This window comes from Diadema antillarum, unplaced genomic scaffold (assembly GCF_040938485.1).
Source record: "Diadema antillarum isolate AM-2024a unplaced genomic scaffold, OU_Dant_1.0 scf00000028, whole genome shotgun sequence".
Lineage (NCBI taxonomy): Eukaryota > Metazoa > Echinodermata > Echinoidea > Diadematoida > Diadematidae > Diadema > Diadema antillarum.
The window spans coordinates 5,881,196-5,953,284 of NW_027270917.1; the positions used below are offsets into that span (position 1 = coordinate 5,881,196).

Genomic DNA, 72,089 nt, shown 5'->3' on the forward strand with positions numbered 1-72,089 from the left:
GTGAGAGAGAGTGTGTTTTCAGCCAGTGTGTATCGGGGTGGGGGGGGGGAGGGGTGCATTTGGCTGCCCCTGTAATGAAAATATAACTGTGCACATATCAAACAGCCCACTTCACTCCCAACAGTGTCCACACTTGATGTGTAAGGAACTGACAATTCACTACAAATCTAGATTCTGTCTGCTCCACACTATTAACATACCTGCCAACATTTCAAGATGAAATATCTTACTCGTGGATTGCAAAAATCTTATTTTATATGCAAACTGAAGTTAAAAATCTTACTTTCGGTCAAATCTTCAGAAAATACACCTGAAAGGTATATCTAAATATTTTTCAAAAATCTGATTTCTCTGACAGAAAATCTGATTTTGCTATTTTTAATGTAAAAAAACTTATTGAATCTGATAAAATCTTACTAGTTGGCAAGTATGTATTAATACTTAATGTCTTCTGCATATTAGTCAGAAATGGGACATTGAATAAAAAGATAGTACACATGTACAATGTATGTATGAAACTACAATAATATTAACATCGGAAAGGTGTCTCTTCAAGCATATACATGTACATGTATCATTCAAAATATCAATCGCTACTCAACCGTCCAACATGGAACAACTAAGAAATCATGCAGCAAATATGATTTCAAAATTATTTATTTACAGTATATATACAGTACTGTATGTACATGTATTCGTATTTTAATTTCATAATCATATAGGCTCAGCCTTTGCACTATCAAAATGACAAAAATATTGTACAAAGTTCCTGTTTCATTCAATCATGAACACAAGAAATTGTACAAGCACGCATAAATACAATCAACATGTTGTAACATGTTTTGTGGGGGGGGGGGGCAAAGTACTGCAGAGCTGCAGGAGTGAGACTGCAAATTACAGAACAATCACACAATTTGTACAATGCTATAATTATTACATGCATCTCATCAGAAAAGCAATGGAGTTTGCCAACCTTTACCAGTGTATATTCTTTGCCTCTGGCGTGGGTCAAAACAGAAATTTATGCATCAAGTTTACTCTCAATTAATGAAGTTTCTATAGGAAATGTGCATAAATATGAATTTAAATCATCAGGTTTAAAATCAATCAAATCATTTCCTTGACTTGCTTATACTGGTCATACTGTAATACAGTCCTCCTCAGCGAGGTCAAGTCCAAAAAGAAAGGGGAGAATACTTCGACTTACAAAGGTTTCTGATGGAAAATGGTCTGTACCAGCAGACCAAGAAAGAAAGAAAGAAGAAAAAGATGTGTTGAATAGACAGTGAAGATGGTAAAAGTGTTATTATTACAGCATTATTTCTTTTCAGAGTATAATATGTCATGTACAAATTGTACTGGTGTAATAAGTAGTGTAACCTTCTTGAACTGAGAGCAAAGGAAATACGGAGATAAAAACACGTAGCTGATCATAGGGTACATGCACATAAATCACTAAAAATCATATCAAATCCATACAAATACAGTTGACCTCACACAAGTCAAAACAAATGGCTAAGTCAGGAAAGAATCTACCCCGGATGGATACACATCTACACATGTGTCAAGTCTATTGGGTAGGTTGAAATTCATGTTAGTTGAAGTACACTGTATTCTCCCCTTACTCTTTGGATTTGACTTGGGTGAGAATGACTGTATTGAAGTACAGTGTATGACCAGTATAAGCTACAGAGCTGTATGCTTCCAATGGTATTGCACAATCTTTGTTATCCTGAACTTCTTGGTCAATATGGTCCTATTTGTACCATATGGATTCTATCCGACAGTTAATGAGGCAGAAAAATTGACTCATTCAACTTCAAGCAGAGACTCAATCAAATCTCAGAGAGATATCAAAGTCATTGTTATCTGGTAGAAACAACTTTGTATGAATGGAAGGAAATACAGTACTTGAAAAAAAGCTTCCTTACTCTAATCAAAATAAGAAAGCACTTTCATATCACAGTTGACTCCCATTATAATGAAGTCCTCTGGACCGGCATTTTTTCTTTTGTTATATCAAAATTTCGTTATAACTAATCAAATTTAACAATTAAAAAATTATCTCAGCTCTATATATAACTTCTGATTCTAGAGAAGATTTATAAAGATTCCTTCATTTGGGGGATTTGGGACCCCTGGGGGCCCCCTGGGTGGGGCATGGTGCCCATTTTAACAAATTGAGATCCTAACCCCCTAGGGATGCTACCTGCCAAGTTTGGTGAATATAGGTCATGGGGTTCTCAAGAAGAAGATAAAAATGTACAATTTAGGCCCCATTAGGACCCCTCCTCACCCCCTCCCCTGGGTCCCAAGGGGGGCACCCCTGATTCTGCCATGAACAAACTTGAAACTACAGTCATCAATGTACTAACTCATAGTATTAACTTAGCTCTATCACTTCTGGTTCTAGAGAAGAAGATTTTTGCAGATATTCCTTAATTTTGGGGGGTTTGGGCCCCCTGGGGGCCCCCTGGGTGGGGCATGGTGCCCATTTTCACAAATTGATTTCCTAACCCCCTAGGGATGCTACCTACCAAGTTTGGTGAAAATGGGTCATGGGGTTCTCAAGAAGACGATGAAAATGTACAATTTAGGCCCCATTAGAACCCTTCCCCACCCCCTCCCCTGGGTCCCAAGGGGGGCACCCCTGATTCTGCCATGAACAAACTTGAAACTACAGTCATCAATGTACTAACTCATAGTATTAACTTAGCTCTATCACTTCTGGTTCTAGAGAAGAAGATTTTTACAGATTCCTTAATTTTGGGGGGTTTGGGCCCCCCTGGGGGCCCCCTGGGTGGGGCATGGTGCCCATTTTAACAAATTGAGTTCCTAACCCCCTAGGGATGCTACCTGCCAAGTTTGATGAAAATCGGTCTTGGGGTTTTCAAGAAGAAGATGAAAATGTAAAAAGTTTACGCACGACGCACGACGGACGACGGACGACGGACGACGGACGACGGACGACGGACGACGGACGACGGACGACGCACGACGCACGACGCACGACGGACGCCGGACGAAGGGCGATCGCAATAGCTCACTTGAGCCTTTGGCTAAAAACCCAACATAGAGCGGATGAAATTGCGGCCTGAATTTTCACTTCATTGTAACCAGAATTTCATTATAACTGTGTTCCTTATAACAGGAGTGCTCTGTACTGTAGACTGTGCATCAATTTGACCTGAAAACTGATAACAATTTTCCACACCTAAGATGCTTGATACAAAGCACAATGTACTGATATGGTACATATAGGATAATGTAAAAATGACAACTTTTAAGACAGACTGGCATTATCAAAGAGCCATTGCTAATTCACATCAATATCATTTCCTTTCATCTTAAAGGCATGTAGTTCCATCATAGCTTCATGACACTTTGTAGCCTTTCATCACCACATTCTCTTTAGCATTGGAATTAATAAATTCACTTAAAAAAAAATAAAATCTTACCCATAATAGCTTCGACAGCTGACTCTTCACCCATTCGAGTGCATTGATCTCTAATATCACAACTAATTGTCCCTTGACTTTTCAGAATAATCCAAGATGCACAAAATGAGCAAATTTACCTGTTGCTAAAGATATTAATAAAGGTATCGAAATGCTCAGAGTTCATGCAGACCAGGCATGTGGACACTGTCCTTTTTCAGATATCTTACTAGCTGTAAATTCCAAGATGTGGCTTGAAGAGATTATAATGTTCCCAGGATGCGTGAGAAGGAGATGACAGCAACCATAATAGTCTGGCCCCAACCACAGACGAGGGCCCACAATGGGATCATTGTCACTTCGGTAGTCTCGAATAATCCAGCAATGATTGCACCTGGATAAATCAAAGAGAAAATTACAAAAACAAAGGAGGAAAAAATCCCTTGAAAATAATCTTTTAACTCATACTGAATGCTTAAACAGGGCAAAAGTGCATGCACTGTGACATACAACATGCAATGTCACATCGATTAGTGCTATAGGTTGTCAACAATGGGACATAAGAGTGTGTAGTCATAATCTTGTTAGGTGATATCACAATGTTCTTTGAGTCTGTGCTACAATGGAAGTGCATACATGCGTATGACTTAGATTGGTTACACACGAGAGAAAATTCGTAACTTGAATCATCATTGTAATGATGATTGCAATTCGTCTTTAGAATTATCGGACCTTACACACGCTCGCTCGAAAACTGTGATTAGAATTCGAATTCTCGAGCTAAGGCGCTACGTAATCCTTGGTGACTTGTCAATCAAAACGTACGATCGAGTACATGCATGCGGCGCGCGTATTATCTACGGAAGTGCTTGAAAGGTCACGTAAGCTCTGCCCCTCAAAAGATGTTTTGGAGGTCAAGCATTACACATGCAAATTTTGCACCGTAATTTGAGTGAAACTTCACTGGAATTCACCTCCGGACTAGAATTTGAATTCGTGATTGTGATTAGCATTCGCGATTCTAATTTGCTTCCACACATGCTAAAAATTCGTCATTAGAATTATTTTTCACTGGAATCATCATTCAAATGACGAATTTTTGACTGTGTGTAACCGCTCTTAGTAAATGTACTGATGTCATGTGAACATAAGCCAAATAAAAAGAACAAAGAACAAAAAAAAAAATTAAAATTCACTGTGCAAATGTATACACAGAAGATGTAACAAAATCTTACAAGTGTCAATTGGGTGTCATGTGCCACCAGAAACTTTGAGAATGGCATCTCATTGACTTGTTGTTGCAATTAAGAGGGCCCTCTCTGGTAGAGCAGTGTCAACACTGAAAAGGCTACCCTGGGTAAATAAGACCTTATTATTATTACAATGTATCATTATTATATGGTCATTGTATGGTAGGCCAGTTGAAAGACACTTTGAAATCGTACCAGGAGTTGTTATGTATGCACAGGACATGCTGCTGTTGCCTGGTCAGCCAGACCCCTGACAAATTTTACAAGAGGTAGCATTCTACTTCCAATGCCAGAATTAACCCTTTCATAAAATACATGTGAATGCACTCCTGTCTACATTTTGGTATACCTGGTATACCAGGTTCCTGTAAGGAATGGTATAAGGGATTTCTGCTTTTATAATGAGAACATTTTTTTTTTTTTTTTGGGGGGGGGGGGGGGGAGGGGGGAGGGGGGTATGTTTGGTTTTATTTTTCAAAACTACTCTTGGTATCTTCTAGCATCATAAGAATAATGAAAATATGAAATTTCACCTCTCATGCACATTACACCAGGACAAACAAATATCAATGTACATACATATGTACAATGATGTTTTGTTTAGTTTTCTATTTACACTGCAACTGACAATTGCATGTTCCACATTTGTGTTTTTCTTTTTCAAAACTCACTGCTCAGGATACCACCAGTGATAGGTCCGAGGAAGCCCATGAGGATGACGAGAAGGGAGTAGAGGCGGCCAATTTTGTGCTTGCGGAGGGCGCAGAACGCCACGATGGCTGCCACAGCGTGAATGAGGAAGGAGGAGAAGAGGTGCCAGAGGAAGATCTGATACCACATTTCTGCATGGACATAGAAGAGACACATAACATATGCATTGTAAAAGCAGATATTTTATATACTACATAATGAGCTAAGATTTGTGAAAGTAAAATACACTTGAAAGTTTTTGTCTATACACAACGCATTCAATGCCAGGTGCCAATTTGCAAAAGTTTCTTGCCAGGTAAAACAACTGCCAGCTCCAATGCGTGAAAGCCATGAATGATTCTGGTTTGACAGTAGTCCCATCAATAGAGGATAAAATTACTGCAACATCACACAGGATCCATTCTAAACTTTACTCATGATGAATTCAATACATACCAAAAAAGAAAGAAAGAAAGAAAGAAACAAGGAAAAGTAGAAATTACGCGGTGCGTAATATATGTCCCCGCCGGAGGTAGCATTTTGTAGCAAAATGTACAATATAGGTCAAAAATCAAGGTCAAAGAAGTCAAAGGTCAAAATTCTGTATAGAAGTTTTGAAGCCCTCACCTAGTGCCATCATATAAAGCAAACGGAATCGAAATCGGGTTAGAAGTGGCGAAGGAGTAGCATTTTGTAGCAAAATGTACAATATAGGTCAAAAATCAAGGTCAAAGGTCAAAGAAGTCAAAGGTCAAAATTCTGTGTAGAAGTTTCGAAGCCCTCAACTAGTGCCATCACATAAAGCAAACAGAATCGAAATCGGGTTAGAAATGGCGAAGGAGTAGCATTTTGTAGCAAAATGTACAACACAGGTCAAAAAATCAAGGTCAAAGGTCAAAGAAGTCAAAGGTCAAAATTCTGTGTTCAAGTTTTGAAGCCCTCAACCAGTGCTATCACATAAAGCAAACGGAATCAAAATCGGGTGAGAAATGGCAAAGGAGTAGCGTTTTGTAGCAAAATGTACAATATAGGTCAAAGGTCACAACTGAAATTCTGTGAAGAAGATTCAAAGCTCCCATGTGGTGCTATCATATAAAGCAAACAGAATCAAAATTGGCTCATAAATGACAGGGAAGTAGCAAATTGAAGATTTTGATCACACACGGACGCACACACGGACAGAGAGACAGACACACGGACACACAAACGTACGGAGCCCGTTTCATAGTCCCCTGCTCGAACTCGTTCGGCAGGGACAAAAAAGACGACAAAGAAAAGGTACTCTTTTGGATGGGCATCAAACATTGTACTTACTGAATACTCGCACTTATGTCAGCCTGAGCAAAGCTTGGCATAGTATACGAATAATTTATGAGTTGTGAGTGCATAGGGCACGAATATCGCACGAGGCGAGAGATAAGCCACTGGTCTATTCAACAAGGCGCGTAGCGCCGCGTTGAATAGACCAGTGGCGAATCTCACGCCGAGTGCGGTATTACGTGCCCCAATGCACGAACAAAATCATAAATTATTCGTTTTATACAACACCTTGTCCACAATCACAGTACTAAATTAGTGACCGCCAACTCAGGAAGGCCCAAAATAAATGTAACAATTAGGCCGAGAATTGTAAAGCACCCTGTGTACTGCTTTCAAACACTCGTCATGATTCGACCACACAGTCACAGGAATCACAAACTCCGCAGGGTCTATACCAATTCTACGCTAACGTTAGATCGAGTTAGGCCTGACTGTTAGGCCGATCTGAGATGTCGGTAGATCTAGTAGTAGGTCTAGACTTTGTCTATTTCCGAAAATGATTTTGTATAAAAACACAGAAAAATAATCAATTTACGGTTTCTCAACTTGAAATGAAGTCTTGATTTTGGGATCACTGTGGTCCACGTAGCAGATCGGAGTCAAAAGTAAAAACACAGCAGTAGGTATCAAAGGCCGCAATACATGCAACTAGCTAGGTAAAGTACCGTTAGTGCACCAGTTTTCGACAGGACCCAGATTTCGACACCCAGCAGATAATTCTTATTAAATTTTATACTCAATACAAACGTCTGACTTCAACAATCAGCCAAGTTATCAATCACATTTCTAGTCTTATATAAACACCGTTTGTCACTTGTCATCATAATCCGACGATAGAATATTTAGGAGCAAAGCAACACAGTGTCAGCAGAAAGTTTGATGTCGGCCATTTTTAGGGGTTCAAACAATATGACGCATTTTGTAAACATCGCGGTGAAATGAAATTCACCCATGCCGGTTATCTTACTTTAGTATCAGTTTGTTTGCCAAATCCTGATGTTTGATTTCATAATCGTCTTTAGTAATTTAATGGCTGAATTCGTGATAAATGAGCAAACTTGTAGAAAGAGTTGGCTTTGAGAATGTGGCACCAGATTTCGATGTTCCCATATTAAGACACGTTATAGAGGAAACAACAAGTTCTTGCGCTGGTACTTTGCTGGTTTGCGTCTACAATGCAGTGTACGCGTACTGTACGCGCCATGTGATTTATGCGTGATGCGCGCTGTGATTGTGTCGAAAAATGATGCTGGATGTCGAAATCTGATGCCAGCGACGGCGTGACGGAAATCGCTAAAATTGAACACGAGTGCATTCAAATTGGAATTCGTTTTAGGCATATCATTATTGGCCTTTGTAGCTCCACTTCATATCGAAATTCCGATGTAAAACGGTGCAGTATTGATGGTAAACAAGGAAATGTGCTAAAGTGTCGAAAACCGGTACCCTAACTGTAGCTGCGCGTACACGTTAACGTTGCAGTACTCCGCCGCGCCTGTTCTGTGAGACTTACCGGCAGCGCAGCGCAGCCGGCCAGCATGTACAATGTAGTTTGCTGGTGCTTTGCTAGTGTGAGCCACAGAACTCTGTGAGCGGCCGGCCATGCATTAGTAGCCCCCCGCGAAGCCGTGCTATAGTACCTTCGAGCCGTGCAATAGGCCCATGCCAGGGGCCTATTGTATGGCTGTCACTCTCAATGAGTTTGATAGGTATTTTCTATTGAATGTCATGTGACATGTTCTTGGCCAATCACAATTCGACATCATTCTGAGGTGTTGTATAATACATACCAGTAATTGAGTTGTCCACACTGTCAAATCATTGTATTGGATAGATAGCCAGCTTCAAAATTGAGAAAATAAAAGTATCCTTCTTCTGAGGGCTCCACAATCAATATTTTAGTGTATGTAACTTGCAAATCATATCCCGTTAAAATACAGGGGAAACTTGATACAACGTGGAGGTCAGGACCACATTATTTTTCATGTCATAGGCTACAGCTCACTTTTCATTTCAATCTATCAGTCAGCACAGTGCATTGCTAAAACATATGCTTAGATGCTGTGTGGAATAATCATAACATTATGATGTCGGTGTTAAGTGAACAGCCAAGTTTTTTTGAGTATGAATAACCACTTACAAAATCCCCCCCCCCCCCCCCCCCCCCCGGCCTACACACACACACACATTCACGCACAAAAATGTCAGTATCACACCCTTTGCAGCTGGGAATACAAAGTTCACAAAGCATGGAAGAATTCAATATCTAAGTTATGCAGGTATGGTCAACAAATGTATGTCCAGTTGATAAAGAAAACCTGTTACAAATGGAGATCTGTTCTGTTTTGTTTTTGTTTGTTTTGTTTTGTTTTGTTTTGTTTTGTTTTGTTTTGTTTTGTTTTGTTTTGTTTTGTTTTGTTTTGTTTTGTTTTGTTTTGTTTTGTTTTTTTTTTGGGGGGGGGGTTTCCCACTGCACTGTACTAAGACATTTGCAGTGTCTAAACTTAAAAAATTGATTAAGGTACACATGTAAATGCATCTTGGTGACTAACTTATCCAACTGTCCAATGCTGTCTTTTCCAAGCTGATGACACTTTGAAACGATGGAAATTTCCCCGACATTTTGAAAGTTCTTTCGGCTCCACCCTTGATTTCTGAAGAAAGCCAGTCAGTGTTCCTGCAGAACAAAACAGAAAATGTGTATTAGTTTTTCAAATATGAAGAACAAGTTCAAATACACTGATCCATAAATGTACTTCAGAGGAGATGCATGAGCAGGACTAGCCCAACCAGACACCGTGCAAAGCACGGTATCAGACGAGCGGGGCCTCGCCATCACATCGAGGAACCACAACACAACTACAAAACTTATAAAAATCTATATGTTACTTATAAAACTTTATATGTTACTCACGTCAAGTGCATGCTTATATTACAAAAGGTACAAAGGTCTATAGAGAGCTCTCGTGATAAGTCCATGGAACAAAAAAAAAGACACTTTCTAGCGCAATCCCTGACCGTCGGGGTTCATCGTTGCGGAATTCAAAATGGCGCGTTGATCTCTCTGCAAATTACGCACGCACGTGCGTGACCATAAGTGCAACAATCTCTTGCATGCGTGCGCTGCTTGAGTGTAGCAGCACAGTCGACAGCGTGACCTTTAAAAGTGCATTCAGATCGCGTGAACTCCCGAATATCAGATGTACCGTTCGCAAATGCTGCATATAATATTCGTATTTAAAGTTGTTAATTGTGTATGTCAGTATCAATAACATAGTCTCATTAATGAAGATTGTCTTTAATGAGTTACAGGTGACAAAAAATGATGTCAAGTATCAAAACTCAACACGACTGTAAAATTTGCTTTGCGTTTGCTCTGTGGTGTGGGCCACTCTAGTACAGCCCTGTCGCGATTTATGCAGTGACTGGGCTTGGTATACATGTAGTTGTAGAGCAGGACAAACTTTGCTTCAGCATTAGTGATTGGAACTACGCTTAAAGTTTTATCAGCCAGTTAAAGGCAAGAGTAAAAAGGGAATGGTTCTCTTCTTTGTTAATAATGGTTTAACATCACATATTGCATTAGCCAGGGCTTGACATTGCAATTGGCTATGTCTGATGACCTCGTACTCTTGTAGGTAGCCCTAGACTACAATCATCACAGTTGATGTTTGGCCAAAAAGGTAGCCTGATAGGGCAATTAAGACTCAAAATAGATTTCAGTCCACCAACGTTACAGCTGTTGCCCGAACAGGCTACACAAGAGAGAAAAAAAAAAAATTATACTGTTGAGCCATGTAATATCAGAGTTTTTTTTTGTTTATTTAATTTTTTTTTAAACCCAAAGTAAAAAATGGAGCTTTGATTTCATACATCACAGTATTAGTTTACACTTTAATTCCTTTGTGTTTTGGTGACCCATGGAGCGGTTGGTGATTAGTTATTTTCTCCTAGACTGCTTTTTAAATAGCGATTTAAATCCTGCTGATGCCGACAAAAACTGCAGTAACGTTAACCCGACCACACGCAGTGCTTTGCTTTGCACGGCGTCTGTCGCAATTAGATTCTATACAGCAACTGGACTAAGTGTATAGTGACAGTAACGTTAACTGCAACCAGCAAAGCGTTCAGGATCACGTCTAGTTAATTGTGTACAAGAAGCGCCCAGCATTTGTTTTGATTTTGTACAGGATTAGCGCGCACTTTCCTGTCTGTTCAGTTAGGTCTCGTTTGGTATAGTACCTAGTAGAATACATGGCGATCACGAACTGCGTGTAAATTGTCTGAAATAGGGTCGAGTTTTCCCTGAGATCGAGTTAGTCTGGATCCTTGCGTTCTGCTGGAATAAAAGTCGGTTTTCCGACTTTTATTATTTTTCTCAAATTACTCAACGACTCATCATCCCGGCAAATCACGTCAGCCAGGTAAATTTTAAGTTTCTTTGTAGACTCTTTCGATATATTGCAAGCAAATATGAAATGGTGCCAGACGGGTTTTCAAACCCTTACCAAAACTATGTTTTCACTTTAAAAGCTTGTGTCCCCATTAACTGCGACCAGCAGCCCCATATTATACCCCATACGCATCTAGATATGCGTATGGGGCTGGTCGCAGTAAAGTGTCCCCACAGTATAACTGTGTACAAGGAGCGCCCCGCCCGCCCGGGGTTCGTGTCACAGTAACCCCGCGCCCCGGGGGCACTCCTTGTCATGTTGTGGGGCTGGTCGTAGTTATTGTCACAGACACAGTTACTGCCTAGTGTAGTTTCTAAAGTCAAAGAGTTATTTACTGACTGTACCAGTACTTACAGTCACATGTTTTGTTGGGTTAGTTTCACTGTTCACGGTAGCTCCCGACTGTATCAAGCTCCTTGACTGTAAGCCCAGTCAAACTATCTCCTCTTTGGACGTTGTTGATGGTGCCAACTATTACCACACGGTACAGCCAGTGTACGGCGTATACGGATAATAATACAGTACACTCAGTATACGTACTCTAAAGGCTCCGGCCATGGCCGGCCACGCATCCAGCAGAGTCGTAGTGACACGGATCGGACACCGCTGACAAAAAAGTCTATGTCGCCCTCTTGTGTTCATTATCCGCATAAGCTGCACCCCCATAAAAAAATGGTACATAAAAATTGGTATAGCTTATTAATGTTCCACAGAAAACCCTTGAAAATGTGTTACCCTTCTTTTCCAGCTTTGAGCTAGCTAATACATGAGATGTTTATGCCAATTATATGGCCGGCGCAACCGGCCATGTAATTTTTGCACCATACAGAGGAATACATAAGGTGTCACCACTTTTGCCCCCCCCCCCACTTTCTTGAAGTGTTACCGCGGTAAAAGTTATGTTTTGTTTTTGTTTTTGTTTTTGTTTTTTGCTTGTCAGTTTAAAGGGGTGGTTGTCAGCTTAAAGGGGTGGTACAGTATTGGTGGAGATGAGAATTGGGCTTTTAACTTTTTGCGAGTTATCAAGAACACATTTATGATATAGTACAGAACATACCATTTTAAGAGGAATTAAAAGTTTATTTGATGAAAATCGGGTTTGGAATGACTGAAACATCAAAAAACAAAGTAAAACAAAGCAATCGTAATAAAGTGTGGGTCCCCACAATTTATTAGATTCTCTCTGTTTTGGATTTCTCAGCCAGTTCAAAAACCAATTTTCAACAAATAAACATTGAAATCCTCATAGAATTACATGCTCTTTCATCTCACCAAAAATGTTAGAAACCTTTAATAAGGTCTCAACCAAAACTATACAATCCTCTTAAGAAACCCGGAAGTGGAATGAGAAGGATGAGCCTAAGACCCTCTTTTTTTTTCTTTTTTCTTTTTGCTTGTCAGCTTAAGAAACCCGGAAGTGGCACCAGAGTGCCCCCCTTCCCTCTTTTGAAAACGCCGGCGGTAAATTAGGCTTCTAAATTGTAATTGCCTAAAGTTGTCAAGGTGGCAACCAAGACGTATCTATCCTTCAATACAAAATCTTTAAAAACCGCGAAAAGTATCTGAGTTTTCAGGCTTCCTGAAATAGGATTAGCAACATGCATATAATATATTCTATAGGTCTTATTGTGTATGAATTAGACTTAGCAATTACGATGTCTCTCGTTAAGGAAAGTTTCCTACAGCTCATATTAAGGCATGATTATTTGACATGATATTTTATTTTTGCTTTAACCAAAGAGAGAAAGATATAAAGAGATTTTGTGAAGTGCTGATATATTCTAACTTGTTTGTGTGCCTGGCACCGATGTCACTATCCTTTTAAAAAAAAATCAAGAACAAAACCAAAAATATATACATATAAAAGTTTACAAAGTTCCAAACTTTCTTAGAGGCGCACCGAATTTGGTCAATCTGATTTTACTCTTTGGTTTTTGAACTGCACTTGTTAAGGGCTACAGGTGCCGGGAGGGGATGGGTAGAGCCTATCGGCCTATATAGGTCCGAATTGGTTGTATTTTCACATTGATATAGTGATTATAGAGTATATAATTAGATACACGTTCTATTCAGGACCTATAGCTATGTGGTTGAGTTGTTGTTTGTTTGTATGGATGTGCAGCAAAGAATGATGATGGTAATCATTTTACTCAAAATTTTGTCGGGCAACCATCTTCGAGATTTATCGTTGTTTTTTGTTTGTTTGTTTGTTTCTTCCTGCACATCGTAGGAATGAATGATTTTTCTGTGATAATCTATCGATCAGCACAATGAGCAGACCCCTCGACAAGTGCAGTGTGGAGCGCAGGGGTGGAGCGTGGGCGGGGCCGGATTTGGGAGGGTAGATAACTTAGGAGCTGAAAAGGGCATCCTGAGCTCGCTCGGCTGGAGCTGCCACCGCGCTGGCGCGGCTCTCATGCTTAGGACTGATTTTGTACACGCATGCCCATTCATTTTTCTCGTGTGTGTAGTAGTCTCTATACACTCAGCAATACGCGTTTGCAACCACTCCTGCCTCCTGTATCATCGCTGTAAAAACGGACTTCAAAGTAATATCAGGCCAAGTACTTGTATCTTCTCCGGTTGACCTAGAGTTACCTTTACTATAGGTCTATAGGAAGGCTAGCTAAAGTATGCCGGCCAAAGCAAATCCAAAGCATCTTGTGCAAGGTACAGTAGTCAGTACGGTACCGTACATTATTTCCAGTCATGCTACCGGCCTTACCAGGCCAGATACTAGTTATAGACCATCACCTACATGTACCTACTTATTTCCACTCACAGTTTTACGAGTAGGCCTGCTCTGATGTAGGTACGACGTAGTAGTGTAGTACAACCCCGATCCCACAACCATAAACAATATAATAATGTGGGTGTTTGTGGCATACCGACCTCTTTCATGTTATTGAAATGCTGAAGAACTGGGAGGGGGAAAAATTCAGGTTTGGAAAGATTTTGAAAGGCTTGTGCTGTTTTAAATTAATTTAGACATTGACCATGGCATTGTATATATTTTGCATCCTGGGCGGATATATTGAACATCATTTGCTTTTTGGGTGGCTGTAGGGTAATTCTACACACCATGAAATTGCAGTTGTTTTATTGTTCATGGTTAACTGATTTTACATTCGTTCTCTATATGTCAATTTATTGTGTCTTCCATCCCTGTAGATGCTGCATATCGGGTACAAGCGCTACAAAATAGTCCAATGGCAATGCAGATCTACCGTATTTTCATTTGATTTGCCACAAGTGCATTTAATAAGCTTAAACCATTCTGTTTTCCCTATTCAACATTTAAAGTTGTTCTTGTACATTTTGTTGGCCACATATAAGTCGATAAGGTTTTGAAAAAGATGTCACATATTCAAATAAGTATGTAATTAATTTTGTTTGTTTTTATTTATTAAAATTTTTCCCAAAATATTCATGTGCATATGAAATTTGAATCCTATCAATTCATTATATAGTATCAATATAGGTCTATGCACATTGTGACCTGCATCTTACCAGCTCCCATGAATGCCTGTTTTCCACCAGGGGAACCTCTGCCCCCACTCAAGTCTGGTATTCTTCGGCTCTACAGCTACCGCTTTTGCCCCTTTGCACATCGGGCTCGTCTCGTCCTCGCAGCAAAGAATATCGAGTATGTAAATGTTTGCTCATGCCGTTGTACTCACAGTGATACTTAAATTAAACTGGCAAGATTATTTTATGTACTGGTAGTAGTTACTAGGATGAGAAAGGATGAACTTGTATCCTCGGATCATGTCTGTCCTTATAGTCTGTTTACCTTCGTATACATACTGGATTGAGTGAAGGTAACAATATTAGTAGAACACATCAGTGAATGTTTGGGGAAAATCGGACAATCCGTTCAAAAGTGTTTTTTTTTTAAGTATCTGTGCAGTCACTGCTGGATGAGAAGACTACTACAGTGTATGATGTCACATGCGTACAACGATATAAGGAAAATAAAAAGAGAATTCTACAAAACTTTACTTTTTGAGTAAAGTGCACATTTCTTCGACTTGTTACAATTACGTATGCTAAGGGTAATATAATTCACCCTACCTTCTGAAAGAGAGAAGTCGGGTGTTCTTTTGTTATACAAGAAAAGTGAAAATATGTTGAATTTTCTTTATTCTTTCATTATATCGTTGTACACATGTGACATCACAAGCTATAGTAGTCTTCTAATCCAGCCATGACTGAGCAGAAACTTCAAAAATTCACAACTTTTGAATGGATTGTCAGATTTTCCTCAAACTCTCATTGATGTGTTCTTCTAATATTGCTGCACTAACTAAACCTACATGTCTATGAAGGTGAACAAGTTTGTCCTTTAAAGGGGATGGCTAGTAACCGATCAGTGGGAATCAGTGGGAATGCTGGAGGATGATTGTTCCAATCCTTGTGGGATTCATTTAAGAGTACATTATATATCTATTGCAGTGTGAAAATTATTTGCTTCAGAATGGTCTCATATTCAAGTAATGTGCAGTTTAATGTTTCCAGGTTAGCGTGCCTGGTCAGTGACGGGGCATTAATCTGCACATTACTTGAATATGAGACCGTTCTGAAGCAAATAATTTTCACGCAACAGCAGATATATAATGTACTCTTAAATGAATCCCACAAGGATTGGAACAATCATCCCTCAGCATTCCCACGGATTCCCACTGATCGGTTACTAGCCATCCCCTTTAAGCATTGTTATCGATGTCTCGACGTTGTGCTTTTTGATTATTCCATATGTCTAAGGAGCCTCTTGTTGACTACTCATTGACTACTTTTAATCTGCTATTACTGGTAGTTTGACTAGAATGAAGTGGCATTCATGTTATATGTACCGGTATGCTGTTAATGTTATGAGTTATATCTGACCATTGATATGTGAGCCCAAGCAGAAACTGATACATTGTGCAACATGTTGAAAAAGAGTTGCTCTATTTGATTCGCAAATGATTTCAGTCAGGAAGGGCCTGCCCGATAGGCAATAGAGGATTCCTACTTGTAGTAAATGTTTATAAATTGGGAAAATTTGTTGCCTTTTTAGATCAGGCGATGGGGTTTGATGTTCTGGTAATATGTGAAAAATGTGATACAGTGTCCATGTAATAGTTTACAATCTTGACAAGAAAATATGCTATTATATAAACTTCCCATCATTGGATGTCAGAAGTAAAGTCGAATTTAATTGACAACAGCGATGTTTTCTGCATTTAGCATTCATCATAAAACTTCTGGACTATTGAAAGCATAATGTGTTTTGACAGAGTAATGTAAACTAGTAAGTTACAAAGGAGATTTTGACCTTACAAGTTATTACATTTTCAAGCCTGATTACAGTGCCAACAGACCTTTTGTCCCATGAAGTGCATTATCAAAGAATATAATCTGTTTTTAATAGTTGGTGTGTTTCATGTGTGACTTTTAACAAGCGGGCACATGCAGATGCCATGATTTGTTGCTCAATTAATCTGCAGTGCCCAATCAACCACCCAAGAAAAGCTGCAGCCAGTTGACATGCCTTATTGATTATTTTCCAATCCCACTAGCTATGAATTGGTCAACATTAGCCTTTCCAAGAAACCGGAATGGTACAAGACTAAAAACCCAATGGGCGCGACTCCGTGCTTGGAGCATGATGAAAAACTGGTGAGGGATTCAGTCATTGTATGCGAATACCTGAATGATGCGTATCCAGGCAACAACCTTTGGCCCGATGATCCTTACAAGAAGGCTTTGGACCGTGTCCTGCTTGACTACTTTGGCAGTAAGGTCAGTGAAAGTTCATAACATAATTTGTGCACATCATATGACCTGAATTCAAGCTAGTATTGTTCAAACAGCTAGGCTTTACTATGCTGAGGACCAATTTTGCTGCTTTTTTTTTTCCATTTTTTTAAAACTCTTTTTAATCATGCAGAAGGGGAAAGTTAACATAGGATCTAACTTTAGTTTCATACTTTTTTTTTTTTTGTAATGTATGACCTTTCTTTCTGATTTCAAGTTTTGAGGCTTACAATTCTCTCTACTTGTTGCAACTCATTTGATTAGAAATATATAATATAATTTGCGGCAAACAGTAAGAGTACCCTGAAGGAGTCATTATGATTTACCACACATCACTTTCCATGTTGAGGTAGATTTTTATGCATTGAGAGTTTGATTCCAATACCAATTGACCGATTCTGTGACGCGCTATGTGTATTTTTGGCATGCGCGCAGCCATACTGGGTGTATCATCCGACCCCCCTCCGCACTCCCCCACCCCTCTCCCTACATTAGCACGCGCGCAGAATGAAAAACTGCTTTAGCCAATGGGCGTCTCGTACTGAGTGCGCGAATGCTTGCTAGTGCGCGAACCTTTGTTACAAGTGCGTGATAAACATGTTGCCGTAAAATGTCTGCTGCCCTCAACGAACCCGAATCGGTCAATACCCTCAGATCAGCCCTCCTTTCATCAAGGCTACATACCATCCACCGCCATCTTCAGATGAGGATTTCCTGGCCACGTTCAAGAAGGAACTCGTGGTCCTTGAGGAGGAGCTTCAGAAGAGGGATTCTCCTTTCTTCTTTGGTAAATTGAAGAGTTAATATCGTTTCATTGATATACATGTCATATACAGTTCAACCTCAATTATCCACCCATCACTTTTCCATCTTGTATTAGATCTTTTTAATATTTTGACACGGGCTGGCACATGATTTTCTTTACGTTTCATACTTTCTTAGTGTGAAATCTTCACCATAACCAAACACAGCACATCAATTTTCTTGCAAATATCAAGCAATTAAAAAAGTTATAACCTTAATGCTGTTGAGTATTACTGTAAAACCAGAAATGCTTGCGTGCATTTTAATTTCACGATATTAAAATGCACGCAAAAGTTCATGTATGCATTGAATGCCAGTGGCAATGCGCGAGAATATCATGCCACGAAAAAGACGGTTGGTTCCAATTTACAATAACTTGAAGCTATGAAATCATCTTGCTTTACAACATACGGTGTACATTTATACTGGCTACAATGTTGTTGCCTGAAGGAAAAATTTGCCAGTTGTCTGAAGGTCTCATCAAGGAGATGATAGACAGAGGGAGGCCTCATAGGCTTGATTGCCTTTGCTTGTCAGTAACCGCAGAGAAAGATAAGACACACAAGAAGGAGTAGTGTTTCACTCATATTTCATCTTATGTCCACAATATGTGGAATGTATGGTAGGATTAGAACTGGGTCGATGATGCATGCCCCCCCCCCCCCCAAAAAAAAAAACAAACAAACAAACCAAAAAACCAACAACAACCAACAACAACAACAAACGAACAAACAACAAACAAACAATGAGACAATTATGTAGGCTGTAGCTACTTTACAAGTTAGCTCAAAAATACCTAAATAACATTTTGAATAACTAACCCCCAGAATATGCTCTTAGTTTGTACTGAGAACAAAGGTTCGATTTGGTTTTTTTTATCAGGGTTCCAAATAAAGTTACTGGAAATCTATAGTATTTTCCCCCCATTATCATAAAAAAAATTGCAGTTTTATTATTCTGAGGGTTATCTGAATTATACCTACCTCTGCAATACTGTACCAGCTTATTAAAGGAGTCTAGTTTTCAGGGTTGCAAAAGGGACACACAAACTTTAATTAGCATGAGCAATTATGACTATCAAACACTTGGTCAGGCTGTCAAGAACATTAATCTTTGGTTATCGAGGGATTGTCAAGTGATATTTTAAGATTTGTTTGAAAGATTAATGAATAGGATACCCTAAATTATCGCTGGGTCTTGAATTTTGTTGTGATCAGAAATCAAAGGAAGATGTGACTCTGGCCTGTATCACAAAGCTAACAATTTCGTGTTTAGGGCAGATTCTGAAAGAGTGGACTTTAAGCTTTAAAATGATGCATAGCTTAAAAATACAACAGGCTCTTCCTAACCTGTCCAAATGATGGAAAGAAAGTACCCACTCTGGAAAAGTGTTTACTGATATAAAGAGGCTTTGAGTATAGGGTCCTTTGAGGCGCTTAATCTCACCAAACTGTATCTTTGCAATGAATGGGACAAAACAGCAACAACAATGTTAAACTGTGTAGCAACCACATTGAATTTCCACTCTCATTAATCCCATTCTGTTCATGACTGATACCAGTAGCACTATCATTTCAAAGTTGAGAGTGAACAGTGTGTAAAGGGTTTTTGAGAAATGAAAAGGGGCCTCTGAGACATGCCTTTATCACACTATTCTAAAAAATAGTGTTCTGTAAAATCTGCTTAATACAACTTCCCATTTGTTTTATGAACCAGAACTTTGTAACTGCAGAGTAGAGAAGAAGAATTGCTCCTTTGGAAAATAATATTAAAAAAGCTGAAGATTGACTAGGTTCACCAATTTCACCTATTTTGAGTCCTCGTGCAAAATCAGGGCATGTGACTTTTTGTTGGATTTTGATCCACAGTCACATGTTGGCCCAAAGAAATCCAGATTCAGTAGTCATTGGTAGATAAAAGCTTGGTTACTGTTTTATCTTTTTTTTTTTCTGCAGGTGAGAGACCAGGAATGGTAGACTTCATCATGTGGCCATGGTTTGAGAGATGGGCCATCCTTGGGGATGACTTCAAGAGAGAGGACTATCCAGTGGTAAGTCACCAAGTGGACATAAATAATTGTGTTGAAATTTGTTGAGTTTTGTTTTCACACCATGGTAAAAAAAATAATTAAACTAGAGAAGCACTCTGAGAGCGTAGACCTCCCCCAAGCAGCTCATTTCCACCACTGATCTTCCTCTTCCATAGAGATGAGTGATTTCCATCCATATGTATGCATGCCGAAAATCGCCCGATTTCCCAATGTAGAAGACTTGTTACGTTATCAACACTGATCAACTTCCAGCTGCGAGGCGCGCCTCGCCCTAGCAGAAACTAGAGCATTCACTTTAGTGCCCATATGAAAACCTAAAAAATATGCAGCTTGAACTCGAGTTTGTCGACCCTACCTGCCAAAATATCGAAAATCTTTCATAAAATCCATAAAAATTCCCGGATCACTACCAGGGTACCAAAATTTTATCATCTGTTCCTTGTGTCATTCTCAATCTTTCCTGCAAGTTTCATCCAAATCCGTTCACAAGTTTTTGAGTTATTTTGAACATGGACAAACAAACAACGGCAATGAAAACATAACCTCCTCCCTTGGCTTAGGTTAATGATAATTGATAATAATAAGGCTGATATCTGCAAGAATCTTCAGGATTCAGGGAGGCAAATTTCCCCCAGAAGAAGAAGAATCTTGCTAACATTAAATTTTTCATAAGGCAGAATGTTTGTGTGTCTTTTCTCTTGCAGTTGGCAGAGAACAGATTGACTTGGATGTCTTTGCCCAGTTTGCTTTAACCCTAGAGGCCAATGTAATCTACAAGACTGTATAGTTAGATTTTTCAAATGTTAATTTATGTGTTTTATATTAATTTGTGTTTTTTTTTGCGTATAAATAAAAAAGTAAAGCTCCAAGACTTCTAATTTTCTTTTCAATATCCTCAACAATGATATTGAAGCAAAAATTCGGCTTCATAATTATTTCTGATATATTTTATTGTTTATTGAATTTCTTATGTATCTCTATATATATTTTTTTGGGGTCAAAATATGCAGAAACTTTTAAAAGTATAATCAGGCTAAAATAAATCATTATCAGCCATTGAAAGCAAAAATAGTTATTTTTATATGAATTACTTCCAAAAACACAATTTACATTGGATTTGTACACAAAATCATGTTTTTGAGCAATTTTTGGGTCAACAAATTTTTTTCAAAGGGGCGTGGCTTCAAAACGGTATGCCTAGGAGCGACAAATTTGGTCTCAAAAGTTGCGCGATACTTGAAAGAAAAAAGTCATAAAATGTCGCGGCGAGAGCATCATGCGTTGCGGAATAATCACGTGAAATGTTGAGGGGGGGGGCAAAGTAGCCCCTCCCTCCATTGGGAATAGGGTTAAAATGAATAGGTTAATCATTTGTTTACAAAATTCTATCTCTCGAGTTTGACATGAAAGTCTATATGGGGAATTTTGAAAACTTTGACTTTTTTTTTCAATAGAATAATAGGCCAATATGTCATGCAACTGTGAAATTCTCCCTCGTGTCTTGTCTTGGTAGCTCCTGGCCTGGCAAGGGAGGATGCGTGAGGACCCAGCTGTCCAGGAAGCGGCCACGCCCGATGAGATCTACCGGGACCACTTCCAGAAACTGACGGCTAAGACACCCCAGGATGATTACTGAGTGAACCTCCTCTGGCGTGTTCACATGCTGAATACTGCTGATGAAAAGTGGAATGTCTGTAGTGATCTACTTGAAGATATAGATACAGTGCTGACCAAAGTATACTGGTCTTTCATAGCTTCTTGTTTGTGTAGGGGATTTTGGAATTGTGCCAAAATATGTATTTTTTTTTTAACACTGTAATGTGCATTTTTATATTCACTTCATATGCATCATTTGGCGTAACTTATTGGAAGCTTTTCAGGAGTTTAGCTTAAAGGGTAATATTCTATGAGTATTGCTTAGAAAAGATGGTGATCTACATATGTCTTGTGTTTCGTCATTGCCTGTCATTACCTGTCATAACCTAGTTTGTACAGATTTAGTCTATGCAGACTCTGATCAGGTTTGATTTTTTTTTTTGTAGAATATTTGTAAACTTATTGTTTTAAACTCGGTCACACTCATAGTAAATGTATGGTTTTTAAAATGTACATGAATGCATGATCATATCGCTGTCTCCCTCATTCTTTAACAGGAAAAAAAAATAATAATAGCCTTGACTTTTTCTATCGCAGAAACACAAGTTCATTATCTTGAGTTATGTCAATGTATCAGATATTAATGTCAACAACAGGTCATGTGAAGTCAGCTTTGTTGATATATAGATCGTACCATGTGCCATACTCGGGCTGATTCTTCCTTTCTGTTTTGGTAAACATAGGATTTTTATGATCTTTTGTGGGTTGAGGGTTTTATGGCTTTGATGGAAACTATCAAGGAGCAATAAATTATTCATGAACACAAATTTGTGAGCTGGAACAGTTTCACTGCCTGTCATTGGAGTGGCTGCTAGTGCCATATGTACTTAGCTGATTTTTAATGGCCATTTCAAGTGTTCATTGCCACGTTAATATTTGCCTTGATGACATGGAAGTGAGACTAATATACTTTATGAACAGCAGGGGACTTAAAAGGTTTATTTCACCTCAACTTGCTTATATTATTTGACCATGGAAATAGATATTCATTTTGCAACATAATCCAAATATTTCCATCTTGCCTTGAATTATTTTGTAAAATGGTGAAAGAAACTGTATCAATCATATCATATTTCTCACCACAATTGCATGATATCATGAGAATTTCAAATCTAAAAATTGCTCTATAGTTAAAAGGAAGAGAATGTCAGAAAATGTGTGTGTAAATTTAGTTAAAGGTAAATATGATTAGATCCATGATGATGATGCTCTTTTTTCATTGTGTATGTGAATTAGTGATGACCAAACAGTAGAGGCAAGTTGGCACATTTTGCCTGTAATGAAAAGTTAAAGATTGATTCTTCAAAAGAGGTATAAATTCCAGGACGATAAGCACATGTATTGTAAGATAACAGTGAAAAATGATTTCACTCCAGTGCCAGCCTGATATGACTTCATTCTTGCAAAGCGATAGAGCAATAGCTATTTGAAGCCACTGATATGAATATGCCTTCCCTGCTTGCTGATATATTAAGCATTCTTTCAAAGATTTTAATAATATTGACAAGGAAATCATAAAGAAACTATTTACAGGTACACATATGAGTAAGTCATTGTCGGGACCTAGGTTATTCTGTCTCATTCAGTGGATTGAGTATAATGGAACAGAATCAAAGAGATATAATAATGCTGTATTTTCTTGCCAATAATTAAGGCATCTAACCCCTGAGTATACTCTTCTCCCTCTTTGATCATGCTGTAATGCATTTAATTCAATTCAATTCAATTCAATTCAATTCAGTTCATTGTCAAGTCAATTTCAAGGCATTCATGTGCAGTAGAATATATTGTTCTAGTAGCTGCCCAATATAAATGTCCTTTTTTCATTATTATTAGTATAATTTTTCAAATTTTCAAGGAATTTTTACAAGATGATTGACAGCATTAAAAAGTGGAAATTTTCTCGGTGTTGAAATTTTTGCGCTTTTTGTGCAACCAGAAATTAGCGCGAAAAATAAAAACACATGAATATTTCTTCATGCCGTATGTTCCAGTAGTTGATGTCTTGATTCCATGGAATTAAAAACATGCAAAACTCTTTTCACCCAGCCAAGCGCGAAAAATTAGTCGCACGAAAATATCCACTTTTACAGTACATAGATCTGCATGAAGACAATCTTCTTTTTTTTCTCTCACTCCTGTCATGAGGAGTTCACCTGTCATGACAGGTATGTATTCAGAAGGATACCCTTCTTTGGATAGTTATTTTATGGGCAAATTTCACCATGGAATCTACTGGGATTACATTATGCACTCGTCTGCCTACACTTGCCATATGCCATTTGACACTAATACCCAGTAGATGATGCATACGTTATATGGTGCTTGATAGGAGCCATTTGTACAGAACATGCAAGCTGTAATGTGAGTAGTTACAGATTTCATGGTGTATTTTTCTTGATACTGGTCATCTCATCTGAAGATTTATTCTGCAATCATCCTTGCAATGAGGAGCTCTCATCTGCCAAATAGTGTAGAGGATGGGTTATTGAGAGAATCGGGGTGACTTTGTCTTTAAAACGAGACTGTTTACATGGTTAATAATGCAGGGTGAAATATTCAATCCTTGGTCAATGTACAACATACAACTGATAAAGAATGTGTTTTTCTGTTCAGCCATGGGATATAACATTGTAACTATGTCATCATTTGGGAGATGAGGAATTATATAATATCATAAATAAGGAATTCTCTCCCCCTTCACTGCCGAATTGATTTGATTTCATGTGAATGGAATTGATTTATCTGCATGAAGATTTATCTAACATAACAGCTTTGGTTGCATTGAATGTTTGTATGGTAAGCAAGCAACCGCAGGACCAACAGATTAAAGTCCTGTCCAAAGAACTATAGGCAGCGAGGATAGAGTGCCATGCGTAGGAGTACAGCCACTCCAGCCAGAGGGACTCAAATCAGGGATCTCATAATCGACGGTGTGTGGTCTTGTCCATGGAGTTACAACAGCTCTATGTCACTTGTACTGAAACATCATATTGCATTGTCTAACACCATCTCAAGTTGAAATTCGGTAGTAATTGTGAGGCCTGTGTGTACCTCTTTGAATGTACTTTGTACAAGTAGAATAAACTTGATAAGTACCAAGCTCCTCATAGTCTCCAGTCCAACAATTTTTGAGGTCATATCTTGCTTGATTAAATTTAACAGTAATTTACTTGGTGTCAATGAATTTTAATACTTTTTTCATTAGGCCTTGTGAATGTGCATACATGTATATGTCATCACTGTATGAGTCTGTATTCAACAATCAGGAGATAAGACTTTTGTGAGATTGGTTAGAAAATATATACAATGTACATCTTATCCACTTTTGTAGCTTCCTCTTTGTGTTTTTACTATTTTTCGTCAAAGGATAGGAAAAAGTGTGTGTGTGTGTGCAGTGGCGGATCCAGAGGGGGGCGCACCGGGCGTAGGTCCTATGTCCCCTCTTTATTTTTTTTTTTAAACAAAAGAAATAAAAAGGAAAAAAATGGGGGGGGGGGGCACGTGCTGCCCTTTAATTTTGTAAAGGTGCCTCCCCTTTACAGAATTCCTGGATCCGCCCCTGGTGTGTGTGTGTGTGTGTGTGTGTGTGTGTGTGTGTGTGTGTTTGTGTGTACATGTGTGAATTTGTATTTGAGTTTGGTGATGTACTATACACAGTGTAGCATTTTTTTTTTTAATTGATTTGAATTTGCAGTTCTCCTTCTAGATACTTACAATACACAGTGTAGCATTTTTTTTCCCCATTGAATTTGCAGTTCTACTTCTGGATACTTGTCATAGATACATTGTATCTCAGAAACCCAATGTTCGGGTGACTCCTGTTTCAAGCACTGTAAAAGTGGATATTTTCGCATGAGTAATTTTTCGTGCTCGGACCGGTAAGATGAGTTTCGAGTCTTTTATTCCATGGAATCAGGACAATAAACTACTGCAACATGTGGTATACAAAAATATTTGTGTGCTTTTATTTTTGCGCTAGCTTCTGGTTGCGCGACATGCGCGAAAATTTCCACACCGCGAAAATTTCCACCTATATGATCGAACAGTAAAGTCAATAAATACATAACAATTATTTTGAGAGCTAAACCTTTACTTCATTGTAATTAGAATTTTAATATAACAGTGTTCATTATAACCAGAGTGTACAGTAGTAGGCATGTGGATATTGACATTTAACTTCATTGTAATTAGAATTTTAATATAACAGTGTTCATTATAACCAGAGTGTACAGTAGTAGGCATGTGGATATTGACATTTAGAGCAGGACATTTGGTGAATGAAAAGCAGCGAAAACATCCAAGTTCTTCTTCAACTCTACTTTCTGTTGAATTTACCTGTATGCAGAGCACAATGGGCTGCAATGACTGCTTTCTCATGTGATGACTAGATCATGGCATTCTGCCACAAGAGTAGCCCTTCTGCTAATTTTGATAGCTTTCACAACCTTTTTCCTCATGAATCATTCCAAGTTCTAGTCTATACATGTAATACAATGCATTGGATGCCAGTGGCGATTCACGATAATCTAATGCTGCAAACATTTCTTGCCTTATTTTTTACAGTTACTTTATATACATGTACACACACACACACACACTTATATACCGGGTGTCCCAAAAAAAGCGGAACGGTGGATTATCAGTACCTTGCGGTCTAAAAGTTATATATCTTTTGACATCATTAGAAAGAGCATCTTCCGCAGAAGACTATGATATCAAAATCATTAAATTTGGTTCAGTACTTTTTATTCTACACCAATTTCTGAAAATGCAGTCATTGTCAAATTTCGCCGGATTTTTGCGACTTATGAGATAATAATTTGAGTGCGACACGCGATCCATACGGTGAATATTGTGTAAGCTCGGTGATCCATGTCAACAAAAGATCCAGCTTTCACATTGGGCACGGGCCAGGAAAAAAACAGTGTGTGTGTTTCTGTGTGTGTGTGTGTGTGTGTGTGTGTGTGTGCGCGCTCCCAATATGAAAGCGTTATCTTTTGTTGACATGGATCAACGAGCTTACACAATATTCACCGTATGGAACGCGTGTCGCACCCAATTTATTATCTCATAAATCGCAAAAAATTGGAAATGACTGCATTTACAGAAATTGGCGTAGAATAAAAAGTACTGAACCAAATTTAATGATTTTGGTATCATGGTCTTCTGCGGAAGATGCTCTTTTTGATGATGTCAGAAAATATATCACTTTTAGAACGCAAGGTACTGAAAATCCACCGTTCCGCTTTTTTTGGGACACCCGGTATATATATATATATATATGCTGGATCCTTGTGCACATTGCTCAGAATTATGAAATACAAATGTTCAGTACAATGAAAAATATACCAAAGATTTATTTTCATACAAATGTTTATTTTCATTGGAAGTTCTAAAATAATTACATAATTGCACATCATTTATATTTGTCATGAGGTAATATACTAGATTTATATTTCTCATTTTGTGTGCCATAATACAGTCTGTTTCACATGTAATCCTTTTAATCCTTTCCATGATCTGGTGTCAATTTTTCATTACAATTCCTTATATCAACATGGAGTACAGTTGTATATTGTAAAAATGAGATTTATAACAAAGATAATTGACTGTGGTGTATCTTGTGCAAGTTACTTGTGATGAATTGAATGCAGGTTTTAGAAGAAACTTGTTTCCATTTTAATCAGTACCCTAGTGTTGGGTCTAACTGCATCATCGCTGCAAAACATGGGGATTTTCACATTGACATGAAACCCTCTTACATCTCCTCAAGTCAGTATGTGGTAGGAAAACACCTTGAGAGACAAGTTTTTGATTTAAGCCAAGTTTGTGTACACATTGAATGATGACTGCATTGTTGGGTGCCTTTGAGCACTCTAAAGCAAACAAAAGCAAACTGACCTAAAGCCTACCATACTGAACTGTGCCAGATTTGGAGCTTTCGGGCACTCTCCTGAGAAAGAGTACCTCATGACGTGTTTTTAGAGGGGGTCACACATATTTGTATCAATAGGTCCATTCATCTTGCGCACTTGAACTACTTACAGCTGACCCAAACAAAGAGAAAGAACTCTTTGCATTATGACATATGTGCATGTTACATGCATTCTCACGTGTGAACTCTTGGTACGTTTTTGGTACACTTTTCGAGCGCCTCGGGAAGTGGTCCATTTTTGGTTTGGTACAGTACAGTACAGTACACTTTAGGAGCGTTCGAGCACTCCTCTGGCGCAGGTACGCTACAGATCGCTTCAGGACAGCGCTCGAACACATCCATTGATATCTGAGCACTTTGTGAGTTCACTTTTGATAAGATGGTTGACACAGTTTATGGAACATGAAGCAGTTGAGACAGCGTGTACAACTATGACAACAGATTTGATACACCATGGTCTAAAGTGGGTTGATTTTGAGATATTGCAAGACCTGACAATTCTAGTGACAACAAGATATAATGTGACAAAATCTCACAGCAATGCATGCTGGGAAAGGTTGTTCTCACAAATGGGTAGAAGGTAGTGACATTTACGATATATTAATTCCACGAAGGATTACTCTGAACAGTTCTGATGAAAACTGAGAAAGTAATATTTTGAAGTTGTGATCATTCAAACATCCCCATTTGCTGTGTACTAACAAAAAACGATGACGAAGAAGAAGAAATTACCATTTTCCCATCAAGTAGATTTCCAATGGTACATGCAACGTTAAGACAATAATTGCAAACATTTTTCTTTACAACCCCAGCACATAAAGAATAAAATATTTCCTCACCAACAACAAAAAAGTGAGAGATCTTATGCATTTTTTCTTCTTTTTTTTTTTGGCACAGGGCAAATGGAAGATGAGCTCACCTGCTAAATCACAAGGTTGCCAATTTGTGTATTATTAATCACAGTTTAAAAAAAAACAATTGCAAGTACTTTCTGAGTTTTGATCAGAATTTGCTATAAAACTTTCAGTGTCCTGTTCCATTTATCTGCTTCTATTCAGACACACTAATTTTCAAAGAAGACTTCTTTACTTTTGATTACCCTCAAGCCATTCCATGCAAGGCCAAGGGAGTTTATACCAGGTAACTAATTAACAGAATACATTTCTACCTGCTACAGTAACTGTATACTCATTCAGACTTGATTCCTTGTAATGCGTGCACATGTTGCAGAACTCCTGACTGAACCTCAATGGTGCACTTTCCAGAAGTTTTTTTTTCTATTCTACAGGGTACTGTGACCTGTAGGATATTAAAACAAAAAGGATTTACATAACAATTGCAAATATTTGCTGACACTTAATAGTTTTCAATATCTGCTTGGATCATGATTGTGGTATTGGAAATCACCTAGCACAAATTTGGATGAAACACAAATCAGTTGTTGTTGTTTTTTTCCATGATGTGTGACTGTTCAGATTCTCAGCTATTAGTAGTAGACAAAATTTCATGTCTTGCACAACAGTCCCAAATTGAGCCACCCACATGAAGCACACTGTATGGGGCAGACACTAAAGCAAACCCATGTGTCTGTGTATCCTCATTCAATGCCAAATACCTCCAACAGCAACTGCTTCTTATTGACCTTCCCCATGGCATTGCGTGGAATCTCCTCCAAAACTTTCATCTCGGTTGGGATCTGGTAGGACGGCAGCCTGTCCCTGCCCCACTCTCTCAGCTGGAACAGGGTCAGACCTTCGCCCGGTTTGAGCGCTACGACGGCTGCCACCCGCTGGCCCCACGTGATGTCGGGGAGGCCGACGACGGCGACCTCGGTGATCGCGGGATGGGAGAGGAGGTGCCGCTCCACGTCGAGGGCGCTAATCTTGTAGCCTCCACTCTTGATGATGTCGACAGAGGACCGACCCAGGATGCGGTATGAGCCATTTTCGTAGCAGGCTGTGTCCCCTGATTCAAGAAAAATATTATATCATTTTTGTCAACATTAATGTCCACTAGACAAAAGTTTTTCAGTCTGTTTTCTTTCATAAAATGAAAGGGTGCTGAATGAAGCATTACATGCCCAGCTCATCGACTAGTCTGATTTGACATCTCAACTGAGCAATGTAACCAACTATTATCCCACCATAATACTTCTACTGAACTACATGTGTATAATGTTCCTATGCAATTGCTTCCCTGTACCTATCTAATTTTTTTTCTTCTTCTTCTACTTGTGGAAAATTAAATAGGTTAAGGAGAGTGCCAGCTCAAATGTATATTGTGGATGTACTGAGCAGAAGCCAGATGAAACATTCTTTCTTGTGTGTTTTTTTTTAATCAGTTGTATCAACCTGACTAACATATTGCTTATCTATGTAAATATCTTCTATTTTCATCAAGCGATTTGTGTTTCTCAAATGATGCTCTCTCATTCAAGCATAATCATCTGACATCATTTCTGCTACTGTCTCAGAAGAATGGCTTGTCAAAGACATACGAACACATCTTCAACACAATGTGCTTTCTGTACTGGTACGGCTCATCGTCAATCCTCATGCCAACACATTATAGTCACAAATATTAATAAAAACCTACTGCACTCTTGATTGTAGTTACTGAAACACTGACTGAAGTGGACAACTGCCAGTACATGAAATCATGTCTACACTCAAACATGACTGCGTTCATGTGCATGACGACTTACCAGTTTTGAACCAGCCGTCCTCTGTGAAGGTGTCTTTGGTTGCTTGAGGTTTATTCCAGTATTCCTTGAAGACAGCGGGACCTTTGACCTGCAGTTCACCTGCCTGACCCTCTGTGCCTGGTATGATGTCACTGTGGAGGGAGTCTCCTCTGACTATGATCTCATTGGATGGCGAGACGATCCTCACCTCCACCGTCGGGAAGGGATTTCCCACAGCTCCTAGCAATCAGAACATATACCGTAGTGAATGTGATCAAGGGAAATTGTGTAATTATAGGGAAACCACAATACAGCGAACTCTTGTTTTAACGAACACTGTTACAATGAAATTCTGGTTATAACGAAACTAGAAATGTCACTATGGCGACTGGTATGCCTCTGCCATAATGAATGGTTCTCCTACAATAGGTCTACACAGTGTAGTAAAATTTCTTGACAATGTGTGATTACAGTTTCACATAATTGGCAAAATATTGAAATGACAGGTTTGTCACAAATGTGTTGAATGTTCACTCTCCTTGAACTAGATTTAATTAGATGAATGGCCATATGGTATAAGAGTGCAGGTATTTGTGGATTTGAGGATTTTTTCCTTGACTTTCGACCCCTTTATATAACAAAGTGAAATTCAGCACTTTCACTTGACCTTCGACCTTTTAGCAAGAAACTTCCAAAGAAAATTTCTATTGGGTAATACAGTACATGCATAAACTAAGTGTCAAAAAAAATCCTGCAGGCATTGCATAGATAAGAGGGAATAAGCAAAATTTTGAGGAGTTGACCTTGACCTTTGAACTCCTGACCTTCGACTCATGACCCCTAAATTCTCTAGATAATTCCTACAAGTCAGTATATGCATATGTACCAAGTTCCATGAAGATACCTTGAACCATTTGCAAGATATGGAGAAAAAAGTGAAATTTTAACATTTTCATCTGACCTCTGACCTTTTGACCTTCAATGACCCCATGACATGAAACTTTCTCTGGAGAATCTTTATTTGGTAGTACATGTATACACTATGTTTCAAGAAAATGCCTTCAGGCATTGCCTAGATATGGGGGAAATAGTGACATTTTGAGCATTTGACCTTGACCTTTTGACTTTTGATCTTGAGCATACACCCCAAAAGTTGATAGGCACAACTTCGCCCAGTCATACATATACATGCCAAGTTTCATTAGGATACCTCAAACGGTTTTTTAGTTACGCTGTCCACAAAACTGATAACGGACGGAAAGACGAACAGATGGAAGGATGGAAGGATGGAAGGACAGAAGGACGGACGAACAGACAACCCGAAAACATAATGTCTCCGGCAACACTTCGCGGCGGAGGCATAATAAAAATTCAGACCACAACCTTCTTATCCTCTTTATGTGTTTTTATTGTTTACGTGTTTGGTTATAACAAAATTTCTATGTAACAAAAGAAGACTGCTGGTTCTCAGACTTCGTTATAAAGGGAGCCCGCTGTATAACAAGTTCGCTTACGAGGCAACACCTTGAAGAGGTGAATTAGGCTGTCCCAACTTCTCACTGCTGTATTTTGCTAGTCTCTTTCATACATTTAAGAGGTAAAATCAGTGGTTCCAGTAACGTCCTTATAACATTATATCCTTGTACCATGCTTTCAATCATTTCACCAACATATGAACCTGTTCCATGGATGTTGTATCATCAAAGGAAATTTTATTCATGATGACTTATCACTTCAGTCTGTAAAATATGTTCATGATGTCTCACAAAGGAACTGATGAGTAAGATGTAGCCATATAGCCTTTTCCATGCTAAACAGTTCCACATGAAAACATAAATCACAGGGCATGTAGTATCATTTTAGGCAAATCTTCATCTGGTCTTTTTCTAATCTATTTCATCAATTTTAATTCCCCATGTTAATTATCTGTTTGGACCAAACCATGCAACTCAATTTCATAACCTACTACACCAAACTCTATAATCGTCGCTGGGGTGACAAGACCTTGTAGCTGCAATTTTGGTGAAAATGACTTTTTTTTATTAATGGTCAAATAATGGGTTAAGTGATGTCCTGTCCAAATCTCAACTGTCTTACTCCAAAAATGAAGCCACCATGGCATGTCAAAGGAAAGGCTACCCCATTCGCCACAGTGCTTTGGCCGCCATGTTTTTTGGCTCTCCTGAACATTTGACATTTTGTAGATACGAGGTCTTATGCCTATTCATTTGTGTTATGTTTGTATCGTTTGCATGCTGGACATACTATGGGGCTTCATAACTGATGATGTAAAGGCATTGTTGAAATGCTATGTTACACCCTGTTAATTATTTGAAACACTTACAGTTTTGTCTAGGAGCATTCATTTCTGAGTTAGTGAAATTAGTGAAAAGCTAACTCAAAAAAAAAAAAAAAATATTGCAAAGACCAATACTTTACAAAGGAGTTTTGTATGATGGAGAATAAATTCAAACATATGACACTACAATTTTTATATTGCATTTAATCTAGACTTATAACTGTCTACATTTCTCACATAAGAATACTAAAGAGTCTCTTTGACCAATGTCATGACAAAATATGTGACCCGCGACAACGGTTTCAGGCAAAAGTCGCAAGAGCAAATTTCCTCCTAGGCGAGGTACAAAGATCTTTACCATTATTTTTGTCGATTTGGGTTTTTTGCAGAAATGGAATCTTTGATATGTTTTCTACATCTACACTGAATTTCATAGCATAAGACTACGTTTTTCCTATCGAAAATGGAATTTTAAGCACCCTATGTTGGATCGCACTCGTCAGTTTCGAGCTTCTTTCGAACGCCGCACCAATATCCCCAGCGTTGCTACAGCGCAAGGTCTCGCATGCGATTGGCTTGTGCGTCGCACACATTTACATAATTCGGCTTTCGGAGACACCAGTTGCAGCGTTTGGGGAATGCTTCGTCCACGCGTGCATGATTTCATGCTCCATTGTTCTTGCTATAGTGGTTTATACGCTGTAGTGCGTGCTCTTCGTTTGGCTTTCTATCCAAACTATTCTACCGCAATGTTTGACAACAGAAGTGAAACAAATATCATTTAGCACGACATAATCGTGTGAAAAGAAAGAAACAATAGTCTACTTGTACATGTAGTAAAAATTATGACAGCAGACTGACTCAAGGGAAGGTAGATGAGAGGAAAGGAGAGGTCACATGAAACCAGTTATATTCAAATACTACACATCAAGATCGCTAACTAACGACTCATGTTTGTTTGTTTGTTTTAATATAATTAACACCACCGAACATGGCAACATATGCACGGCTTGTATATAAAAGCAAAACAAACAGGAAGCGTGACCTTTGCCAGCACTGGCATTTTTCTGCCTACAAAAGGGTCGCCAATGATAAAGTCAAATCAACAACAATGAAAACGCGATTTGTAAATGTGTGGATTCGCCACCCGCTCCTGTTACATGCACATGGTCATAGCGTGTGGATGCCATTGCGTAATGCGTGCACCCATACACATGTACACCATACGCGCAATTATCGTATCCGCCATCTTGAAAGACGTAATGGTAAAACAAACCCGAGCGAACCGCATTGTTTTTCGGCTCCATACGCTGAGCTCCTAGGAAGGGTGCCTGGGAAATTTGACTCTCTCAGTGAGCCAATCAGAAGGCGATGTGGTTGCTAGAGGCGGAGCTTAACATCGATTGGCACCATCGTACGGATGGGTGATTCTCACCTCGCATCGCCGCTCGAACATTGTCTTTGAGAAAGAGGTGAATCTTCAAAGCCCGTTTTCTCGCAATTTTGTCAGGCTAACAACTTAAAAAGTGCATTTTATTTCGCTTTCCATGCCCACTTATGGTGCCAAAGAATGCAAGTGTTTTATATCAATGCAAAGCTTAGGAAATGGGCAATGTGATCCAGTGAAAAAATGAATTTTCAAAATGCCCGACTTTTGCCTGAAACCGTTGTCGCCGGTCACATATGTTTACGGAGTACTTTCTGATGGTTCATTTTTCTTCCTTTCATGACCTCATTAAAGCTGGATAAATGAAGATGCTTTTCCTGTCCTCTAATGTACACTTTCACTTGATCGTTCCACAGTGAGTTCTAATTTCTACTAAAAACAAACAAACAAATGCAAAGCAGAACAAAACAAAGGAACACATCAAATAAGGCATAGCGTATACCTGGCACTCTCTGACCCCTAAGAGGATTGGTGAGGGCCATTCCAATCTCCGTCATGCCGTATCTCTCCAGCAAAGTGTGACCAGAAATCTTCTTCCACTGCTCCATGACTGGTTGGGGGAGAGCCGCAGAGCCAGAAACCATTAACCTGCAAGTTGTGGGATTCACAGAACACAATAATTGTCAAGCCTTGGACTTGGCTATTTAAAAGAACCTTTAATTTGCTACCAGCCACTGAAGAGCCACTATATCATTGCCAGATCTTGGTCTTTTGAAGGTCTTATTTCATAGCAACATGATACATTTGTAAATACAAAATCTTGCTCAATAAGTTATCACACTGAAAACAGGCACTTGGGATCCAGTAATATTTTTAATCTTGGTCTTCCAAAGGTATCAATTTTACGCATGGCAATAATTGTAAATTCTTGCTAAATGGGTACCTTACTCCTAATCAGGGAACTGAGATATACAGTATTGTCTGATCTAGTATTTGCCTTACTGACTAAGCAATGATTGCAAAATGTTCAACTTTGCTCAAAGTTGTAATAAACTGTAACTTTTGGTACGGTACGTTACTTCCTCTCAAAATAATGTATTGTGTGTCAGGCACTTTTCTAGACTCCGTTACAATAGTAGAGGGATCTTCTTCACCTTATCTTTTCCTTCAGTGTTGCCTGGATGAATGCCTGCACCTTAGGAGTCGTGTAGTTCTGTTGGTAGAATTCTATCAGCTTGGCATACACCGTCGGCACAGCCATGAACAAATTCACCCTGGGCGGGTCATCGCGTAGCAGCATATCCCACACCTGTTCACATACATATGAAGAACAATATTGTTATGTAACTAGTGAGGCATGCCAAGGCTCTTTACAAAACACCATTTCCATGCTCTCAAAACTGCAAGCATACAAAAATATAAGAATTACATTTACTCTAAAGATATTAGACTTAGCTCTCTAACATGAGACATCATGCTAAATGTGAAATGAACATCAAATAAAGAGGTGCGTTATCATATTAAAACTTCTTCTGGGTCTAGCCACACTTCATCCAAGCTGATACAGTGTGAATGATAAAAAATCTGCATAATTCAGCACCATATTTTAGGTATCCATACATTCGTACAAATATATCCTATAAGACTATCAAAAAATAATAATGAATGAATAAATGATTATAATAATAATAATAATAATAATAATAATAATAATAACAATAATAATTATAATAATAATAACAATAATAATGATAATAATGATAATGATAATAATAATAACAAAATAGCAGTGATTCCCAGGCTAAATATGTATCACTTCTTTTCTCATGATGTTCAACACATATCAAAGGAATAATGCATTCTGCAAGTGGTATTTTACATCCAACATGATGAAATTCCTCAGTAAAACATGTCATTATTTTACCTTCTCGGCACTGAAGCTTGGCAGCATCACACACGTTGCACCACACCAGAGAGGGCACGCTAGCACATTGACTATCCCATGGACATGGTGCAGAGGAAGAACATGTAGGATGACGTCACTGGGCGCCCAACCCCAGGATGATACCATCATCTGGATCTGAGCTTGGAGGGCACTAAAGGTGGTCAACACTCCTTTGGGTCTCCCTGTGGTACCACTGGTGTACACCAACATGGCCCCTCGACTCTTCCACTGAGTTTCCTTCCACTTTTGTGAGAGGGCATCCATGCTAATGAGATTTTGGGACTGGCTGCCATTGAATCTGAAGATGGATATGCTATCTTCGAGAATATTGGATGCATCACTTGAGTGGTCATCCTGGGTTTCCATTCCAGGGCTAGTCTCAGAAAGGTAATTACTGCTATGGGTGAAGGCATCTTCATCAATGAGGATGTAATTGATTTCATGTCTCTCCACAATGGGCAGGATCTTTGGAGCCAAGTCTGCGGTTGATATCACCAGGGAAGTCTGTGAGTCCTCTATGACATACTCCAGTTCCGACTCGGGGTGCGTCTTGCAGAGCGGTACGGCCATTCCCCCACTCATCCACACTCCCCACTGGGTGACTGTGTACGCCACATTATTGGGACACAAGAATGCCACTCTCTCGCTGTTGAGAATGACGCTCGACCCCCTCCTCCTGAGTTTTGTGTCCCTCTTGGCATTGCAGAGGATGTGACGTGAAAGCACTCTACTCCATCTGATGATGTCCTCGTACATGTATGATCCGTTAGAATCAACAATGGCTGTCCTCTCACTGAAACCCTCTCTAATAGCTTGGAGAAAAGGTGTCCGAACTGCACTGAACTTTGAGGCATGTCTCTTTAGGCACAGCTGAGCACACTGGAAATTTCTGGTGGAACATGAAGCGAGAAGCTTTAAGCTCCTGAGTGGCCCAAGGCCCAGGTGATGAAGAATCATCCTGACCTACTAGGTCCATCTGAAATGGGAAAAAATAACACGTTTTCAAACAAACCTAAGTTGTACAGTACCAGGTATCTTAAACTTTTATTAATGAAACATTCACTCGACTGATTGATGCATTAAGGGACCTGCACACATACACTCATGTAAGAGCATTCAAAATCTGCTTTTATATATTATGAGAGTTAACTATCATTGGTTTAAAGTGCTACATGTACATCATAAAATCCTACTGCCACCTACTGATTTTGATTAGAAAATCCATGTGAGACCACTAATTTTGACCTAGCATGTTTCTGTAGAACTTTTAAGTGTACAAGGTATCATAACGTAAGGCCATTACTTCATACAAAGTAGATTGTCTCAAAATTGTATCATGTGTTTTGTAGCACATCTATAGCACTGATGAAATGTTTTGGAACAGCTTAGCAAATGACTTTGCACTACTTTTAATGCAAATTTATGTCTCATCATTTTTATGTCTCATCATCTCTATCATGCTCTGGACAATCAGTGGCAATATTTGTTACAGGATTAACATATGTTTCATACCACACAATTACAGTAGGATGTGTCAACACTTTTGATGGTCACCCAATACCGTAGTGCTGCTGCCACCACTGTACATGGGTTGCTGCAACAGACAAGTGGCCATAAAAGGACACAGAGGAGTCACAATTTCATCACCATCTCTACTAGCACTAATCTCGATGCCCCCTTGCCGTGTATCATCTCAGTGAAGTCAAGATGTTTTAGCTATGCCATCTTACCTACTACGTGTACTACTAGACCAACACTGGTCCAATACAGTGAATAACATTCCCTGATAACACTCCCTGTTGAGGCTTGAGCTGCCGCACTCTGTGGTGTAGGCATCACTGTAACTGTATTAAAGGTTCATCTCACATAGATAATTATATTCCTTGGACAGTTGGACATGCAAATGTATGCTTGAAGCAAATTTGGTATTGATTCTATTGTTATGACTTATGTAGACCTAGGACAAAAAAAAAAAAAAATAAATAAAATTGTGAACTGCAGAGCTTAGCATCTAGGCCCTAAATTAATGTAGCATAGGTTGTCTATAGGGTCTAGATAGTGGGGAAAAGGTTTCTAAATTTATTTCTTGATATCAGGAGTTATATAAACATCTTGTTGCAATGTTGGAAGTCTTGGTGTTTTTGCATGCAGTCAGTCCCACATCCCAGTAGAATTTGGTAATCGAAGAAAACTCTGGCCTCGTGTATCATTTGTACAAGATTTGATACAAGATCTATCATTATCTGACCAGTGTGTGTGTTTTTTTTTTTTTTTTGGGGGGGGGGAGGGGGCATTTAGACTATTCCCAAGTCTAAAAGAGTAACGTTAGAGGCTCCTACAAAAAAAAAACAAACAAACAAACAAACAAAAAAAAAAAAGTACAAGCTACACATAAACCACCGGTACTCACAACACAATTACCCTATCATCGAATTCTTTATTATCTCGTGAGCGGTCTATAGGGATTCCATGGTCTAGACGTTTATAGAGGTTGGCATATCACAGCATTAGTAGATCCAGACATAGCTCAGACTCATTCAGAGTAAAGCAGAGATAAAAGTACAACTTGAAATCGAATGGATGGGGCACAGCAATCTTACCTAACAATCGACAGGCGGCAAATTTGTTGAGTAGCTTTCACCACATCATTTTATGCTAATTTCGTATTCAGCCATGCCCATGACGTGCAATGCATAAAAACATATAATGATAAAATTATAAGTCTGTAAGTGGCCTTACCGGCTGGACTCTGTCGAAGTGCTAGCAAAAGGCCCCAAGTCCAAGAAGTGACAGTCACTGGTATGGACGCCTCATCACCAGCCAGTAACTGTGCGCAGCGTTGCCAGGTCCCAACAGAGCAAAATCACCAAAAGGCTTGTAAAAAATCACCAAAAGCCACCAAAAATCACCAAATTTGGAAAAGCGTAGGTAAGGCTTCAATTTCAAGACAAGATTATGTCAATAAACCTTTATCAAACACTCTGAGCGAGTCTCGGTGCAATTTTCGGCGCGCCGTAGTCACACATACTAAATGCAAAATGTGTACGATGTGTATGGATATGTGAGTGTTTGTGTGTGTCGAGTGACAAGAAAGGGGCACATCTTATGTTTCTAAAGGAAATAAGGGGAAAACTTTGGGCAAAATGCATTTTCGTTTTCAATTAGTGTGATTATTTTTCATTGGTCTAAAAATCACCAAAAAGTTACCAAAAATCACCAAATTTTGATTTGGTTACCAGGCTAAAATTTTGTCACCAAACAACTTCAAAAATCACCAAATTTCACCCTTTTTGGTTCCCGAAATCACCATCTGGCAACACTGACTGTGCGGTGGGCTCGCTGGAGCCACGCCGGGCGCGCGGGCCGGGGCGCGGCTGGGGCATCCGAAGCAGCGGCGCGGGAAGCCAGCCAGCCACAGCTTCATAGCCTAGCCAGCCACACACACAGGCGCTCGTCTCGCGCTCAAGTATCCTTGAAGCTTACAGAAGGGGAGTTATGCTGCATGCTGCTGTTGGTCGACTGCCTTCGCAACTCAGCGTCATATACATAATAATGTGATCTAGGAAATCTAATTAGAGTATCGGCTATTGGAAATACGTGTCAAACATACTCTTCTAAAAGGGTAAGAAACATTCAATGTGTTGAGCATGTGTTTTCATTGCTAAAAATGTATTTGCAGGGAGCAGACGACATCGTGTATTGTCATAAAGATTTGTTCAGTCCCATACACTGCATTGCTGGTGTGCTGTCTAAGATATGTGCCACGTATATACCCATAATATACGACGAGAAGTTCGGAGAGGTTTGGCACTTCTACTCATTCATTCCAAACAATGGAAGGAGCTAGGCAGTGTCAAGGTTCTCATGTACAAATGATGTCTATAAATAGGATTTTCTGCAAGTGAAAGTGTATCAATGAAAATGAAATCCTCCTGCAAAAATGGCCTTATATGAGCTGGTCGCGACATCTCTCCTATTATTATCATTAATCTTTATAGGAGTCACCCTATGAAGTACAGGGCCCTGTCTTATAAAACTTGTGATGGAAATCAATCACAAATCTCGTGAACGCTGCAATCAGTCACAACCTGTGATTGATTGATTGCAGTTCTCCGTCTTAATTTCAATCATAACGTTTTAATAAGATGGATTTGCATTCAATCATAGAGTTGTGATTGATTTGAATCAATCACAAGTCTTTATAAGACGGGGCCTAGATGTATTTCTTTTTCAGAACTGAAAGAAAAATCTACTTAGTGTATCTTACAGACACCAAATTCCCTCTCCAGAAATGCATACTATAGGTTTTATTCTGACATGACACAATCCCTACAGTCAGCAAGTTTTAGAGTTCTTAAACAGTCTCAACTAATGTCCAAATCCTGATTATCGGGGGAAATTACTTGAAGTTAGTGACTTTAGTGTGTATCTTCCTTTCTTCTTTTCCTTGGCTTTTATTTCAAATCAAATAACACTTTAAGTCATTTTAAGTACTCTTGCACATGCACTAAAATTACGATGTAATTTACTAGCATATTTGTTGATTCTTTTACCTACTTGCTGGTCCGATGGTTAGTTTGTCATCATATCTTGTTTTCTGTGTTCTCCCAAAGACTGCAAAGATAAGCCTGATCTCCGGAAACCATGGGTAAAAAGGATGCCTCCCAGAGGGCACACCTGTCTGTTGATCAATACCGGAAGAGCATTGGCAAGCAGGAGCAGAAGAGAACAAAGAAGGACGTCAAGAGGATGAAGACTGAGGCCCAAGCTAGGAGAGGAGGTTTCGGCTTCAAGGTGAGAATTACAGGGGAAATATGTAGAAGATGCTGGTCTGGGCAAAATATGTCAATATTCTGCTTGTATATCAATAAAAAGGGCTGTAGGCTTTGTCCAACAATGATTTGTGTCCATCCATTAGGAAAGATTAAGGGGGGGGGGGGGTTGTGTGTTTTGTGTCATGGTTTGTTTGCTTGCTTATTTGTGTTTTGTGGAGGCATTCTTGGTAATAGATAATACAGGAAAATGAAAAATTTAACTTTTTTCCCTACGCTACGGTTAGAATTCAGTTTGAAAGATACACTTTTGCATACTTGTATTTTCACTGAAAAATGACCTCACACAAATTACACTTGCAATGGAGGTGATGATGTGATCAATTCACAACTCTCCAATTGGTTGGTTTGTGCACAGAATATCAAAGTTATGATTTTGGTCCATAACTGGGTGCCCACAATTCTTCTTGTGGGTGCTAGGTACATGTATGGGTGCTAGATTTTTACCAGGCTTCAGCACTTTGATGCATATACAGCTGTAGTACAATTTACTCTTGTTGACTTCATGTAAGGATTCTGTGTATCAGTCAGTGGGAAGTTTATGGGATGATAACACCGATACCTTTACCAGTTTACATGTGTGGTTTTGACGAAGATATCAAAATACACACACACACACACACACACACACACACACATATATACATGTATATATCTATATAATATTGACTGGCCCTGAGGGAGGTACCAGAAAACATTGCCCAAACTGAAAGCATATTGCCCGAGTCGAAGACGAGGGCAATATGTTTTCAGTGCGGGCAATATTTATCTGGTACCTCCCGAAAGAAAGGCCAGTCAATATCATAATTATTACCTATCCCTTAGGTAAATTAAGAAAATATGTGAATACGGCTATACACTGATACAGATCAAGCCACATTTGACTACCTGTAGACCATCAACATGTTGAATAATTGCAGAATTGTTCATCAATGTATATCATTCAACTCCAACTTCAAAGATACATATGAAGTTGTAACAGGCAAACTTCAAACTTCTGAACGCTCTTACAGTACAGTTACACTTTATTTTTACTTCTCTGTTTAAAGTTGGAGAGTTGTAAAACTGATGGTCACTGTGCAATTACTGAGCACAAATGGACTAGTCATTGCCTAGTGCTGCTGTAAGTGGTCGACCTTGTATGAGCTGATTTATCAGCGTTCTTCTGCGGCGCGTGTAACTGACACCCTGGACGTCGTGGAAAGTTTTCTTTTCGTGGTCGATCGGAATGTTTACGTTTAAAGCAGGGAGGTGGGGAGAGAGATTCCACCCTCTCTCTCTCTTCCAACCTCCCCAAACCGGAAGACTGCACTGTTTGCACACATTGTTTTGTGTACGGTGCGGTGTGTGTAACCGACATGCAGCGACGTGGCGAAAAGCATATTGACTGCTGACCTCTAACCCTGCACAATAACAACTCCTGACCTTTAACCCTGCAAAATAACAACTGGAATTGCCTCGCAAAACTCCCTCGTATAGGTAATAATTATATATATATATGCACACACAAACAAACAAATAATATGTGTGTGAAATTATGTGAACCTTTAAAATTTCACAACTTTCTTATTGAAGGTTCAGTTTTGATAAAACATCTACCAAATGTGTTCTGTTAGTTAGATTTTACTAAATTCTGCATTTTGCACTTGTCATTCAAATCATAGTTCACACATGTATCAGGTTGGCGTCCAGTCCACATTTCTGTGCATACACAACAGCTATCAGAGAGCTTCCTGCACAGATATTCGAGAGAGCAGCAGCTGTTCTTCCCCTGGTAGTACAGTGGACTCCTGTTTTAACAAAGTCCTCGGAACCGGCAGTTTTCTTTTGTTATATCGAAATTTCATTATAACCTAACAAATATACAATATAAAACATAGAGCGGATAATGTTGCAGCCTAAATTTTTACTTCGTTGTAATCGGAATTTTGTTATTTAACCGTGTTTGTTGTAAGGGGAGTGAACCGTATGTTTTTGTTGTTGTTTGGTTTTTGTTAACTACATATTATGATCTGAACCATTGTTCCCTACATGTATCTCTTTTTGTAGCAGTGCTCATATGTATATAGATACGTATATATATGAGAAGTATGAAATATATACGAGAGGTATGAACAAATGAAATAAATTGAAATTGAAATGTGACTCTAATGTAATGAAGAATTTTGATCTTCCTTTTTCTTGTAGGAATCTATACTGGTCATCCTATCCATGCTTGGAGTAGTGACACTGATATATGCCCTCTTCTACTTTCAACTGACTCCAAAGACGTGATGGCTTGGAGTTGAGGGACAGTTTCTGTTGTCTAATACACTGTATTAATTTGTGTGATTGTGCGTTAAATAAGAAATATGATTTGTAATGCCATATTCTTTATTGCCAGTGAAACTGTGAGCTTACACATGCATTGAAGCCTACATGTATAGTCTGTTTGCTATAGAGTCTCACTGATAATGAATTGGGATATACATACAATGTATGAGTGAAAATTTCTCCACTATGTGCCTTTACATGTGCCTGACTGTGACATTTCATTTCAATTTTTTTTTTTTTTATCAGCATACCTGCCTAATGGCACAGGGTGTACTTGATTTCATTGTTCACGTTTTGAAACTGTATAGATTTGAAAAAAAAGTTATTGACATGATTTTTTTTTTGTGTGTGTGATGGATAACTGAAAAAGAGATATACAGTATTTCCAAGTTAGAATCTTTGTAAACATTGTTTTTCTTTTTACCTATGGGCTCTTCTGCGTGTTTCAATTAGTTCATTAGGTAATACTGGTTTCCCATTATCATAGATGGAAAGCAGACTTATCACCATTCAAATTTACTAAACTTTGTCAAAACAGTATCAAACAGTGAGTGATGGACGTCAGATGCCCATGGTACTGCTTTAAATCATCTGTTACAGGATGCACATTCGACTCTCATGTGTTGAACATAATAACTTTATTTAAATACATCGTTTTGCAAGGACAATGCACTAGAGCTCCATGGTGTTTTTTTTTTTTTATTATTATTCAGAGTATGCTAGTAGACTTCTGTGAAGACTGAGGAAAGTGTTCAGAAATAATTTTCCAAAGCTATGTTATCTCTATTTCAATTCAATCTTCAACTTAAAGCTTCTTAGACACCTATTAAATGCACTTTTGATAGTATTTCCTGTTGTTAATGTTGTATTCTTATTGACCGACATATAAAATATGAGCAGAGGGCTACGGTAGTGGGTATCGTGCTTGCTGAAGGTTTTTACTGAATGAAAAGTCAAGAATTTATCTACTTTTCAGTGGTATTCAATTCATTCGCATTGCATGTGTTTTCAAACGTGGCAGCATTGGTGAACAGAGTACACTGTAGCCTGATTTTCCAAAATATTGTGTGATTTCCAAGTATGTTTTGCATCAGTGTTAAGAAAATACAATGTTGAGGCCAAGCACGCTTGAATTTGGCCTGAATGAAATTAACATTTGGTGTAAGGTTCTCATTATAACAATTTGAATTGAATCTACAAAGGTACACTGTTTTGACAATAGTAAAGTGCAGATTGTGATAAAGGTATGAATGTGAGAATACACTGTAGTTCCTTTTTTTTAATGCCATGTAATATGACATACAAATGTAGTCAGTTTACTACATACAGTCAACCTTGCCTAAGTCGAATCTACTTGGACTGAAGAAATAGCTTTGACTTAAAGAAAATTCGACTTGTAAAGGGATTAAAGCCAATATAGAATATAAAGAGAAGACGACTTGAAAAAACCTAATAGGCGAGTATTTGACTTGGGTGTATACTTACAGAGAGACAAGCTACTTTAAAACGGTTAAACATTTAAGAAGCTCCCGTGCAGTTTGTGAAGCTATTGGCAGCATTGTCACGAGTTAAGTTATTTAGGTCAGTGTTCTTTTAGTTGATGATTCATTAAAAAAAAAATCTTGTCCATGTCGCATACATATATGTAATGTAGCAGGGGATGTTATGTTATGTATTTGTCACTAGAAGAGTCCATTCTTTTATGGTGATCCAAATCATTGGTGTGTATAATGATCAGAAAACATTTTAGGAAAGACAAGAACTACATGTACCATATTATGGACATCTTTTTTGTTTATTTCTCTTTTTAACAGTATGATACATTCCATCATATAAATTTCCTCAATTTAGTTTTGATTTTCACTCAAATCAGTCAAATCACAAACCTATCTCATATTAGATACATGACAAGTTATGTGATTATAAGATTTTTAAAAAATCCTTATCGCAGATGTACACTTTACAGTTAAAAAAGAAGAAGAAGAACACTTTGAGCAATTTACAACATTAAGATAATACTGGTATGTAGTATATTATGCGACATTTCGACATTCCAAGTTGCAGCTTCTATTGTTACTGCACTTACCCTGCAATGCAATAATAACCTCTGCTGTGTCTTGGAAAAAACAAAAGTACCAAATTTGGTACACACGTACAAGTTTTTTAGCAATAAATGTGGCTCAATCGTCCTCAACAAAAGTACTTTCTAATCTTGAGAGCAAGTGAGCAATATCGCCATGGTTATACAGTTTAACAACTTTATACATGATAAGAAAACACTGAGGTACTGTATGCGGAAGAGGTTTGAATAAGCATCGATTTTACAATACATACTTTGTTGATGTCTGTATTATAGTACTTGTAAGTTGACTGCATGAGTTTATGAGAAGTGGAATATGTAGATAAACTTATTACGTCATGACTATGAATTGCCTCTGTTGCCTTCCACTTTTATTGGTGAACATTTCACAGTTAATAAATGTATGAATTATGTACATAATAACATACAGCTGTATGTGTTATTCTTCTTGAAAATCTGCAGTTCTTTGCACGCTCTTTATGACCACGACTGTGCATATAGCTCACCCAGTTTTGAACACATGGTGCATAATGAAGTAGCAACAGGATTGGAAAATGATTTTTTTTTTTCTTTTTCAAGTGCAACGACATTTACCTTGGCATTTTACCTTACACATCCACAATGTTAATGGAGTAAGTCTAATACACTGTACACTGTACATTGTATGAATATGTGTTCACTTCTACTCTTCCGACCAAAATTGCATTTCAACCGGACATTCTTGGCTGCAAATTAAAATATAATTTAAAGCCAAAAGATCAGTGACCTTTGACCTAAAACCAATAAAGGATATTGTCCAAATTCTACACAGTATATCTACATCTTACGTATAGCAAACATGGACCATGTAAATGGACCGAGAAAATTCACCGAGTATAGTTATCCGTAAATCGATTAAAAAAATGTAGGACGGACGGACGGGCAAGTCTAAAGCACAAGGTCTCGGCCACAATTCGGCCGGAGGCATAAAACGGCAATGATAGTAAAATTCTTGAATGCTGTATGGACGTTCATATACGTTGTACTGTATTGGAAAAAAAAAATCCATCAGAGGATCTTGCAGTTTGGGGTTTCCAGTTGTTCAAATAGGTAAAAAGTCGATTCTTTGTTGCGTGTTTTCATTTTCAGTTACGGCATTAAATTGTTGATAGCAATATACATATATTCTGTTTAAATCCAATATAAAGATGAACTATGGTATGAAGGAATTATAAGACACAGGGGTCGCCGAACGTTTTTCAAGATGTAAGGGGGTGGGGTGCCAAGGTCCAGGTCAATGGCTAACGTTGTCGATGAATATGTCTATGGGAATTTCCGGCAGAAAAACAAGACTTTATTCATTTCTTTTGAAACATCACATACATTGTATGTCTACTATACATGTACTGATTATGTAGGTCCTAGTATCAAAATGCTCTCCATTTTAGCCACACATATCTGGAAAGTTTGCTCGACGTGACACAATAAGGGCATTCTCCTCCTTGGCGATATTATCGAAAACAAACGAAACAGGCAACAAAAGTCATTAGAACATAGGTAAGACAATACGTTATCTGCATAGTAACTACTATACAGCAGGATATCAACAGTCCACAATAACTTTCCCTCAAAACTTTGGCAAATCTTTTCAGAAACCCGCGAAAAGGCAAGAAAAATAATGTTTGCGAGCATGGTCGCTCGTTTGATGAAGGAAAATATGAAATGTGTCTTCCTTCAGCTGATGATGATCAAATGAAGAGGGCGCTCTACTGGTTACAACTCCCAATCAATTACGCAGAACTGCCCCACTACTCTCCATTCTTTTACCGACGGCGACTCGCTTGACACACGGATTTGTGAATATGAAAAATGTTCTAAGGGTTGACCCAAACTAATGGTTTCCAGGACGATCTTAGACGCGCTGTGTCTGAAAGTCACCTTCACAACCGTCACCGTAGTGCAAGATGCAGTGAGGTCATTATGTAACAGTTCGCAACATCAAGGACAATGGCATTACTCCAGGTCTCTATTGCACGTGATGAAGTCATTACCAATCAACTCCTCTTCATCCCCGGCGACATGCTGGTACAGTATAATGCGATCACGATTATTGGACGGCCCACGCTACGGTAGGCGAGTGGCCAGTGATCGCTAGAGAAAGAGGGTGAGGGGAAGAATCTTGACATCCTCTCATTTCATTGTCATGGTCATCGAAGAACAGAGAATTACCTTGTCGTTTTGGTCAATAAGTCGAGCCTCTCCGTAGAAAGTTCCCTGCGTAAATATCATTGATTGAACAAAAAAAAAATAACCATTACTGAAAAATGATTATGATAACCATAATGACATATTGGATAGTACAACGTTGATACTAAAACAACGAGGAGAAAATCGAAGAGCAAAATGGTGATGAGGAAGAAACATGAATCCTTGTTGGTTCGTTATGCAGAGAACTTGGTGACCAAGTGATGGCATGGTGACTGTTTTGAACCTCTTAGTTTCCGCCCCTTCAAACATAAAAGAATACATAGAGTCAGTATCTACTACTGACTATGGCACCCATGTAACCTTTTCTTAGTTTGCCTTGCCATGATTGCAGACCTTTGACGTCAAAAACAAACAAACGAACAAACGACCAGACTTGATTCTTGATGTTCTCTTTTGTTTTTCAAATGCATGTCCCAACAATTCTCTTCAGAGGTTCGACTGAAAAAAGCAGAGAAAAGAGAGATTGCCTGATTATAGAGTAGATTCTTAGGGAAACTTTAGTAATTTCGGCATACTCGTAAAAATAAAACCGATAAATTTAGCTGTTCCCCGCACGTCTCAAGACCTCGATTGAAGCAATTGAAAAAAAAAAAAAAAAACCAATGTGCAAATAGCAAAGTTCGCATGGACCTAATCTCTCCCAGGATAGAGTTGAGAGATAGCGAAATGAGGGACACGATTATCATGTACACCACGTGTTCACAGGTCACGAAGTCATGTTGGACCCTTAGTGGTCTTCGTGAAGGGCAGTACACTTTACACTAATTGTCTTTAGAATACAATGCAGTAACTCCATAATGCTTAGCAGAATGGGATCGTTTCACAGAGGTGGTCCTTAATAAAAGGAGAGCGATTGAATTGCGTAGTATATAAAGAAAATGATACAAAAAAACACAGAATTGCTGATAGCAATTACGTTGAGCTTGGACAAAGTGAAGTACTGATCATTAGGTGTATAGTCGCAGAATATATACAAGTACCATGACACACTAATGCTGATTATCATCCAGAAGTCCAATAGTAATCGATTAACTTCTGACGCCCTCAACGTTACTGAATTATGTGAGTTGAAATCTGTTTTACGTATTGTCATGTTTCATCATCGGGTGATGCTCGTTGACTCCGAAGATTCGTTAATCCCCCCAAAATTAAATAAGGTTCGTTATTCGAATGTTAGTTATTCCAAACACAGAAATTCCCTATACCTAAATGCTCTCATAAATCCGAAATGAAAAATAGGCCGTTGATCTGAACATTTTGTATGTGTGTGTGTGTGTGTGTGTGTGTGTGTGTAATTATTCCAAAGGTTCGCTATTTCGAAGGTTCATTACTCTGTAAATCAAAGAAAAGGTTCGCTATTCCGAGAGCTTGTTAATCTGAAACGAAATAATAAGGTTCGTTATTCCGAAGGTTTATTGCTCAGAAAATGAAATATCTGAGAAAAATATTGAGTTAATTATTTAGCGTGGAAGATGAATGGGGCATATTAATGTGCACTATTATATACTACACTTGAACATGTTACCAAGTAACGCGGGGTAGTAACCCTTTTATTTTACGTAGGCCTATAATCGTGTTCAAACATGCATCACCACTGGACACAAACGGATACCAGTTGCTATTGGCTGTTTTCGTAATCACGTTGAGGATGCAATACTTTCTGTTTTCCTTCGGGGTCACTGACCCCAGCCTGTTCTCCATTTTTCCATATGTAGGCCCTATACACATGACATTGTGTGTTAATTGCTTTGGAATAACGTGCAAAACAAGTCCTTTCATCTGTGTGTGTTCTCTATAAAAGAAAACACAAACACAAGAAAACAGACATCTTTGTCGTGATACATGCAGAGTACTGAGTATAAGAAGATTGCGCTGCTGTTTTGTAAGTCACGGATGTGGATATAAACGGAAAATTATATGTAACCTACCTTTGGAACTAATGCAGACAGGTGCTGCTCTCTTACATAGTACTGATCTCCTGCGAAAGTGAAGAAAAGGATTATATTATAGTTAGAGATTACTATTTCACAAACACACTTGATCACGGTATTATCATAGGATTTTATTGATACATTATACATCAGGAGTAACTCAAGTGGTTCCTTTAAAGAAAGCTTCAGTTTTCTTATTGATTTCATATCAAAGGAAAATCACATGAAGATCAGTGCAGATTCCATGGGATATTTGTAAAATGATGTCATCATCACTTCTGCCAATTTGAGTATGTGGGTATAACTGCGATTAATACCAGTGTCTTATAAAAGTTTTTATTTCAGACTTTCTTCTGTAGAAATAAAACTAACTTCAACTTGAATATCGTGTGAAATTTCACTTCAATCGCATCTTGCTCTTCATTTATATTTTACACAAGAGCACTGACATGTCATCTGAGTATACAAAAGTGAAATCATTTGATTGTGCAGATGTGATTATGGACAAAAGTGAACAAGTACCGTTGAAAATGGGAATACAGATTGTAGTATACAATGACCTTCCATTTCCTCATTGCTTTTACTGTAACAGCACGGAGGCTCATGTCAAATTATGCTACTTCCGTTTACAAAAAGAAAAACAAAATGCAGGAAACTTGAGTCCTTGGCCCATTTGCAGTGATGGGGAAAATAAGGTTATGAATAATAACACGAAAAACATTAAGAAAACAACTCATACGATCGAATAGAGAAACAACACAAGGTCGCCATTTGAAATTCAACTTGGGGCTTTTGAAAGCTTACTCGCATTAATAATGTTCAGTCACCGTTATAGTTATCTGTACTGGGGATTGTCCCGACTTTAATCAAAAGCTAGGACTATCATTCATTGGTGATGCTTTCTTATTAGAAAAGTGAGTTTGACTGATAAGAGGGCAAAGAGACAGTATTATACCGTATGTTCCCCCCCCCAAAAAAAAAAAAATATATATATATATATAGTGAGACCCTCTGCAATGATAACTTTAAGAATAGTGAATCAATCCAAATACAGTTTCAGGGTATGAAACTATAACTTATTACCCTGTCTTTTCTGTCTTTTCTCATTTCTAAAAGCGCTTAGAGACTTGAATGTAATTTGCGCTCTATAAAAATGGTTTATTATTATTATTACCCACATCTTACCGAAAACCCCATCCGATTTGGTTCAGTGGTCAAAGAGACCCTGAAATAGCATTCAGACAGTTTTATCACATTGGAAGTTATCAATGCGAAAATCCGATTGTATTTTTCTTTTTTTCTTGGGGGGGGGGGGGACATACTGTATAGCATACCTTTCGCTATGGGACACTTGAAGAAATCCCCTTCGGTTTCTAAGTCTCCGAAGTCAAACGTGTTGCCGTAGAAATGCATTTTGTTGTACTCGATGCTCACCTCGGCTTTTCCCATGACAACATCGTATTCTGGAAAGAAATATGGGGAGGGGGATCAGCGAAAGTTAGCCTTGATTAGAAAGCTTTTATCATCTTTGCCACAGCTCATGTCATTTCCACAATCACATAGGAATCATGAATCTATGTTCGCCATATTTTTTTTTCTAACATTGGCTACTTAGTATTGTTTCAAGAGGTATAGGGATATTACTTCAGAAAAAGTGTTGTAAATGCCAACAGTGTCAAGCTAAATTTGAGGTGCACTTGGAAAGGGTGATAAGATACTATAACTGTTTGGTTGATGATAATTAAGGACAAAGCGAAGGAAAGACTGTCAAGACGTATATATACATATATATATATATATATATATATATATATATATATATATATAATTCAATATATATATATAATTCAATATATATATATATATATATATATATATATATATATATATATTCCAATTGATTCCATGCAGAGAGGACCGGGATTATAATGCCTTGTAACGCACTTTGAGCACTGCTCATATCTCATGGTGAAAAGGCTCTATAAAACATTAAACAATATAAACAATGACGATAATGATGCCTATTATTAGTATCATTACCAATTTAATTCTAAAATTATTCACGCAGTGATAATAATCAGTCATGATCACAATCATAGTGCATTTGTCAAAACAAATTTTGGATGGCAAAATCGTGAACGCGGGTTGGCGGTGCGGTAATGACGTTACCAGATCGGAATGAAAACTGCAAAACAAGTCTTATCACAGAGAGAGAGAGAGAGAGAGAGGGGGGGGGGGGGAGAAGGTTGCAACATAAATTTTGTGCACATCGTGTATGCGTAATAGTACAGTGACCCTCATGCAAATCAATTCACATAGTCACTATTTCCTTGAGCTAGGGATATATAGAGTAGCGAGGATGTGCTCTGTAGGAATACAATACAATGCAAAACTATACATTGTAGTTATTATTGTCTGTGGTCGTTCCCATGCACCTGCATGTTTCTTGTTGACGATACTGTCAATATGTCATAAGGGATTGATACGTTATCATAGCATCAATCAATTATATATATATATATATATATATATATATATATGTATATATATACGTGTATAAATTACATGATTAGACGTCTACCCATCTATTCATATGTTTCAGATCCATCTTCCAATTATGCCCATCTCTCTGTGATAAGACTTGTGTTGCTATATATCTATCTGTCTGTCTACATATGTAAAATTTTGTGTCCGACCCTGCTATTTTACTGCCTGCTGAAGTTAGCACGAAAATATGCTGATTTTTTTTTTTTTTACTTCATGCTTTATACAACTATCTGGTGATGAGAATTGCCTTGATAATATTATATACATGTATAGTGCTACGAATCTCTTTATGTGCTGTACTGTTGAGAGACATTGTGATATAGAGAGAAAAGCGTTATTGTCGAAAACTTGCCCTAAGCTTCACAATATGAGGGGTTATTATTTCCACTATAGATTATTACAGGAATGGCATCAGAAATGGCATGCAGTGACCAATTCACACGCCCCTCATGGATAACCTAATCACTCCAATGTATGTTATTGCCCACTCATGGATCGAACGGAGTCGGGTCATTTTTTGATTTGCTCCAATTTTCTTTTCTTTTCTTTTCTTTTACACACCTGGTGAGGTGAAGAAAATATATCACATCTATTCAATTCCATCATCCTTTTATGTGTTAATTTGTCAAGAGGATGTTTGGGATATGAAAGGGGTTCTTCGGTTATATACACTGACCATTTACATTGAGGTGTGAAGAGAGACGTCGATCAAGCCAAGTAATAATTATACTGACCTGTTGTTTACACATGTATTCATGGAGAATCGAAATCTAATCCCATCCATTCTCACCCTATTCGGCAAGCTTGATATACAATGCAAATGTCATCAACTTTGTACCGTTCCAACGACACTCTCACCCTTAAAAATGTTTTTAAAAAATGAAAAGTTGATTGATACGATTATATTGCAGAGGAACCATCGTTTTTATATTGGCGCTCTTTGCCTTTCAGTGTAAATTTGTAACTATTTACTTTAAACTGTCAGCATTCGTCATTAAAGTTCAAGTTCATTGACATTTACTTCCATCAAATATGAATATAATATAATTACAAGTAACATGCGGTCAATTTGAAAATCCTGGGGCACATCTCTAGAAGAATACATGTTATATCTTCTGATTCATTTCGTGTTATGTTTGACGAAAAAGAAAGAAGGAATGAAATAAATGAAATGAAATGAAATGAAATGAAATGAAATGAAAATGAAAGAATTGTTACCGTATAGTTCAATCGTATATTCATTGAGCTACAGTGTGTTGTAAAGCTCCATATGGCATGATCACTGAGACAACAATGGTAGCCATTATTTTCATGGAACAGGCTCTTAATCCTGCTAATTAATCTCCGACTGAACTGAACCGATTAATGGATGACCTTTCCTTTCAAGATGAGCCGATCGTCTGGCACTTCATTATCTTGTCTTATCTCTGTCTCTGTTGATCCTTGATACTTCTTGTTAACAAACGTCAACCTACTACCCACAGACACCTTGTGGAATGACCTCACGTGAACAGAACATGATTGTTTCAACTACTAGTAGATTACGAGTGCTTTTAAACATGGATAACGATAATAATTATGAAGATGAAAATATATGTCCTTTTCTCCCACGAACACACATGGGTGTGGCATCGTACCCATCTATAGCTTAATCGATGTTTGCAGTACGCAACATTAAATTGATGATTTATGTTACAATTCATGTGTGAAAATCTGGGCATCAGAAATTTATTTCCTTTTGATGGGAGGGGGTTAAACTAATCTATTGATGATTTATATTACGACAACCTTTTTTATTATCATTCATCAGATTATGTTTTACAATGAAGCGCACATGCGTGAATGTATTAACACAGCAGTGAAAGTACTATTCTGCCATCACCATCAGCAATGAAATTGCTGCTCATTTAATATCAATATCATTTCGAATTCTTACCTGCCGTGGTGTCTACGAGAATATCAGTCTGAACAATTTTAGCGTCAAAGGCTATTACGTTTTTTCACCCAAGATTCATTCCGTTTCAATCAACAATTGCTATTATTCCGTACAGTCTACAAGAATCTTCAGCTTATTGAAGGAGGCAGACTTAACCAGAAGAAGACGACATTCTTAAGTCTTCATTATCAAGCAATCGTTAACCCTTTATCACCGGCGAAAAAAAAAAATTGAGTTCTCTGTGCAATGGAAGGACTTAATGGGGGTCTCAGAATCTCGCACAAGGAAAAGGCAAACAATATCATAATGCAGTCAAACCTGCCTTAGCGGTCACCTGTCTATAGGCGGCCACCTGTCGTATACAGCCACTAAAAACAATTCCCCCGAGAGAACAGCCATGTACGCGATCATGTCTACAGCGGCCACCTGTCTATGACGGCTTGTGTTTGTCTCCCTTGGGTGGCCGCTATAGACAGGTTTGACCGTGTAATTTCTTGTATCCTTACCTAGAGTGGTGTTGAAGATGATGACGTTCTTCAGACCTCCATTATCCTCATCGGGCAAGAGAAGGACTTTCCCCACGACGGGAGGGTCCTCATCATCTGAAATACAAAGGAGAGATTTGGTTGCCTTCATTTTGTCAGCCAATTGTCGTGTTTAAACACGTTATAGAACAAACAAGTAGAATTCGACACAATGAACTGGCTTTCATATCATGTAGACAGAGTCTCACCCGGAAAGGGGAATGACAGAAGTTTAATCAGAATCAAAGATGAAATACTGCTGTTATGAAAGGTTAAAATTTCACACGTTTTCACCGCATAGCAATATTGGCTGTGACCCGTGACACACGCAAACTTCCCCACGTCTCTTATTTTGGTTGTGGTCGACCCACATCTGTACTAAACTTCCTATACCTGACATGAAATCAAGGAGAACAAGTTGTGCAGCCTTCTCGCAAAGTCATTGTGTAGTATTGTAATGAGTATGGCCCAGAAACTGCAGACGACGTATACGGGGAAAGGGGTTGTGACACTAGTCTTACTGCACAATTTATCGACCAAACATGTCTATAATATTGTGCAAACATGAAGAAACAAAGAGACAAACAAACCAAGGGAGAGTTGTGAGGTGACTTACGGCATCCTCAACTCTTTCCCCTTTCTATGCATATCATAATGGTTAAAGCCCATTGCATATTATCACTATCCGGTGAAGACGTGCCTGTGTGAAACTGAAAATTATAGCTTAATTTCTTATTTCATGCCTATTTTTGATGAATTTTTTAGAGTTCTGCTCGCCTTTTTTTTAAACTCTTTTCAACAGGGTAAAACCTGAAATATATAAGTTTGAAACCTAATCTAAACACTGGATGATTATACACTATTAATTGTGCGAACATGTTTTGCTTCATTGTATAGAAATCAAGATAATTTAATTGCAACCAACGATTGATGACTGATAAAGAATAACACCAAACCCATCGTTACACAGCAAACGTATCTGTTAAACAACTGCACCGAATGACGTGGTGGATGTGGGAGTGATAACTATGAGTGATACAGTTTTTAGTGTGGTAACTGGGCAAAGAAATAGCTGCAATACATCCGAAATATACGTTCAATTTCGATCACATTTTATCACATGAACTCAAATTTAGTTCCATTGATATACAATATAATATCTAAATTTGAGGCTCATGATTATAAAATCTGAAAGGTTTTAATCTGTATTGGAAAAATCAATTAGACGATCAATGAGCATTTCTAATTATTGAGGTTTGTTGGCAGTACAATGTATAGGCGTTTATGAGGCCATCCGGGGTTTTGACATAAATGTCACTTGTCTCAAATGGCAACTGCATATCTCCGTTTTATACAAGCAGTAACTGATGAAGTATAGTGTAAAATATATTTTGTTTCATATCTTATGTTTATGGAAGAGTCAGTCGCTCATATCGAAGCAAAACAAAATAAGACATTTTATCTCTCATAATCATCACACGGGGAGCAAATTAATGTTGAAATAACGTACTATGGATCTCCATGGTAACAATAGCTCCCTTCCGACGCGTATCGCTATTATAGTGAGCTTGATGAAATTACCACAAATGTTCTCCAAGTCAGTGCATCTTATATACAGAGGCCCAGTCACTAAAATGTCGCATGACATTTAGATTGAATAACGGATAAAGTTCTACGCTAAACGGATGTTGAATATAGGCCGGCAGACATTGTTAGCTCAAGGATCTGACAAAATATGCAAGAGAAGACAACAGACGATGACGCTTCATCATCTCTTTGCCATGTTAAACAATAGCAGGATGAAGTGGTATGGATGTGATATATATATATATATATATATATATATATATATATTATATATACATATATATAATACATATTATATATATAATATATATTATATATATAACATATAATATAATATAATATATATATTATTTATATAATATATATATTACACACACACATATATATATATAATGTTAAAAGGACAGTTAGTTTGAAAGTAAACAGCTGACGAGACAGAGGAGGCATCATTCTTAATGAGCTAGAGACAAGGGTGCTATAATTAGTATATTTACTAGGTCTGTGATTCATGTTTGAGTCTTTAATGTTCATGCTTCGTTTTAGCCTCATTTAAAGGATGTCTCTGCGAAACGTTGAACCTTTTCCACTCTATTTAATTTGTAATTTTCAAGTATTTTGTGAGATACTGGATGTTAAACAGTATAGTTTCCTTCTTCATCGTGCGGTGGTCAAAGAGGTTGCCTTCACTCACGGCAGATATTATATAGTGTTTTCATGCCAAGAACTGACCGCCATTATATAATTTGGTGAGAGGCGGCTTTTAAAGTCTTCAACGCAGCCTGGGTTAATTGTTGATGACCGGCACATCTTGAGGCGAGTAACTATTTCTAATCCATGGCCGAGCTACCGTAATTGATGTTTTCCTGACCATTCCATGTATGACTGCTCTGAATGCCCTCTTGATAGTTGCGAAACTTGAAGCATGCACCATGATGATTTTCTTTTCGCGCATGGGTATAGCAGTTTTCTTTTCAATGTTGAATGCAGCATATTATAGATACTTCATTCAATCATATTGTGCAACCTACAGCTCCTTCACCCCCCACCCCTTGGTCTCCCTCCCTCCCCACTTCTTCAGGTGAACAGTCTACCCCATCACGGTCCATTTAAGGATGAACCTCGTATTACTATTACCATACAATATAGAGTAAGACCTACATTATTCACCAAACGTTCATTATGAGGCATAAACACAACTCCGTCGGGGCCACAAGATTAGGACGTGTATGCCTCACTGGTTTGGCCCAATTTGAATATAATGCTACGACTTACTATTTCCACAAAGACGTCTAGGCATTGACCCTGTACACTCACACCTTCGAGTTGCCCGTTAACACGGTTCGGCGTCTCGTTCAGTGCTCTGTAAATTTTGTCAACAACTTTGACGTTAATGCATGATGCCCGTGACTCTACGGGGGGGGGGGGGGGGGGGGGGGGGGTCGCTTAGAGATTTTCATCGCGAGTGAGAGTAGTAGCGATGAAACCATCGCACAATATGGAAACTTTTCATGATGGAAGCGTCGAAAGACTCACCATCCACACCACAGGATGCGCTATAAGGATAACGTTATCCACATAAGGAGGTAGTGTGACGCCTTATATTGGAGGCAATGTGATACCTCCTTGGTTATCCGTAATCCCAATAAATTTGTACAACGTTCAATGTGACATGCGAGTGCCTTGAGGTGCTGTATGACCCTACAGCGACGATGTCAAGAAGAGACCAAGAGCATCTCCACGGAGGAGGAGAGGACAGTTGGGTCATACCATGTACTTCCTGATTGTGCTCTTGAATAATTGATAAGTCATGTGCATTCAATTTCTACTGAATTATTAACAAATTTGGTCAACTAAAAGAACGTCTGTACAAGGGAGTGGGAGAGAATAGTTTTATATTACGGATTTACTTACTGATTGCTCATGAGTGATTGATAAGTCAAATTGATCGAATTCCACGTCTATTAGATTATTACGAAATGCGAAATAGAAAAATCTGTGAAAATGAAATACAAACAGATGCATTTTTTGTTGTTCTTTATCAATAGGGTTTATAATTAATTACAAACTGTACTAAAGGGCCCCTGTACGCTCCGTGATAATACCTACCACAATACGCCCAGATGTTGCCCAGCTCCACGAAGTCGTTGTCTTTCACCCACTTATCCCAGTCAAAGAACTTGATACCATGACGACCACGCCCATTGTGACGTACTCCATCTCCCTCTCCATCCTCCACCTCCCCATCTCCATCCTCTGCGCGTTCTCCACCATTGCCACCTGCATCACGTAACTTCTCGTCATCCCCGTCTTCCTTCTCAACATCTACAATAGGTACCTTCTCCTCATGATCTGCCACACCCACGCTTTGCTTATTGGCTTGCCCGGCACCCTCTACCTCACCATTGCCTTCATCTTCGATAGCATTTGCATCTGCTTCTGCATCACCGCCATCTGCATCTGCATCATCACCCACAGCTTCTACTTGTTTAATGTTGTCGCTCTCTGCCTTTGCTGGTTCCTTCGTTGTCCTTTCCTTGATCGTATTTATCAAGGCATCTTTGTCAACGTTCACTCCTTGGTTCTCGTCCTCCGCTGATGCGATGACTTTGTGTGCCTTGAGATGGTGAAATCTGGGTTTGGCCTCGATCGGTTGGGCTTTCTGCTCCATTCGGTTAGCTGCCAGCAGGTCTTCGGCCGATTCATGGTTGAAGAACTTCAGATACAGACCTAATGTCACACATACGGTGCACAGCACCCCGATCAGCAACCGTTTGCCTGACATCCTCCTCCGCGAGAGACCAAACACAGCACGAATACATCCAGTTGTTTGCCAAAGCATCATATAACACCGACCAGCCAACACAAATGCGAGCGCGGGGTTTGATTCGGACGCAACGCGCGCAGTGTACAAAATCGTCTGCTCTTGTGTTGTGATCAGCTGGATCACACGTGCTGCTCTGCTGCCGAGTACCAGTACCTAGAAACCGCAGCTCAAGCTTTTCCCTGCTTGCGGGTCAGAAATGTCAACAATCAGCCCATGTACAGCAGATACTTGGGGTCGGCAAACTTTTGTCGCATCGACCGATCGGGGAATGCGAGAAGCCCGTGAATATACCTTTGTAGCTCTTCGCGGAAGAGGATGTTCTTTCTCCCAGGAACAATTGGGATTTCGTTATTCAGTGATGGCCGACTGGTTTGCAGCTGCAGGAATCAGCGTGATGTCTTCGCGATCGAATCTAAGAGCAAAGAGAAGTGGAGAGCGGCTCAAACGGGTCCTTACGATTAGAACTGCTCGACTTTTCTGTCATCTTATCTCTGAGATGAAGAGCAAACAGACTAAAATGAAGGAGGCCCGGGCAATAGACATACTTAAAGTGATCGTATAGTTTTGGTTGAGACCTAATTTCAGGTTTCTAACATTTCTTGGTGAGATAATGAAAAACCTCTTATGAAACATGAAAAATCATGTAATTCTATGAGGAATTCAAAGATTATTTGACGAAAATTGGTTTTGAAATGGCTGAGGTATCCAAAACAGAGCGATTCTGATAAAGTGTGGAACCCACACTTTATTACGATCGCTTTGTTTTACTTTGTTTTTGCATGTTTCAGTCATTCCAAACCCGAATCTCATCAAATAAACTTTGAATTCCTGTTAAAATGGTATGCTCTGTACTATATCATAAGTGTTTTCTTGGTAAAGTTAGAAGCCCAATTCTCATCTCCACCAATACTGTACTATCCCTTTAAAGTGTATGTTGGTGTACTTGCTGACGGTGGAAGAACAAAGTCTGTCGTACCACAACGTTTGTATCTATATCTGACTCGACGACAATCGCAATGTGCAAACAATGTTCAAAGTCGTAAAAGGCAGAATCCCCTATAGGGTAAAAACAAGATTATCGCAAGCAATACCCTTGAATGTCAAATTATAAGAACTATATTCCTGTGACAATAACAGGCCCCAAAGAGCCATCATAATGATCATTTTCACGTTAAAAGACACCGTGTCTTTGCTCTACATACTCTTGACTCGACGCCGGTTCTGTAAAGTAGATTTATAAAGTGTAGGATTGTATACCGCGAGAGCTTGTCCAGCGCTGGCCTGAAGTGAACTTCAAAATTGACCTCAATCCAAAAGCTTGCTTAACCTTTAATCACTGCTTTCTATGCTTCAATATTGATTGTTGTATTATAATAAAAACCTGAGTCAAAGGTCTGAAACTTTAATTCAAACGCTTTGTCAGTTATTCATCATAGCATTTCATTTGCTTAGCAAGCATTGGGAAACTCGGCGGAAGCTGCTTGTAGTTGATAAGAATGTATGCTCTCAAGGGCATTAACCGTTCAAAGAATTATTGCGATGAAAGGGCCGTGGAGAAGGATTGCGCGTGCATGATGATGCCAATCTTGAAATATATGAAACCATGCCTAGGGAGCACTTAACGAAATATAGTTATTGTTATGAGAGAGAAGTGAGGCGGGGGGGGGGGGGGGGCGAAGTGTGATGCGGAGGGACAACAGTTATAAGTAGTGCTACATATAGATTGCATTGTGTCTGTGTAGTACTATACATTATGATACCTCCTTTTGTCGCTATTTCGGGACTGAAACTCCTGTTCCAAAACTGAAATACCACTTGGGAGAAAGTTTAGTAGATTTCTTGTATACATAAGCAACTATAAAGACAGAACTACCCACGCTGAACGATGGGAAATTCGAACAAATTTTTACAAAATCAAACAAAAGAAAGGTCGGTACTGGAAATGTTAACTTTTCTCACTCGTTCAAACGATACATTGGTGTCGACGAAGTGGCGTTGCATACTCTTCAACATTGTGCCCTTTGTCACTGAATTTATCATGTGCATGGTAATACGTCGGTAATAAGTGGGTTTATTTAGGCTGGGTCGTGGTCTCTTCAGAGCAAGGACATAATGTAGGCCGGGGTCTCTACCATTATACATGCAGGCAAGATTTGGGTTTCCTGAACCTCAATTCACATGTCCCTTAATAACCAAAGTGAAAAAGAAAATAAAAGTAACCTCCTACTTACTAGAATTACTTATGAAAGTAACCCGACTAACAGGCCAGGAAAAACAAAAGTGTCGGAAACGGGTCGAAAAGAACTACAACAACAATACCTTTCCGGAGTACAGCGTTTGCCACAGATTGATGCCAAGTGGTAAAAAAAAAAAGTTTGTTGAACTCGACCAAACGATGACAACAACGCATCGCGACCCCTAGCGAGAGTTCACCCATTGTTGTTGAACGTGTAAACACTGGGTCTGGAAAGTTACTTGAAATAAGGAAAAGCGATGAGCGCATGACAGAGTGCGGACTATATCAGTACTCATATCGGTGAACAGCTATAACTGTGATTTTTTGCCTCATCTCACGTGAATCTTTGTTCGTTTGTGTGTGTGTTTGTGTTTTAAGTTCCTTATTTGATATTTTGTCCATTATAGGGCTTATGTCCAATTCCTAAACATCCCCACTTCATACATAGGGCCTTCACTTTCGCAGATTCCATCTTCATCTGAACTTCTTGAAAACACTATCAGTCCTTCCCAAAAGATCTCCTCTTTGCCCACTCTCTCTCCACACACACCATATGATAATATATATATATATATACATATATATATATATACATATATATATATACATATATATATATATATATATATATATACATATATATATATTTCTCCGCCCCCTCTCTCTCCACACACACACCATATGATATGATATATATACTAGGTGTTTCAAAAAACATTTTCCACTTTTGATTCTTAATAATTCAAAAACTATATATCAGATAACACTGTCATTAATATGAGTGATAGCTGAATAGTGTACAATTTGGTTGAAGGTGGTTTAAATATGAAAGCATAAATTAGTTTCATGAAATCCATGATTAATTTCACAGTTAGGTTCCAGACTTTGCTGTATTTTCAACCCTCTGTACAAAATTTCACTTTGCACAGGGGTCAATGGGTGTGTATGGGAGTGTGTGGTTAAAACCCTGACAATGGTCCTGAACAATGGCCAGTGTTTGAATGCTTCATTATTCATTCATGAGAAATTCCACTATCACTGCTAGTCTTTATTCAGCCTCTGGCAGTATCTGTGTAAAGTCAAATGCCTGTCGATACTGTCGTTGAGTCGCGTCAGTGCTCTTCCTACTTCTGAAAAACAAAATTACAATGAATACTTCTGTTCTATCGTAAACGTGGTGACAGGAAGTAAAGAAAATCAATTAGAGTATATATACACTTGCGTATATGGAGCCTTAAATAAATCTACTCTGAAATAAATCGCCCCAATGATAAATGCTGCTGAACTCTTTACCAAAAATGATCTCTTTTCATCGAAAAAGCGAAACATTTGTCAGACTATTTAATTAGTAGACAGTTGTATTAAAATGAGGAACTTTAGATCATTCATGCTTATTGTATATCCCAAATTTAGTGATATGTCAGAAGCAAAATTTGAAAATGATTGCCAGCTGGAATGAAATGTGGTGTTTGCAAGCACTTTACCGTGCATGAATTCAGACTAGCAGTGCCCAGGGCAATCCACATGAATTATTGAATAAGCATTCATGTGCCAGGGAGCGCCAGACTGACGCCTACTCAACAGGTGGTTCAGGCATGTCCATTGTTCAGGGCCATTGTCAGCACACACTCACATACACATCATTGGTTCCTGTGCGAAATTCAATTTTTGTACAGAGGGTTAAAATTTGACCAAAATCTGAAACCTTACTTCAAAATCAATCTTAGATTTAATGAAACTGATTTATGCTTTCACGTGCAAATTACCTTCTACCAAATTGTACACTATCCAGCTATTACTCATATCAACGACACTTTTATCGAATGAATGGTTTTTGAAATATTTATGATCAAAAGTGGGAAATGTTTTTTGAAACACCTAGTATGTGTGATAAAAACCTAGCTATTGCCATTTTAGGTTTTTATCATAAATATATATATATATATATATATATATATATATATATATATGTATATGTATATATACATATATATATATATATATATATATATATATATATCAAGAGAGAAAGGGAGAGAGGGAGGGAGAGAGATACATATAGATGTATATTCGATAGTACAGTGTATGTATATCTGTGTATGTGTTTAAAAAATAAAGTTTGAGTGAAAGGAAATACTTGAACTGACACTGACTGAGAAAGTTGTTCGGAAAAGTTGATTGACCTCAAGAAATTGGCAAATAGAAAGCCACGACTTCACGATACACGAGGAGATAGGAGAATACTAGTAAGCGTTACTGAAGGTTGACAAGTGGATGTCATGGGATATTCTTATCAACCAAAATGACGTGAATAAGGTTCAGGTTATTTAACACTGGTAAAAGGGATGGTAGTCTTGGACCAAAGATTTAACGATACTTTCTTCGCCCTTAAACTGCTGCCACCCGCACCTTACCGCTCTAGCAATATAACGTTACACGAAAGTGAAAAACTATACGTATAGAGATTCATGATAACAACATTGTAATCTGAGTGTCAAGTTCTCATCTATACACAGGCACAGATATTACGTAACTTATGGTTGGGAAGGTCAAATGAGTATGTAGTCACTTGATTCACCTTTTTCGATTTTTCCAAGAAACATCCTTGCTACATTCTTGCTACCCAAGACATAACATGTACAATCATCTCCATGAAAAAAAAAAAAAAAAAAAAAAAACCAAGGCGACAAATAAGATTGACACTGATACATCAAGGTTATAGTGTGTGTTTATGGGCTTTGAGTGGAAAGTCCTGGATGATCTAGAAACGAGTACAAATCCAAAATTAAAGATATACAGGCAGGCTTATCAACCAAAGTTTGTCATCAAAATTAAGGCTTTTCTTTCCCCCCCCCCCCCAAAAAAAAAAAAAAAAAAAACCCTGCTTCAACCTTGATAATATTCTGGCTGTTACAAACCAGTGGAGAGTTTTCATTGTCCTGCTTTCACAGATTTCACAGGGATGAAAATTCCGAATCAGGAAACACACCCACGATCACCCAACCGACTTATTTCCTTCCCGACATGTGATTCGTTGGCCTTCAGCATAGAAAAGTTCGTCCAAAGCTGAGCTGCTGGGGTCATGAAACTGACTTCCGGTATCACATATTGTTTGTTTGTGTTTGTCACTTACTCTAAAAAAAAAAAAAAAAAAAAAAAAAAATGAAAAAGAAAAAAACTCGCTTGCGTGAAAATTGGGCGAATTTCACACAGAGTCAAGATTCACAAAATTGCAAGTTTTTGTCTACACAATGTGGGTATGATACTCGTATAAATCTTTTAATGGTCGGCAGTTCGTTTTTAATAGTTTTAAGCCTCGAGAAAGGCTGTCGTCTCCAAATTTTCGGAAGTTTCAGGCTGCAAATGTTCTGGTTTTACAGCTACTATACACTTTTTGCAGATTCTGTTTCTATCTCTCGGGTATGGATTGATAGACATACGTGTATGGATAGAAAGTAGAAAGTAAAGATATGCAGAAAGAAAGATATGAGGAGGGAAGCAGTGGCGTATCTAGGGGAAACGGCGCCCGGGGCAAGCGCGAAAATTGCGCCCCTAATTTCTGAAAAAGTGTTCAACCCCAACCCCATCCCGGTAGGGACTTTAAACAAAGTCTACATGATATGCTTTTTTTAAAGCACTTAAAAGGGGTCTTTTGAGGGTGATTTAAATGTAGCGAATTTTGATAAATTTTGGCGAGCGAGCCGAAAATTTTTGTATTTCAGCTTACAAAACATGGAATTCTTGCCATTTTTTGCTTATCAAATCTTACAATTCTAATCAAGATATAGTGACGGCCTTATAGATAACGATTTATACCAACAAACTGAGGACTTTAAGAAAACACTCTAAATTAGTGCGCGCGAGTGAGCCGAAATTTGTATATTTCTGCGTCATCATCACGTTTTGTTCTTATCTCTCTTTTGATAAATTTTGGCGAGCGAGCGCAGCGAGCGAGCCGAAAATGTTTGTATTTCAACTTACAAAACATGGAATTCTTGTCATTTTTTGCTTATTAAATCTTACAATTCTAATCAAGATATAGTGACGGCCTTATAGATAACGATTTATACCAACAAACTGAGGACTTTAAAAAAATACTCTAAATTAGTGCGCGCGAGTGAGCCGAAATTTGTATATTTCTGCGTCATCATCACGTTTTGTTCTTATCTCTCTTTATATATATATATATATATATATATATAAATTTTGGCGAGCGAGCGCAGCGAGCGAGCCGAAAATTTTTGTATTTCAGCTTACAAAACATGGAATTCTTGTCATTTTTTGCTTATTAAATCTTACAATTCTAATCAAGATATAGTGACGACCTTATAGATAACGATTTATACCAACAAACTGAAGCCGAAATTTGTATATTTCCGCGTCATCATTACGTTTTGTTCTTATCTTTTTTGATTTGTTTTTTTTTTGCGCCCCCCGTATGTTCGAAACCGTTGGCGTCCTCTTTTGATCCAATCGGCGATCGCCTTCAGAACGAAAGAAATTGCAACCGCTGCTCAGTGAAACATTTTGCCTGCTAAATATCAAATGACATGTGTGAGCACAATAGACATTGTCATTTTGTCCGCGTCATCGTCACGTTTTGTTCTTATCTTTTTCTTCCTTTTTTTGATAAATTTTGGCGAGTGAGCGCAGCGAGCGAGCCGAAAATTTTTATATTTCAGCTTACTAAACATGGAACTCTTGTCATTTTTTGCTCATTAAATCTTACAATTCTAATCAAGATATGATATAGTGACGGCCTTATAGATAACGATTTATACCACCAAACTGAGGACTTGAAAAAACACTCTAATAGTACGAGCGAGTGAGCCGAAATTTTTATATTTCTGCGTCATCATTGCGTTTTGTTCTTATCTTGTTTGATTTGGGGGTTTTTTGCGCCCCCCCCCCCGTATGTTCGAAACCGTTGGCGTCTTTTGATCCAATTGGCGATCGCTTCAGAACGAAAGAAATTGCAGCCGCTGCTCAGTGAAACATTTTGCCTGCTAAATATTAAATAACATGTGTGAACACAATAGACATTGACATTTTGTCCGCGTCGTCATCAAGTTTTGTTCTTACCTTCTTTTTTATATATATTTGGCGAGCGAGCGCAGCGAGCGCGCCGAAAAATTTTGTATCTCAGCTTACGGAACATGGAATTCTTGTGTGAACACAATAAACATTGTCATTTTGTCCGCGTCATCATCATGTTTTGTTTTTATCTTGTTTGATTTGGTTTTCTGCCCCTCCCCCACCATTCTCCCTCCCCCCCCCTTCTGGGCGAGTTTTTTTTTTTCTTCTTCTTCTTCTTCTTCGTTTTTTTTTTTTCTTTTTTTTTTTTCGTTTTTTGCGCCCCCAAGGAGTGGCGCCCGGGGCACGTGCCCCCCTTGCCCCCCCTAGATACGCCACTGGAGGGAAGAAATGCCATATGAAAACAAAACAGATGGCTTGAGTATATTATGCGGGGGGTGGCGACGGCATTTTCGGGTATCCGCTGGTTGTCAGTCCAGATTTCATCCCCGCCCCACCATTTTAAAATCTTGGATAGATTATTTCAAAATTGACTGATGTGCTACACGAGATTAAGACGCGCTGATTAGAATTCGGGCAAAATTTGTCAGAGTCAAGGTCAGTAAATGTCAGCAAAAATATCAACAAACAAAACAACAAACACACAAAAGCAATTTTTCAGCTATCTCATGATTCACAGAAAGGTCCGAAGGTAGGCCTATAAATATTATACGGTTTATACAAAATTTGGTGAAATAATGAAAAACCAAGGCTAAATGTAATGTCAATATACAGTCTGAAAAATTATGTCATTCTATTCTATTATAAAGGCAGCCTGGCATATTATATGAAAATACATGTAATTTTCATGAAAGAAAATATCATATGAACAGATAATAAGGGTGAAATGACAGGGATGAAAATCTTATTGACAAGGCCATAGGTCACTGAGCAATAATTCGTTAAAATTGACTGATGTGCTACACGAGATTAAGACGCGCTGATTAGAATTCGGGCAAAATTTGTCAGAGTCAAGGTCAGTAAATGTCAGCAAAAACAATAACAAACAAAACAACAAACACACAAAAGCAATTTTTTTCAGCTATCTCATGATGCACAGAAAGGTCCGAAGGTAGGCCTATAAATATCATACGGTTTATACAAAATTTGGTGAAACAATGAAAAACCAAGGCTAAATGTAATGTCAATATACAGTCTGCCAAATTATGTCATTCTATTCTATCATAAAGTCAGCCTGGCTTACTGTATGAAAATATATGTAATTTTCATGAAAGAAAATATCATATGAACAGATAATAAGGATGAAATGACAGGGATGAAAATGAGCGATAATTCGTTAAGCAACTAGGAAATTAAATCAGAATGAGATAAATTTCCTTTATGCAAAGGATAAACCATAACTGTCCTCAGGGTTAAATGTAATGATGATGGGTGACCATCTCCATAACTAGGAGTCATTTATTTTAGCGATGATCATGTACTGATAGTACGATAAGCCTGGATAGAGATATACCAGTCAACTGGGCACGGCAAGCGAATTTCCTATGGGATGGAGTTCTTTTAAGATGGTTTCCATGACAAACACTCCAAATTTCTGTAATGTATCTTCACATTATCTTTACTGATAACCGATTCGTTACAACTGGATATCTGGAGATGCTCCAAGTCACAATGAGGTCTTTACACTTTTTGATTTGGATGATAAACTTTTACTTTCAAGTGTAATGATGTAGTAGGCTATGTTTAATTTGATCTCACAGTTTTCTTTTTGGCAATCCGGAGTTTTAGGGGGCTAAATTATTTGAGGCTTCTAACTTCAGTACAGCCATATGTAACTTACCTCCGCTGAAACTGAAAAAAAGTGATATGTATCAAAGTAATGTGATAGTTTAAAGGGATATTATAGTATTGGTTGAGGTGAGAATTCAGCAGAGTTTTTAACTTTTTGCGAGATACTTAAAAACATTTTATAAGTGGAATTCAAAGTTCATTTTATGAAAATCGGTTTTGAAATAGCTGGTAAAGTAAAACAGGACGATTATAATAAACTGTGGGTCCCATGTTATAGGATTGCTTTGTTTTGGATATCTCAGCCATTTCAATTTTCATTCCTATAGAATTATATGCTCTTTCGTATTTCAGGATAGCCTTATTCTTATCATTAGTTTTATTTTTCGGTTTTTTCTCATCTTTTTTTCATTTTAGTGAAGAGCCTTTTTTTTTTGGGGGGGGGTTATAACAGTGTCAATATAAGTGAAAAGAAAAAATGGCATGAAATGGAAAGTAATGGATGTAATGGGTATTTTGATAGATGTACACACACGTACAACCGCAGACACATTGCATGGGCATATTGGCCTCTGCGATTATAATATATGTATGTATATGTATATATATATATATATATATATATATATATATAAATATATATATATATATATATATATATAACTTGTAGGGCATATATATATATATATATATATAATTATATGAAGAGCTTGCTTGCAAACGGCGCTAAATCCGATTCTTATCAATGGATTTAGCGCCTTTTGGTTGAAAGCTCTACAAATATATATATATATATATATGTATACATATACATACAAACATTATAATTCATTTATATAACTAGTCATCACGAAATCCTCATAGAGACACTGATCTGGTTTTCATTTTACAATGAGGATAACAATATACATATCTTTGTACTTGTTATCATGCCCTCTTGAAAATAATCATGTTTTAGATACTGATGATTTGAAACTGATAACATTAGAAATTGATATATTTACTATTCAATTCGTGAATTTCCCCCTTAGAACGTTTTGAAACGTCTCTCAATGATCAAGCAGTTGATTCTGATTTTTATACTTATGGTTATGAAATTCTTCCTTCTATGTCAATATACATTTTTGTATGATGATGTACATCTGTGCGTTTCGACCTTTGGTCACCAGTCAGATTTTTAATAAAAACCTTTTCTATTCAATTCAAATCAATTTATGAGACCAAGCGCAGAGAACGGAATTACGTGTAGTTTCTTTTTATTTGGACACGAAGCAAAAATATTTTTAAAGGTGTTCATGTTGTCATGAACTATTGTGACATTCGGTGGCAGCCACGATATTGTATTCAAATGACAGGTGAGGCAATATTGTCTGCCTATACATCGCTACTGAAATCATAGGGGTGTATGAATTTAAGGTGTGTATGAAAGGTTTGAATATGTGAATGTTTGATAACATTCAAATCTTTGAACAATGATCTGGCGGTCCCCTATATACCTAAACCTGGACATTCATTATTGCTATTAAGGTTATCATGGTTATTATGACTCCATACACACAACCTAATACGGAAATAATCACTTGTTATTGTGTTTGATTGAAAAAAGACACTAAAAAGTATAGATTTATCAGTGATTACAACTATAAACAAAATCGAAGAAAAAACTATTCAAAAAATTATGGGGCGTCGTCAGCCGTCTTCAATATGAGGGCGCTATTATAATCATACGTGTAGTTGTACATACGAGTCAATTTGAAGGGACTCGAATTGTTTGTTTAGTGAACAGTGCTTTACAAATTTTGAGCGTAGATGGCTCTGGTTGCGATCGGTAGTGTAGAATGATTAAAGGGCAAGTTTACCTTCACAATAATACATTATAACTGCAGGAATGCAGCAATATTAGTAAAACACATTAATAAAAATTTGAGAAAAATCCGACAATCCGTTCAAAAGTTATGAATTTTTGAAGATTCAATACCGCCACCGCTGGATGAGACAACTACAGTACTACAGCTTGTCATGCCACATGAGTAGAACAGTATTAAGAAAAATAAAATTCAATATAAAGAAAATTCAACACATGAATGTTTTCACTTTTCTCGCATAATAAAAGAGCACTTGACTTGCCTCTTTCAGAAAGCAGGGGGAAAGTCAGCAGTGAGTAGAGGGAATGTGCACTTAAAAAAAAAGATTTTGTGGAATTCTCCTTATTTTCCTTATTGTTTTACGCATAATACATCGCACACTGTAGTAGTTTTCTCATTCAGCAGGGAATACGCAGAAACTTTACGATTTCATAACTTTTGAATAAATGTTTGACGGTCCGATTTTCCTCAAACTTTCACTAATGTGTTCTTATATATATAGCATTGCTACAGTTTCTCAATCCCCAGGATGAAGGTGAACTTGTCCTTTAAAGGCATTCACAAAACTACATCCTCTCTCCCTCTCTCTCTCTCTATATATATATATATATATATATATATATATATATATATATATATATATATATATATATATATATATAATATATATATATATATATATATAATATATATATATATATATATATATATAGAATGGATGTCATACGTATAAAATGTGTGTGTTTCTATATGCATGCTTTCACCGTGCACTATATACACTACTGACACTCTATGCTCAATCTAAATGACATCTTTCGTATAATCATGATTGGTTCATGTCAATGTATTTGGCTGCACAGCATTCTTTCAAGAAACTCATTGTTTCTTTTTTTTTTACAATGGGGAAGGGGTAAAGCAACACTTATTTTTCAATTCAGTTAAATGCAATTACATTTTATTTCCATCCAGCAAAAGGTAATACATATAAGCAAAGTGCACAGCATTCCCGTTATAACGAACACGAAAGTTTGGATATGACAAAGTAAAATTCAGAGCCCCAAATCATCATCTACATTCTACAGTATCTTTATTCACTTTATTAATTACGTTCGAGATATCCGAAATTGTAATGAAAATTGTAATTAGAAAATTGATATAATGAAAGAAAACTGCCGGTCCCGAGGACTTTGTTATTACTGCATGGGGTCCCCTGTATTATTTAAATTTGACAAATTATAATATATTGTTATAACAATTTGTATAAAGTACAAGCCATAAAGTACATAACAAATACATGTATGTACCAATGAATAAAAGAAAAATTGTATACTTTGCAATGGTGCAAAAAAGGACATAAAGTGATGGGAAAAAAGAGTGATCTACTGAAAAGCTGATCCTGTAAAACATGAGTCACTCAAAAACCGATAGGCAAATAACTTATGCATCTAAAATCTATCTGTGTATAGTTAGTGCATTGATAAATGATATGACGCAGGTACTACAAAGCATATTTTAGACAGTGTATAGGCCTACATACTCGTTTAACAAGGACTGTCTAAACTTTGCTTTGTAGTACCTGGGTCATATCAAAAGTGCAGAGGAGATTCAAACGTACAAACTTAAAATGAGATATCAATATTACGGCATATCAGACACTATTCATTGAGCTGCGTGTACACATAGTCACAAAACTAGAAATGTTGCTATGGCGACTGGTATGCCTCTGCCATAGTGCATGATTCTCCTAATAGGTCTATAGTACAACTCGACAATGTGTGATTAACAGCTTCACATAACTGGCAAAATATTAAAATGACAGCTTTGTCACAAATGTATTGACGGCTCACTTTCCTTGAACTATATAGATTTAATTGGATGAATGGCTGTATTTTTGAGAGAACATTGTATTCAGGGATTTGAGGAGTATTACCTGATTTAAACTGGCACGTTTATAAGTTTGCGCATCAAGTAGTTTTCAAGGTATGGAGAAAAAGTGTAATGTCTGTATTAAATAGCAGATTGTTAGCATTTCAACCTGGCCTTTGACCCTTGACCTTTGACCCTAGAACTCCCAAGAGAATCACTGTCAGTCAGAACATGCATAAACATGTGCTAAGTTTCAAGATACCTTGAGCCACGTCGAAGATATGGCAAGAGACCTTTTGACCTATGACCTTTTTGGCAAAAAAAAAAACTTCTCAGAGAATCTCTGTCGGGTAATACATGTATACACCAAGTTTCAAAAAAAAAATCTGCAGCCATTGCATAAATATGACAGAAAAAAAGTGAAATTTTGAAGAGTTGACCTTGACCTTTGACCCTGACCTTTGACCAATGACCCCAAATTCCCTAGATAATCACTGCCAGTCAGTACCATTTCCAAGATATGGAGAAAAAAAGTGAAAATTAAACATTCTTACTTGACATTAAACCTTTGACCTCATCACCCGAAACTCTCACCAAAGGATCTTTATTGGGTAGTACATGATTGTATCCACTAAGTTTCAAGAAAATACCTTTAAAAGAAACCTGTACTGACATTTTCTACTTGTCTGATAATTCTAATCTACATTTTTTGATGCCTACAACTGGAAAGAGAGGATTCTAAAACCCAGGATAAGCCTGTGATGATT

The 72,089-nt window shown here is 38.0% G+C and overlaps 5 protein-coding genes across 5 annotated transcripts; 2 read left to right on the forward strand and 3 right to left on the reverse strand.

Annotated features, from left to right (window-relative positions):
* Nucleotides 1-3,071: 3,071 nt before the first annotated feature.
* LOC139737279 (transmembrane protein 170B-like) lies at nt 3,072-11,643 on the reverse strand. The gene is made up of 4 exons (XM_071647957.1): nt 11,506-11,643; nt 9,250-9,374; nt 5,359-5,529; nt 3,072-3,831 (listed from the first exon to the last, which is right to left on the reverse strand). Exons 2-4 carry the CDS (start codon nt 9,317-9,319, stop codon nt 3,701-3,703), a joined length of 372 nt encoding a protein of 123 aa, XP_071504058.1. The 5' UTR covers nt 9,320-9,374; nt 11,506-11,643; the 3' UTR covers nt 3,072-3,700.
* Nucleotides 11,644-13,641: 1,998 nt separating this feature from the next.
* Nucleotides 13,642-21,606, forward strand: LOC139737271 (glutathione S-transferase omega-1-like). The gene is made up of 6 exons (XM_071647950.1): nt 13,642-13,821; nt 14,692-14,797; nt 16,713-16,935; nt 17,605-17,737; nt 19,710-19,804; nt 21,318-21,606. Exons 1-6 carry the CDS (start codon nt 13,785-13,787, stop codon nt 21,438-21,440), a joined length of 717 nt encoding a protein of 238 aa, XP_071504051.1. The 5' UTR covers nt 13,642-13,784; the 3' UTR covers nt 21,441-21,606.
* Nucleotides 21,607-28,421: 6,815 nt separating this feature from the next.
* Nucleotides 28,422-38,522, reverse strand: LOC139737251 (malonate--CoA ligase ACSF3, mitochondrial-like). The gene is made up of 6 exons (XM_071647931.1): nt 38,452-38,522; nt 35,692-36,688; nt 34,922-35,076; nt 34,270-34,415; nt 30,103-30,321; nt 28,422-29,363 (listed from the first exon to the last, which is right to left on the reverse strand). Exons 2-6 carry the CDS (start codon nt 36,667-36,669, stop codon nt 28,996-28,998), a joined length of 1,866 nt encoding a protein of 621 aa, XP_071504032.1. The 5' UTR covers nt 36,670-36,688; nt 38,452-38,522; the 3' UTR covers nt 28,422-28,995.
* Nucleotides 38,523-39,208: 686 nt separating this feature from the next.
* Nucleotides 39,209-45,344, forward strand: LOC139737290 (triple QxxK/R motif-containing protein-like). Its single transcript, XM_071647968.1, has 3 exons — nt 39,209-39,334; nt 40,326-40,506; nt 42,732-45,344. The coding sequence occupies exons 2-3, from the start codon at nt 40,357-40,359 to the stop codon at nt 42,816-42,818; spliced, it is 237 nt and encodes a 78-aa protein (XP_071504069.1). The 5' UTR covers nt 39,209-39,334; nt 40,326-40,356; the 3' UTR covers nt 42,819-45,344.
* Nucleotides 45,345-46,329: 985 nt separating this feature from the next.
* Nucleotides 46,330-58,518, reverse strand: LOC139737262 (uncharacterized). Its single transcript, XM_071647942.1, has 5 exons — nt 57,816-58,518; nt 54,105-54,200; nt 50,450-50,578; nt 49,113-49,162; nt 46,330-47,190 (listed from the first exon to the last, which is right to left on the reverse strand). Exons 1-5 carry the CDS (start codon nt 58,489-58,491, stop codon nt 47,107-47,109), a joined length of 1,035 nt encoding a protein of 344 aa, XP_071504043.1. The 5' UTR covers nt 58,492-58,518; the 3' UTR covers nt 46,330-47,106.
* Between the last annotated feature and the right edge of the window lie 13,571 nt (nt 58,519-72,089).

Coding starts and splice junctions, on each gene's coding strand:
- LOC139737279 (XM_071647957.1), bottom strand. CDS start 9,319: ATGTCGGGGAAATTTCCATCGTTTCAAAGTGTCATCAGCTTGGAAAAG. Junction 5,530..9,249: donor AGCATTGGACAGTTGGATAA/GTTAGTCACCAA, acceptor ATGTCCATGCAG/AAATGTGGTATCAGATCTTC. Junction 3,832..5,358: donor CACTGGTGGTATCCTGAGCA/GTGAGTTTTGAA, acceptor TGATTTATCCAG/GTGCAATCATTGCTGGATTA.
- LOC139737262 (XM_071647942.1), bottom strand. CDS start 58,491: ATGTCAGGCAAACGGTTGCTGATCGGGGTGCTGTGCACCGTATGTGTG. Junction 49,163..50,449: donor CAAGTGTCCCATAGCGAAAG/GTATGCTATACA, acceptor TCACTTTCGCAG/GAGATCAGTACTATGTAAGA. Junction 47,191..49,112: donor TGTCTGCATTAGTTCCAAAG/GTAGGTTACATA, acceptor ATATTTACGCAG/GGAACTTTCTACGGAGAGGC.
- LOC139737290 (XM_071647968.1), top strand. CDS start 40,357: ATGGGTAAAAAGGATGCCTCCCAGAGGGCACACCTGTCTGTTGATCAA. Junction 40,507..42,731: donor GAGGAGGTTTCGGCTTCAAG/GTGAGAATTACA, acceptor TTTTTCTTGTAG/GAATCTATACTGGTCATCCT.
- LOC139737271 (XM_071647950.1), top strand. CDS start 13,785: ATGCCGGCCAAAGCAAATCCAAAGCATCTTGTGCAAG. Junction 17,738..19,709: donor GGATTCTCCTTTCTTCTTTG/GTAAATTGAAGA, acceptor TTTTTTCTGCAG/GTGAGAGACCAGGAATGGTA. Junction 19,805..21,317: donor AGAGAGAGGACTATCCAGTG/GTAAGTCACCAA, acceptor TTGTCTTGGTAG/CTCCTGGCCTGGCAAGGGAG.
- LOC139737251 (XM_071647931.1), bottom strand. CDS start 36,669: ATGATTCTTCATCACCTGGGCCTTGGGCCACTCAGGAGCTTAAAGCTT. Junction 35,077..35,691: donor CAAGCTTCAGTGCCGAGAAG/GTAAAATAATGA, acceptor GTATGTGAACAG/GTGTGGGATATGCTGCTACG. Junction 34,416..34,921: donor ACACTGAAGGAAAAGATAAG/GTGAAGAAGATC, acceptor CACAACTTGCAG/GTTAATGGTTTCTGGCTCTG.